General features: G+C 32.4%; 2 protein-coding genes and 2 pseudogenes across 5 annotated transcripts; 2 read left to right on the top strand and 2 right to left on the bottom strand.

Moving 5' to 3' along the window:
* Positions 1-3,994: 3,994 nt before the first annotated feature.
* LOC111634654 (beta-neurotoxin Css9-like) lies at positions 3,995-4,860 on the top strand. Its single transcript, XM_023379488.1, has 2 exons — positions 3,995-4,166; positions 4,579-4,860. Exons 1-2 carry the CDS (start codon positions 4,010-4,012, stop codon positions 4,779-4,781), a joined length of 360 nt encoding a protein of 119 aa, XP_023235256.1. The 5' UTR covers positions 3,995-4,009; the 3' UTR covers positions 4,782-4,860.
* Positions 4,861-22,170: 17,310 nt separating this feature from the next.
* Positions 22,171-49,300, top strand: LOC111634651 (beta-neurotoxin Css9-like). Of its 4 annotated transcripts, none has more exons than XR_002758255.1 (2): positions 22,171-22,259; positions 23,258-23,530. XR_002758255.1 is itself a non-coding variant. In XM_023379485.1 (2 exons), exons 1-2 carry the CDS (start codon positions 22,217-22,219, stop codon positions 49,228-49,230), a joined length of 252 nt encoding a protein of 83 aa, XP_023235253.1. In that variant the 5' UTR covers positions 22,185-22,216; the 3' UTR covers positions 49,231-49,300. The 4 variants fall into 4 exon arrangements, 2 of the variants coding, with proteins under 2 accessions (XP_023235253.1, XP_023235252.1); XM_023379485.1 differs by lacking the exon at positions 23,258-23,530 and adding an exon at positions 49,022-49,300 and having other exon boundaries at positions 22,185-22,259; XR_002758256.1 differs by lacking the exon at positions 22,171-22,259 and adding an exon at positions 22,763-22,846.
* Positions 49,301-50,698: 1,398 nt separating this feature from the next.
* LOC111634637 lies at positions 50,699-51,753 on the bottom strand (annotated as a pseudogene).
* A 709-nt stretch (positions 51,754-52,462) lies between these two features.
* On the bottom strand, positions 52,463-53,486 carry LOC111634665 (annotated as a pseudogene).
* Between the last annotated feature and the right edge of the window lie 18,603 nt (positions 53,487-72,089).

Genomic DNA, 72,089 nt, shown 5'->3' with positions numbered 1-72,089 from the left:
AAAGAGGGTAAGAAAAAAGGGAGGAGAAGAAGGAGGGAGAGGAGATAGACAGTAGAGAAAGATACGATCCTTCTGAACGACGTAGATGTGGCTACAGTACGTTGATGTTGGCGTGCAGTTTTTAGGCTACAAGGCCGTAGTTCCCCGAGGGGTCTAAAAGAAAACACGAAGTACAGCGAACACCAATTATTGAGTGTCGCCACGAATAGCTAATTGTAGAAGTTAGTGCCAAGTGGCTGTTAGTAGGAAGACTTATAACTACTTAATACTAATGAAACTAAACGTGAGCTCAAATCTTAATACTAATAACTGAAAAAACAAACGAATACAACGAAAAACTAGACGAGACGAACGGACAAACAAAAGACAAACAAGCAAGACCCCCTGTTTTATTTATTTTTATTTTATTTTATTTTTTAAACATTTTATTTATTAATTTATTTATATTTTTTTGTATTTTATACGGCATTTTCATGTTAAGAGTTTTTAAATTGCGATATTTCGCTTTAAATTTGGTTTAAAACCCATATGACCCACTGTAACGCTATGGAAATTATTCTAAAAAAGTTAAAAAACTGTCACTAAAAATAAAATTTACTTCATTCGTTGGAATAAAAATTTCTCGGCAGATTGTAAACATATAATAGAATATATATCCGTTAAAATTTGCATACTAGCATGTCAAATTTCTTCGCAAGAATAATTTGAAACAGCAGTACATTAGCCTCTTGTAAGTGATAGGCAATTATTAAATACAGTAGAGCGTCGTTTATCCGAAGGTCGGTTATCCGAAAGCATTCCAGTCGGCAAATTTAAATTTTCGCCAGTGCTGTGGCGCTGCAATCATTGACTGTGTCTTGGGCTACTCAAATATTTTACGTTTTTGATACTAAATTAACATCTGAAGTATAATTTTTTATTGTTTTTATATTTTTCAATATATTTATTTTGTTTGTACAAAATAAAAAAATAATTTTTAACGATACAATAGTCTTTGTTAGGCTTAACATCGACGAAAATTAAACGCAAAGTGACACGCAACGGAGAAAAATTTCAACACGGGATAAATTAATATATTTTTTCGTACATAATCGGTTATCCGAAAAATAAGTTATCCGAACAACCCCAGTTACCAATTGATTCGGATAAAAGACGATCTACTGTATTACAAATCACAAAAATTCACGACGTTCTGCGGCTGATTTTTGTGATATTGTTTGATGTAAACCTTTAACTTTGTACTAAAACAAACATTAATATCGGGAAGCACCTGGAACTACAAATGTTTTCGAGAATGTAAAAATACGCTAAAAAAGAACAGAAAAAAAAAAACACTTTTTCAAGCTGCTATATCTTATTCAAAATTAAAGTACTCATAACAACAATATTTAAAACTTTTGCTTACCTATCCGCTTTATCACCGTCCATAATTATTTAATTTCAACTACATTGAAAACAAAAGATATCTATTGTCGAAAGAATGTTTATGAAAGAATACGTGCGAAGATAAAACATGCAAAGAACGAAATGAACAACTTTTGACTTATTTTAACGGGTCATGGCTGAGCAAACACGAAAAAAAACGAGTGTCCTATTATTCTCTGACTATTCAATTTTGTCAGAATATACATACAGTATTTTTTCTTCATGTATGATTTACAACGTCGACTTTTGACCATCTAGATAAGTGAAATACCGCAGTGTACGACGGCCAGATAATCTAACATTATTTAACAGAAAATAGTAAGAAAAGAGTCCAAAATGCCACCCATTGCGAGATATTCGCCTCCAAATGTGGAATTCCAATGGCGGCAGTTCCGATCGCCATCTTGCTTGCAGATGTCATGTTTGAAAGCAAGTTATGCTGTCAACGAGCGACCAGTGTCTAAAATGTAGGTAATATATGCATTTACTTCTACTGACAGTAAATAGTTTTTACTTTGAACCAGTACCACTGCATACTTTCCATGCTCTGTGCTGTTAGTCGGCTGATTTCTGGGGCTATATCTAGCTAAGGGGTCACGCCACACTTTGAGTTATGATCCCTTTGACGTTTTTGCATCTATGAGCATGGTCTATGGCACTGTCATTGACATCTGCAATTGAGCCATTGAAAGTAATTTCAAAAACTTTGAAATTTATATAAACGTTATGTTTAAAAATAAAATTTGTATTCAAATGACGAAGAAATGTTACCTTCGAAAGCCATTTCATAAATGAGATTTGAAAAGAAGTTAAACATTAAGAAATAATCTGAAAGTTGGTGAGGCTTTCATTATCGATAAATTTGTCCATAAGATTGAAAGTTGAAAATATAAAAATGAAATAAATGTACTTTCAAATGACAAGTTGTTGTGAGGTCTTGGACAGGTCTGAACCTTCACTAAAATAAGCAATAAAATTATTATTTTGTTAAAGAGAGAGGAAAAATAGAAGTGAAAAATAACTGTGCTTTAAAATCGTCATAAACAATAGGAGAAATGTGAGTTTTCTGGTTGGAAGATCAGATTCTCTTTAAGTTTGGCATCTCCCGCGATCCAAGTTGAAACCTGTTACATTAGTAACAGGCAAGCGACCACTTGAAAATGTGGATAAGGAAGACGAACCAATCAAAATGAGAGATCGAAAGCGAAACATTAGTTAATCCAGATCATCAAGGACACCACACGATCTCTCTCTCCGTAAACATGGACACGCTATCTCTCCTTATAAGTCAATATGCTCAACCTGTATAAAAACATGCAGCAAATTGAACAACGATGTTGCTGGCTCCTTCGTGTGGTCATTCTTCTTCTTCCTGTTTCGTCTTCTCCGCCCATTATCGCTACCTTCTTTTAAAGCTTTCCTGAAGTCAACCAGATAAGATAACAACAAGTCACCACTGCCCTGGTACTGCCGATTTGTAACATCAGACTAAAATCCTAGAATAAGAGAACTTTGAGACATCCTCATGTTCATTGGATTTTTGATACCTGATGTAAGAAACTTTTAATTAATAAACTGTTTTGTATTGGCACTTAGTGTTCTCTGCTTCCTACATCCCCACCCACATACGCGTGACTTAGGGCCACACGCGTGTGTATGTGTAGTATGTAGCCCTAAGTCATCCCTGAATGAAATTTAATAATGTTATTTAGTAAATTTAAAAAGTTAAAGTAAAAATAAGCAAATAAATAATTCTATTGTTGATGATCCGGCAAATAAATTAATTGCCATTGTATAAGTGTGTACAGTAATTAAGTAAACATGTCTAACATCTAAATAGTGATCGATTTCTCTTAGTGTTTCCGGATGTCCTCTTACTCTTTGTAGATCGCTGCAAATTACATTTAGGAGCCTTCTACTCGAAACTTTGCGCCCATCACACTTTACTTTCCTCTGAACAATCTTGACAAGCTGAAGAGTCAATTGAATAATTACAAAACAGTTTATAAAACATTAAAATGAATTTATTACAGAAAAATATATTTAATGTCTGCCAATAAAATGAATATGCATCGACTGAGTTTACGATCATGCGGTTATACGCAATGTCGAATACAATAAAAATCCCAACATGTGGTTGAAAATCGTATCTACAGTAATTATTTATACACGTTTAGCAGAAATATTTTATTACCCTTAATATATAAATAAGTTTTTAGTAATAAAATAAATATTTAACTGTTTTATGCGTAAAGTATTTAATCGAAGAAAGTTTCAAATAATAAAATGATATATATGAATATTGTGTTGTCACAAAAGTACACTTATTAAAAACGGATTAATTAATTTTTAATAATATTTCATGTAAAGGAAGTTGAATGAAAAAAGTAAATGCAATGACAATAACAGACAAGTGTTGTGAATACAATGAATAATAATATTCGTTGTTTCTGAATTTAAAGTAAACAATTGTTTCCTTGCTGAAATAGATATTAATTGCACAAACATACCAGGAAGTTCTTAATATTTAACTATTGCTCATAAAACATCTGGAATTACACGGAACATATGTGAGAATTGACCAATGAAAGAAGACAGCACTGTGTTGAATCGGTATAAATATGAACAAAATCGAGAGAATTTCAATTCACACTGCTCATCTTTTAGTCCAGATTTCAAGAAAGAACTGAAAACAAAAATGAAACTTTTGATCTTGATCGTCGCTTCTGTGATGATAATAGGTGAGAATTTTTTACATAATACTTTTGCACTTTGATTTTGTAATTGAAAATTAATCAGTGAATCACCCCTCATTGAATGTTTGATTCAAGTTTAGACAGACTTTAAGAGTTATAAGAATATTTGATTTTATACTAAGAGGGGAGTGATTGATAGTATAACAAATTTGATTAAATAAGATGTAAAATTTCTTAATATGTAAACATAATAAAATTCGAAATTATAGAAAAATGCTGAGAGAATAATAATTAGCATTAAATTCTGAACGAAAGAGGAAGAGGGGTGACAGGTACACCATAACTAAAATTGACATGCAATCCACGAATAATTAAACAAAATAAGCGTTGTTTTTCACAAAATTTTTATATGAATGATCTAAAATAAGAAATAATTCATATTTGTTTTTTTACACAGGAATCCAGGCTAAGGATGGATATCCGTTGGGAAGGGAGCAATGTACAATCCCTTGTTTATTCGATAATGACTTTTGTAATAGAAAGTGCGTTGAACAGAAAGGAAAGTCGGGTTACTGCTATTTTTGGAAACAGTCATGCTATTGCGAGGGACTTCCCGACGACAAAGTTTTTGATCCAGCAACTAGTAAATGTAAAGGTTAAAGTGATGTCACAATTGTTTTTCAGTTTGATGCAATTGTAGTCTTATAAAATAAAATTACATATTTCTGCAAATATTAAATTCAATTGTACATTTACTTATTCAATCGTGGAAAATTAACTTCAATATAATTACTAAGAAACATATTTAATTAATAAAACTTTGACTTTGATAGCATTCAAATGGTAATTCCTTAAAATTTTTTAATACTTGTTAGTAAGTAAAAATAACTAAGTTATACGCACACAGATTCTAGTAAAGTGTGTTTGGAAATGCGACTACTCATTTACTTGACGACTTTTATTGGATATAAATAATTATATTCGGATGACTATGTTATATGTTTGATCGGATATAGGAACGTAATACACGTAAAATCTGCCTTATCTGAAATAATTCTCTATGGATAAGTGAGCTGTATTTAAGTAATACAGGTTAAAAAATCCGTAAAAATTCAATATAACCCATTGCTTAGACGCGAACCGAGGACCAACTGCCATTATGCAATGGTTTTAGTTGCTCGGTCACTGGTGGACTTTCGGAAGGGCAAATCCCGCATTGTATCATTTCGGTTATTTATGAGTATCGTTAAATGAATTTTTATTTATTGAACATTATTTTAATTTTATGGTAGTCATAGTTTTATTGTGGTTTCTATATGCTAGCTACTATATGAAGGGGAAGATTACTCAAGTCTTGTCTTATGAGAAAAAACAAGTATACATTGTTGGATGTATTGAATAAACAATAATTATTTGTTTTATTCAAAACTATTGTGAACATTGTTGATACTTATTATGATAAAGTTCGAAACATCTCTTACTTTTTATATGAAATTAACAAAAATAATTAAACTAAAATCTGTACGACTAAGGAAACCAGTTACCTAAGAGATAACGCCTATAGGTTAAGACGTACCTAAGAATAAAATTAAACAGAACAACATAAGCCAATATTTCGTAAGTAATGTATTTTAAATACAAATATTTTTATTACGTCGCTGTCGCATATTCTATTATTACAAACATCACAAACGTTTTTCTATATTTTTTTCTCAATTCCAGCACATAGGTCATTCACTTATTTCTTACGTTTTAAGCACTGAATCTTTTCACATGATTGTCTGCACAAAGATTATTAAACCAATGGCTTTTCCTTTTTTTTGGCTTTATTCGTAAATGAAATTTTTATTGTTTGTATCTTTCAACTGCTCATTTTCTTTTATTTTTTTTCCCTTGCCATCGAGGTTGTCTCTGGATTGCGTAAATAAAAGAAAAGACTATTTTTCATAAATTTTTATTGTCATTTCTTCCCTGCAATTCTGTTTTCTGTATTAAAACGATCATATGACGAACATATCAAACTCAGTTCTTTATAACTTGCCATCCTATAATTATTTTCGAAGTCATTCTAGGCACAAAAAAATTCGAGCCAGAAAGAATTTAAATTACCTGTACTTTTATTAACAATTCAACCGCATTTAGTAAAATTGTTAATATATAGTAACGTGCTCACCAAAGCGAACACGTGGAATTTGTGAAACTGATACAAGTAAATGCATTATCCACTAGCGCGAAAGCAGTTTATTGGCAAGAGATGAACAACCAAAATGTATTTAAGAAAATCCATTACCCGAATCGGATCATACATGTTTTTATATTGGAGCTGTAGATTTTGGTGCTTAACGTACGAAGATTTGCCCGATACGAATAAGCGTTATGAATAAGTAAAGTCACAAAGTAATTTTTCAACGTTAGAAACGGTGAAGGATGAATTTATCCGAACTTCAAGTAACAACAGTACGTATGCACATACTATAAGCGGATGAATATATAAACATCTAGTGAAATGAATGAACTCCCAAAAACTTGTGACTATAAAATAAAATCAACAAATGATTCTGTTCGAATGGTTTTCTGTGTTTTGAACTCTGAGTTTTTAGAGGCATTATTACAGAGACTCGAATGAAAGTTTTAATCTGTTTCGCTCATTACGGGCATTGTTCCATCGCACAGAATTTCAAAATTTCTACTCAGTGACGCCCTCAAGATATGTAAATGAAACGTACTGGCTATAAATAAGGGCACCGTATATTACGCAAAAATCTTCAAACTGTATCTATGACGTAAAATCGCTAGTATAATCTAACGTCGACTCAGCTTACCCACAATGTGGCAATGGTTGCATTCGAGCTACCATGGCTTCGAAACCAATAAATGGGTATTTGATCAACATATGACAAACTTACACTTGTCAATAGACAAGTATCTTTTATTAGTTTTCTTTTATATATGAATAATACTTTCCTTCATAATATTGATAAATTAATTTAATAAGAAATGAAAATAAATAATAGAATACATATTGCCGTCCTAATGACCAAATATCCATAAGAGTAAATAACTTTCAAATACGAAAACAGTTCATACACTGTAATGTAATTATTGTAACACAGAGACCCAATGTGTCGTATACGACACGTTGAAAAGTTTGCTCATCTCATAAAATATTGTTATTAATATAGTTTTTAAAAAATACTCTTATATAATCTTAGAAGTCTCCTGAACAAAATCATGCATAAATTGTAAAATTATAATTAATAGAAATAGAGAAAACTGAATACTGATATCAAGCAGTCATACTTATGATCACTTTCAAAAAACACATGCCCAGACAATCACTTATGTTTTTCTTTGTTTCTGTCACAGTGGGATGCATGTGGTCTAATAAGCTTCACTAAACTCTAGTGACAAAATGTATGTCTAACATAATTGTAGNGAATACTGATATCAAGCAGTCATACTTATGATCACTTTCAAAAAACACATGCCCAGACAATCACTTATGTTTTTCTTTGTTTCTGTCACAGTGGGATGCATGTGGTCTAATAAGCTTCACTAAACTCTAGTGACAAAATGTATGTCTAACATAATTGTTTAGCAAGCAAAACAGAAGAATTGCTTTTCATTATTTGGAAGGAAAATTGCGTGTACATGGGTCAATAGACAAGTATCGTTTATTAGTTTCTTTTTATATATGAATAATAGTTTCCTTTATAAAAATAATAGTAACGAATTTAAGGTTTTTTGGGGCCCTCTTCAAAACTAGAAAAAGGGTTATGTTTGAGTTATGGCAACGCAACACTTGGGCGATCTGTCTATGACGGGATGCCTTCCGGGAAGTCTTTTTAAGGGAAACTGGCCCCTATTTAGGAGTTACAAATGTGGAAATAATCCGGAAAACTCCANTGTCCAAACTTAGGAAAGGGGTAACCGAGACGAAGAAGGAAACGTTCCCCAAAGTACGGAAATCTATGGGTTCGCTATTGTATAGTTTCAAATGTAATTTCACTGAAGATAAGTATGAAAACGATAAAATTGTGGATAAAATTGTCAAATATTGGTAGCGAGTGCAAGGTTCGCACTCAATTAAAGAGAATGTAGCCAGTAAACTTTACCGAGTTTACTTCACGTGTCTAATATCAAAATTGTTGCCGATTTCTTTTAGTCCACTCTACTACCGCCTTACCCTTGGTAGATCGCCCATGTGTTGCAATTTCTTCTTGGAAATTAGAGCTTTCTACTCGAAACTTTGCGCCTATCTCAATTTACTTTGNTTTTTAAGGGAAACTGGCCCCTATTTAGGAGTTACAAATGTGGAAATAATCCGGAAAACTCCACGTGGTCAGCCCGTACGAGCGATGCTTGAACCCACGACTGAACTCTCAATGTTCAGGGTACGAACAACGCTTGGAAACTGGTGGGCCTCATTAAAAAAAGGGCCGCCGAGACGTAGAAAGAAACGTACCCTAATATACGAAAGTCTATGATTTGGCTACTGTATAGTTTCAAATGTAATTTGACTGAAAATAAGTTTCAAAATGGAAACTTCGGTATGTCAGTGGCCGAGTGGATAAAATTGTGAAAGATTAGTAGCGAGTGCAAGGTTCGCGCCCAATTAAAGATAGTGTAGACAGTAAAGTTGACCGAGTTTACTTCACGTGTCTAATATCAAAATTGTGGCCGATTTCTTTTAGTCCACTCTGCTGCCGCCTTTCTTCTCGTAGATCGCTCATGTGTTGAAATTTCTTTTTGGAAATTACATTCAAGAGCTTTCTATTCGAAACTTTGCGCCCATCACAATTTACAATTTACTTTGGTGCAAACAATCTTGACAAGCTGAAGAGTCAATTAAATAATTACAAAAGACTTTATAAAACATTAAAATGAATTTATTACAGAAAAATATATTTAATGTCTGTCAATAAAATGAATATGCATCGACTGAGTTTATGATCATGCGGATATATGCAATGTCGAATACAATAAAAATCCCGACATGTGATTCAAAATCGTATCTACAGTAATTATTTATTCACGTTTAGCAGAAAACTTTTATTACTCTTAACATATAAATTGGTTTTTATTAATAAAACAAACATTTAACTGTTTTATACACAAAGTAATAAATCGAAGAAAGTTTCAAAGAGTAAAATAACATTTCTGAATTTTGTGTCGTTACACAAGTACACTTATTAAAAATAAATTATTTAATTTTTAATAATATTCCACGAAAAAAGTATTTAGTAAACGACTTTACAGCAACTGTCTAAATGATAAATTGTTAAATTTGTTTTCATCCTGTAGGCATTAAAAGAACCTTTTCGGCATGCCCATTGTGGTTTCGCCACATACAATAGAACACGATATATCGAAATGAATCAACCCACAAAAAGACTGAATTCTTAAACCTGTTTTTAATTTCTAAAGTTTTAGAAAAAAAGATTCGGTGTGGAGCGAGACTATCCCGCAATAGTGTGACAACTAAAGTATTATTATAATTCTAAATAAACTAATTCATTTATTTCTAATATCTGTTTAAACAGATTTGATGAAATTAATGAATTGTATAAAAAATCAGGAAGTTCGTATTATTTAATTATTGCTCAAAACATCGTGAATTACATAAAACATTTGTAAAAATTGACCAATGAAAGAAGACAATATATTGTGGGATCGAAATAAATATGANGTGCGATTGGTTGGTTGCTTGTTCGTACGTTAGAGGATCCACCAATCACACTTGGCCATATGACTAATAGTGTGTTATATTTTTTGTGTTATACTCTGCGATTTGGAGTGTGAAGTTTAGTGTTGGAAAGCCAAGTCATGTGTGGTTGGTGTTTTACGTTTCTTCTGTTCTTTGTGTCTTCTATATCATGTATAGAAGATGACGTTTATAATATTGGTGTTGGTATCAGCGATATTACTGGCCCTGCTTCTGGTGTAGCTATGGTAATGTATTCTTTTCAATTATTTAATTTTTAATAATCAAATTTTTAAAACAATTATTCATCATTTAACAGCTTGTGTTGTATTTCTTGAGGATCTAATGTATATTCTTCTGGTGTTGGTATCAGCGATATTACTGGCCCTGCTTCTGGTGTAGCTATGGCACTTATTAAAAATAAATTATTTAATTTTTAATAATATTCCACGAAAAAAGTATTTAGTAAACGACTTTACAGCAACTGTCTAAATGATAAATTGTTAAATTTGTTTTCATCCTGTAGGCATTAAAAGAACCTTTTCGGCATGCCCATTGTGGTTTCGCCACATACAATAGAACACGATATATCGAAATGAATCAACCCACAAAAAGACTGAATTCTTAAACCTGTTTTTAATTTCTAAAGTTTTAGAAAAAAAGATTCGGTGTGGAGCGAGACTATCCCGCAATAGTGTGACAACTAAAGTATTATTATAATTCTAAATAAACTAATTCATTTATTTCTAATATCTGTTTAAACAGATTTGATGAAATTAATGAATTGTATAAAAAATCAGGAAGTTCGTATTATTTAATTATTGCTCAAAACATCGTGAATTACATAAAACATTTGTAAAAATTGACCAATGAAAGAAGACAATATATTGTGGGATCGAAATAAATATGAAAAAAATTGAGAGAATTTCAATTCAAATTGTTCATCTTTAGTCGAAATTTCAAGAGTCAATTGAAGACAAGAATGAAATTTTTGATTTTGATTCTCGCTTTTCTGATGATAATAGGTGAGAATTGNCGACTTTACAGCAACTGTCTAAATGATAAATTGTTAAATTTGTTTTCATCCTGTAGGCATTAAAAGAACCTTTTCGGCATGCCCATTGTGGTTTCGCCACATACAATAGAACACGATATATCGAAATGAATCAACCCACAAAAAGACTGAATTCTTAAACCTGTTTTTAATTTCTAAAGTTTTAGAAAAAAAGATTCGGTGTGGAGCGAGACTATCCCGCAATAGTGTGACAACTAAAGTATTATTATAATTCTAAATAAACTAATTCATTTATTTCTAATATCTGTTTAAACAGATTTGATGAAATTGATGAATTGTATAAAAAATCAGGAAGTTCGTATTATTTAATTATTGCTCAAAACATCGTGAATTACATAAAACATTTGTAAAAATTGACCAATGAAAGAAGACAATATATTGTGGGATCGAAATAAATATGAAAAAAATTGAGAGAATTTCAATTCAAATTGTTCATCTTTAGTCGAAATTTCAAGAGTCAATTGAAGACAAGAATGAAATTTTTGATTTTGATTCTCGCTTTTCTGATGATAATAGGTGAGAATTGATTTTCATAGTACGGTTTTCCCTCGATAATCCGACAGGTATGGGAACAAAGGGGTGTCGGATTACCAGAAGTGTCCGGATTACCGAAAATAATTACATATTTCGCATTGTTTTACTAGCAGTAACTTACAATATTCTCTACTCTAACTGTTCGAACAGAACTGCTCACATAAAAAACACGAAATGTGTGTCATCGAGTAAGAATTAAATGGGGAGATTCACATCGCGACATGCTTCTGTGCAAGCAGACACGTAACGGGGACGGGTACCTTGACGGGAGGTGTGTCGGACTACTGAGCATGTCGGATTAAAAAACGTCGGACTATTGAGGGACAACTGTACTTTTGCACATTGATTTCATAATTGAAAATTAATCAGTGAATCACCCCTCTTTGAATGTTTGATTCAAGTTCAGACAGACTTTAAGTGTTATAGGAATATTTTATTTTATACTAAGAGGTTAGTGATTGATAGTATAACAAATCTGATTGGATAAGATGTAAAATCTGTTAATATGTAGAAATAATACAATTCAAGATTACAGAAAAATGCTGCAAGAAGAAAGAATAGTTTGAAATTCGAGATTCGAAGACGTTATTATAAGTTAACTTTTTGTATTAACGCTTAACGAAATATGAAGTGGAGTGAAAGCTACACCATAACTAAAAGTGATAAAGAAATAACGTCTACGGAATTATACAAAATTAGCGTGTTTTTTTTTTTTTTACAAAATTCCTACATGAATGACGTGAAATAAGAAATAATTAATGTTTTTCTTTTACACAGGAATTCAGAGCAATGATAGATATACGATGGTTCATGAAGGATGTAAAATTTCTTGTGTAATCAATTGAACATTTTCTTTTTTCAATCGAGGAAAATTAATTTCAATTTAATCACTAAGAAACATATACAGTAGAGCGTCGTTTATCCGAAGGTCGGTTATCCGAAAGCATTCCAGTAGGCAAATTTAAATTTTCGCCAGTGCTGTGGCGCTTCAATCTTTGGCTATGTCTTGGGCTACTCAAATATTTTACGTTTTTGATACTAAATTAACTTCTGAAATATAATTTTTTATTGATTTTATATTTTTCAACATATTTATTTTGTTTGTACAAAATAAAAAAATAATTTTTAACGATACAATAGTCTTCGTTAAACATCGACGAAAATTAAACGCAAAGCGACACGCAACGGAGAAAAATTTCAGTATGGAATAGGTTAATGTATTTTTTCGTATATAATCGGTTATCCGAAAAATAAGTTATCCGAACAACCCCAGTCCCCAATTGATTCGGATAAACGACGCTCTACTGTATGAGGATTTTCTCCCACTGTAAATAGGCCTACTCACATTATTTTATAAAGTATAAAATTATTATTAGATGTTTCATTTTTGAATGTTTTATTTCTTATTAACGATAGAATAAAATAAATACGATGGTAANAATTCAATATAAATGGAAAAAAAATATTATATGGAATTGAACGAAAATGAAAATTTGCTTGATAATTCAACTACGCTTGTTGGAGAACAATAAAAACACTACACTCAACAAGCCACCAATAAAACTCAACTGCCTAACCTATAACCAAAGTCTCCTTTTAATTTGTTTTTAAAAAAAAGCGCTTGACAAACTTGCCCCGCCTGCCGAAGTTGCCCCGATCTCCCCTAAATAAACATCTCCAAACCCGATATCCAATATAGTAAGACACCAACCGAATGCCGTAAATTAATCGGGCTATTTTAATGCTTTTTTGTTCAATAAACAAATGAATTTTTGTTTATTGAACATTATTTTACTTTTATGGTAGTCATAGTTTTATTGTGGCTTTTATATGCTAGTTACTACATGAAGGGGAAGAATGCTCAAGTCTTGCCCCATGAGAAAAAACAAGTATACATTGTTGGATGTATTGAATACAGAAGAATTATTTGTTTTATTGAAATTTTTTGTACATTGTTGTTATTTATTATGATAAAGTTCGAAACATCTGCACCTTTTTATATGAAATTAACAAAAATATTTAAACTAAAATCGGTACGACTAAGGAAACCAGTTATGTAAGTGACACCGCTATAGGTTAAGTCGTACTTGAGAATAAAATTAAACAGAACAACTAAAGCCATAATTCCATAAATATCAGATGAGTTCTAGTAATAAAATAATCAATTTGTTTTCTTTTTATTCACTCAAGTGTTTGAAATAGAAAGTATTAAACATAAGAAACTTTTTACTCGAGTGCCATCGATTTTTGAAAATGAATTAATGAAAAAAAAACAATGGTTTTCTTGCTGAAATAGACATTAATTGTACAAACATACCAGGAAGTTCGTAATATTTAACTATTGCTCATAAAACATCGGGAATTACACGGAACATACGTGAGAATTGACCAATGAAAGAAGACAGCACTGTGTTGAATAGGTATAAATATGAACAAAATCGAGAGAATTTCAATTCACACTGCTCATCTTTTAGTCCAGATTTCAAGAGAGAACTGAAAATAAAAATGAAACTTTTGATCTTGATCGTCGCTTCTCTGATGATAATAGGTGAGAATTGTTTACATATTACTTTTGCACATTGATTTTGCACATTGACTTCCCGACCACAAAGTTTATAGCAAAGCATCTAGTAAATGTAGATAATGTAGATCTTGAAATGATGTCACAATTGTTTTTCAGTTTGATGCAATTGTAGTCTTATAAAATAAAATTACATATTACTGCATATATTAAATTAAATTGTACATTTTCTTATTCAATCGTGGAAAATTAACTTCAATATAATCACTAAGAAACATAGATTTAATTAATAAAACTTTGACTTTGATAGCATTCAAATGGTAATTCCTTAAAATTCTTTAATACCTGTTAGTAAGTAAAAATAACTAAGTTATACGCACACAGATTCTAGTAAAGTGTGTTTGGAAATGCGACTACTCATTTACTTGACGACTTTTATTGGATATAAATAATTATATTCGAATGAGTATGTTATATGTTTGATCGGATATAGCAACGTAATACACAGAGGATCTGTCTTATCTGAAATAATTCTCTATGGATAAGTGAGCTGTATTTAATTAATCACGCGAAAAAAAATCCATAAAAATTCAATATAACCCATTGCTTAGGCGCGAACCGAGGACCAACTGCCATTATACAATGGTTTTAGTTGCTCGGTCACTGGTGGACTTTCGGAAGGGCAAATCCTGGATTGTATCATTTCGGTTATTTATGATTAACGTTAAATGAATTATAGGGGAGATCGGGGCAAGATCGGCATGTTAAGCTTTACTTAAATTTTGTGTAATAAATACTGCTATAAGCTGAAAAAAAGCTTTGCATATTGTCTATTGGAATGTTACCTTACTATAGAACTGGTTAAAATCAGTTTGGAAATAAAAATAATTAAAATAATTACAACTTTACAAGAAGAGAGAAATTGACGAAGTTGCCCCGGGTATAGGGGCAAGATCGGCAACTTCTCTCTTTTTGTAAAGTTGTAATTATTTTAATTATTTTTATTAAAGTTGCCCCTGGTATAGGGGCAACAGTAATGGGGCAAGATAGGCACGTATATAAAATTATGTTATTAACAATGTATAAGTTGGAATTCACTATTAAAACAAAGAAATACAAATCCAACACCCATTTAATATTATTACAACGAAATGCAAGTTCAAAGACATATATACATGAATAACAAATGCAAACATGTTTTCATTTATCATCTGTTTGATTTTTATCCTTTGCTTCTAATGTGGCTTTATGTTGCCGATCTTACCCCGCTAGTCATGATTTCGAAACATTAAGTACAACCCTGAGAACAGAATGCCAAGCCACGATCTGGCCACGTGAATAAGTTGAAGTTACATCCTTCTAACAGGAAAAGTAACTTTCGTTATCATGGAATTATAACAAAACCTGCCAATTCAATATAAATGGAAAAAAAATATTATATGGAATTGAACGAAAATGAAAATTTGCTTGATAATTCAACTACGCTTGTTGGAGAACAATAAAAACACTACACTCAACAAGCCACCAATAAAACTCAACTGCCTAACCTATAACCAAAGTCTCCTTTTAATTTGTTTTTAAAAAAAAGCGCTTGACAAACTTGCCCCGCCTGCCGAAGTTGCCCCGATCTCCCCTAAATAAACATCTCCAAACCCGATATCCAATATAGTAAGACACCAACCGAATGCCGTAAATTAATCGGGCTATTTTAATGCTTTTTTGTTCAATAAACAAATGAATTTTTGTTTATTGAACATTATTTTACTTTTATGGTAGTCATAGTTTTATTGTGGCTTTTATATGCTAGTTACTACATGAAGGGGAAGAATGCTCAAGTCTTGCCCCATGAGAAAAAACAAGTATACATTGTTGGATGTATTGAATACAGAAGAATTATTTGTTTTATTGAAATTTTTTGTACATTGTTGTTATTTATTATGATAAAGTTCGAAACATCTGCACCTTTTTATATGAAATTAACAAAAATATTTAAACTAAAATCGGTACGACTAAGGAAACCAGTTATGTAAGTGACACCGCTATAGGTTAAGTCGTACTTGAGAATAAAATTAAACAGAACAACTAAAGCCATAATTCCATAAGTAATGTATTTTAAATTAGTGTTGCAACGAATAGTATCAACTGAGGCCGAATAGCCGAATATTCGGCTTGATTAAAGTACGAAAATTTGCGCGCAAATCGCATTATGGCAAGGACCCTGTTCTGTATTGGCCCGCTATCACTACGCTTCTCTAATCGCGTTAAGTCAAGGTGGACAGACAAGAGCGTCACGGAAGTATGTGGTAAGTAACGATATCAAATGTGGATAACAATAAAATGACCTACACCTGTAAATAACAGAAAAAAAAAGAGAAGAATTACAAACTGAAAATGTGAAAATAAATATGAAATTGAGTTGATAACATAATCAAACGAGTCGAGGCAGCTTATTGGAGCGAAATTTCCGGCCGTCGATGCCAAACAATTGTTGTCATAGACTTCGAAAAGCTAAATGCTTGTAATGAATGTCACTTAGCGTGCACGAGCGAAAGCCTGGGACCGTTCGAGCTACCAAGCTGTATGAAATCTGTGAAATCATAACTGTGACTTATACCGACGTCCTATCTGTCTCTTTTCTCCGTTATAACCAGGCTGAGTCACGTAATTGTAAAATGGGAAATCTACGACGGAAAAGTGACGAATCGAAAGTATCGTGAGGGCGTATTATGATGTATGCACAGGCATACGTGAACTAGAGCGATAGAGGAAAGAGAAAGGGAAGAGCAAAGACGAGCGCTTAAAAAGAAGGATAGGCAGGGTCAGACCCTCAGATGTGCGACAATTCTCCAACGATAGACGTGTACGTGTGCTGATCTTTGTAATTATAAATTGTGAATACGTGTGACTAATATTATATTTTTTTTTTGTGCATGTTATAAGTTATAAATAAATATAAACGAACAACACTAACCCGATAACATTAAATCTAAATACCAAAATGATTAATTTACAGTGTTTTTGTTATTTCTTACTCCTGTTTTTAGGTATTCTATATTCGGCAGAATAGCGAAAAATAGGTCGAATAGGCCGAATACCGAATAGTAACCGAATATTCGTTACATCACTAATTAAAATACAAATATTTTTATTAGGTCGCTGTCGCATATTTATTTATTATAAACATCACAAACGTATTTCTATATTTTTTGTAAACTCCACACTTAGATCATACACCCATGTCTTATGTTTTAAGTACTGAATTTTTTCACATAATTGTCATGTTGTCACAATAGAAATTAAAATGAATAAAGCAAAAAAAAGGTAAACCAATAACTTTAGCTTTTCCTGTTTTTTTGTGTTATTGCTTTATTCATTTTAACTTCCATTGTTTGTATGTTTCAACTGCTCGTTTTCTTTTATTTCTTTGCTCTTGCCATCGATATTGTCTCGGTGCGTAAAGAAAACGAAGTACAGCAGAGTCCCAAAAACTCGGCACTCGATAACCCGGCACTCTGGATAACTCGACCACATCCTGGCAGGGCGAAAAAACTCCTAGTTAGTTTTCATTATACACATCTTTATGTCTCTTAAAGTATATTTTTGAGGTCTGTCTTATCAGGTAAATTACTGTACACTGTGTATTCATTAATTTTCATTTTCATGTAGTAAAGGCTTTATGCCTTCATAAAGGACATACTTTTCCTTTGTTTAAAGGTATTTGGGCAGTTTATTCTCTGTTGTATTCTCAACCAAACAATACATACAAGTTCAGTACAGTATTTTCTGAGGAAACACTCGTACTTATTTTTTTTAACCCCATTCCCGATAACCCGGCATTTTCACAAATTCGGCCACCCTTCAGTCCACATTAGGCCGAGTTTTCGGGACTCTACTGTATTTTTTCATAAATTTTTATTGTCATTTCTTCCCTGCAATTCTGTTTTCTGTATTAAAACGATCATATGACGAACATATCAAACTCAGTTCTTTATANAATTTAATATTAATCTACATTAAATAATTAAAATAAAAGTACGCAAATAAGTTGCGTTGTGTTAAGAAAAATAAATAAATAGTGATTATTTTTTAGTTGAGACGAAATAATTGCATTTTTGATGAATTCATTGCCATTGTATAAATGTGTAATTAACTAAACATGTCTAATATCTAAATATAGTAACCGATTTCCCTTAGTGTATCCGGGTGTCGCCTTACCCAACGGTATATCACTCGTCTTGAAATTTCATCTTGCAAATTAAATTAAGAGTTTTCTACTCGAAACTTTGCGCCCATCACACTTTAATTTCACGCAAATCACCTTGTGTAGCTGGAAAGTCAATTGAATAATTACAAAAAACTAAAAAGCATTAAAATAACTTTATTACAGTAAAGCTGTATTTAATATCTGCCCGTTTATTTAATTATAACGGCGCGACACTTAGGAGATCTGCCTAGTCGAGACANTAATAAAACTTTGAATTTTATAGTATTCAAATGATAATTTTTTAGAATTCTTTAGTACTTGTTAGTAAGTAAAAATAACTAAGTTATAAGCACACAGATTCTAGTAAAGAGTCTACGACTAAAGAAATCAGTTACATAAGTCATACCGCCTATAGGTTAAGTCGTATCTAAGAATAAAATTAAACAGAACAACTGAAGCTAATATTTCATAAGTAATGTATTTAAATACAAATATTTTTATTAGGTCACTGTCGCATATTTAGTTATTACAAACATCACAAACATATTTTTATAATATTTGTCAATTACAGCACGTAGATCATTCACCCATGTCTTACGTTTAAGCACGGAATCTTGTTTTCTTCATGATTTTCTGCACAAAAATTATTAGACCAATGGCTTTTTTTGGCTTTATTTATTTTAATTTCCATTGTTTGTATCTTTCAACTATTCATTTTTTTTATTTTTTGCTCTAGCCATTGCGGTTGTCTCTGGAGTGCGTAAAAAAAAGAAGGATTATTTTTCATAAACTTTTTTGTCATTTCTTCTCTGCAATTCTGTTTTCTGTATTAAAAAGATTTGGTAATTTATATTTTTCGCCAATTGAAGCTCCAGTTTTCATAGTTCAGCTGCATTAAGCCCGAAGATATATGATTGTAAAGAAGATGATTAACTAACTCTTTCCACATATTTTCTGTCAGAACTTTAAGTCTTTCGAATTTGATTTTCTCGTTTAATTTTCGTAAACGACGTCGTAGAGTTGGTTTAGAAATTTTATATTATCAGTTTGCTTAATTAAATCCAATATCACTACTGTTTAATTTGTTTAACGCCTCGTTCATACAGTTTCTGATTAATATAAAGCGTTTTGCCATGTTTGTGATCAATATTAAAACAAAATGCATCAAAATTAAAACAATAATTATATCTTTTTGAATGTTATGTTTTGAGGCCGGATGGTCGACCTGTCAAGGTGGCGAACTACCGCTTTGGGGACCCAGAATCGAATCCGGACGTGTCAAATAATTTCCAGCAAGTTTTTGGGTGGTCCATTCGGATATATCGGGCTCTGTCTTTTCCCACTCGGCCCATTACGAACCTGGCCGAACCCATAATGGGCTTGCAAAAAGAGATTCTTTTAGTGCTTACAGGGCAAAAAGAGTTAACAAAAAAAAGTAATGTACTGTACTGTTTTGTGTAATTCTTGATTTTTAATGACGATGAAATATTTTACGAATTTCCTAGTTTTTTGGAATAATTAATAATCATAACATTGAGATAAAAGTGATTAAATTTCACCAAAAATTCACGTTAAAGTAAACTTGGTCACTTTGCAGTTGCGGATCGAGTGAAATTTAAAGGAAAACAAATAATGAATTTATTCTGATTAATTTTTATTTCTGTATGAATAAAATTTACTAATTAGTTATACTAAACTGTTTGCTATTAGAAGAGAATGCTGCAAATTATATGATTTTTCGAACCTTTGCTCCAGAGCAATTGTAGAAAAAATTCGCAAGTGTAGAAAAAATTAATAAGAAAACAATGCTCGGTAATGCTTTTTCTAAAATGTTTTGAAATACTTATAGTGTATTAAGTTTATTAAGTTTTATACTCGTGATTACAGATTTAGAAATGAATCTGCAAATAATTGCAAACTTGTGTAATTTGCAACGCATTGCGACATTTGGGAAATCACTTTGATAAATTCTGCTGAGAGTGAATTAGGGTATATCAGTTAATAAAATTGGGCATATCCTTCTGATAACATTGTTTACTTAATTCCATATTTATATTAAGACAACAAATTCATTTGCTGGATCATCAACAATGCAATTATTCCACATCAATTAAAGAATGATTTATGTTCACTTACTCCGACTCAGCCTCTTAAGCAATATATTAGATACACCCAACACACCNTTAATATACTAGATACACCCAACACACCTTATTGCTGAGAACATATATTTATTAAACAAAACAAACGTTTTCAACCCAATTTATGGGCCATCGTCAGGTTAACATTGTTCGACTCTAATACAAAATCGAACACGTTCAAAATTAACCAAATTAGAACATAGGTTTAAATTAAACCAATAGAACATGCTTAACCACAATAAAATAATAAATAATAAACTAAAATATCACACAAAAAACGAAAATAAAATATGGTGATTAACCGTACACACTAAGTACCAATTCTTTCTACATTAACCCAGATATCTATTGAGTCTCTGCAGGTGTATTATTACGCGTGTTTTTTCTTACTATGTATTTCCACGATGAAGGTAACACTGTCGCATCCTTGTAATTTAAACATCTATCCGTTAAACTTGCCCTGTATATTTCACATTTTTCAGTTATGGACGAGAGCGTTGGTGAGTGCACTTTCGCAAGGATTTTGGCATCTTCCCATTTAATAACAGAACCTTCCGTTTGTGCCATTTTGGATAATGCTGTTACACACTTATTCTTTGCGACATCGTATTTATGTTCTTTAATCCTCACACCAAGGTTTCTGTTAGTGACCTTTACGTAGTCTTTATCAATTCCCAACTGGTCATTTTTGTATGGAATCGCATACACACCTGGGTGCTCATTATCATCCATTTTTTCTTTGTCATTTCTAATCAACCTATACAGTGTGGGGGCCCTTTTGTATACTGGTGTGTATGCGATTCCATACAAAAACGCAACACTTGAGCGATCTGTCTATGGGGGATGCTTTCCGGGAGGTGTTTTTAAGGGAAACTAGCCCCAATTTAGACGTTACAAATGTGGAGAAAACCCGGAAAACTCCACGTGACCAGCCCGTCCGAGCGAGGCGTGAACCCATGACNACATTAAAATGAATTTATTACAGAAAAATATATTTAATGTCTGCCAATAAAATGAATATGCATCTACTGAGTTTACGATCATGCGGATATATGCAATGTCAAATACAATAAAAATCCTGACATGTGGTTCAAAACCGTATCTACAGTAATTATTTATTCACGTTTAGCATAAATATTTTATTACCCTTAACATATAAATTAGTTTTTAGTAATAAAATAAACATTTAACTGTTTTATGCATAAAGTATTTAATCGAAATAATAAAATGATATATCTGAATTATGTGTCGTCACAAAAGTACACTTATTAAAAACGGATTAATTAATTTTTAATAATATTTCATGTAAAAGAAGTTGAATGAAAAAAGTAAATTAAATTCAATTAAACATTGTTTTTTCAGTCGATAAAAATTAATTTCAATTTAATCACTAAGAAACACTTATAAAGATTTCCTCCCACCGTAAATACAATTAATCCACATAAAAAGTAATTGTTTGTTCATAAAATAAAGCAGATAACAGATACCTGTAATAATATACAAGTAAATGAATACAGAATATTTCATATTATATCTTATGATTTCAACTATCGAAAACGAATGAAATAATGCCACACTATGCATTCGAGTGTTACCAAGTTTCCTATAAATGCAATGACAATAACAGACGAGTGTTGTGAATACAATGAATAATAATAATCGTTGTTTCTGAATTTAAAATAAACAATGGTTTCCTCGCTGAAATAGATATTAATTGCACAAACATACCAGGAAGTTCGTAATATTTAACTACTGCTCATAAAACATCTGGAATTACACAGAACATATGTGAGAATTGACCAATGAAAGAAGACAGCACTGTGTTGAATAGGTATAAATATGAACAAAATCGAGAGAATTTCAATTCACACTGCTCATCTTTTAGTCCAGATTTCAAGAGAGAACTGAAAACGAAAATGAAACTTTTTATCTTGATCGTCGCTTCTCTGCTGATAATAGGTGAGAATTGTTTACATAAAACTTTTGCACATTGATTTTGTAATTGAAAATTAATCAGTGAATCACCCCTCATTGAATGTTTGATTCAAGTTTAGACAGACTTTGAGTTATAAGAATATTTGATTTTATACTAAGATGTTAGTGATTTATAGTATAACAAATTTGATTGGATAAGATGTAAAATCTCTTAATATGTAGACATAATAGAATTCGAGATTATAGAAAAATTCTGTGAGAATAAAAATTAGCTTTAAATTCTGAACGAAAGAGGAAGAGGGGTGACAGGTACACCANGTTGGTGAATTTAAAATAGACAATGGTTTTTTGCTGAAACAGATATTAATTGTACAAACATACCAGGAAGTTCGTAATATTTAACTATTGCTAATAAAAGATCTGGAATTACACGGAACATATGTGAGAATTGACCAATGAAAGAAGACAGCACTGTGTTAAATAGGTATAAATATGAACAAAATTGAATGAATTTCAATTCAAATTGTTCATCTCTAGTCGAAATTTCAAGAGAGAATTGAAGACAAGAATGAAACTTTTGATTTTAATCGTCGCTTCTCTGCTGATAATAGGTGAGAATTGTTTACACAATACTTTGCACATTAATTTTCTAATTGAAAATTAATCAGTGAATTACCCCTCCTTAAATGTTTGATTCAAGTTTAGACAGATTTTAAGTGTTATAGGAATATTTGATTTTATACTAAGAGGTTAGTGATTGATAGTATAACAAATTTGATTAAATAAGATGTAAAATCTCTTAATATGTAGACATAATAGAATTCGAGATTATAGAAAAATGCTGTGAGAATAAAAATTAGCTTTAAATTCTGAACGAAAGAGGAAGAGGGGTGACAGGTACACCATAATAAAAATTTACATACAATCCACGAATAATTAAACAAAATAAGCGTTCTTCTTAACAAAATTTTTACGTGAATGACCTGAAATAAGAAATAATTCGTATTTCTTCTTTTACACAGGAGTCCAGAGTAAGGATGCGTATGGGAAAAGAAAAGACGGAAATGCAATTCCTTGTTTATTGGATAGTAGCTATTGTAATAAGGAGTGCGTTCAACTGAAGGCGAAGTCGGGGTACTGCTATTTTTTGGCTATGTCATGCTATTGTCAGGGACTTCCCGACGACAAAGCTTAATACAAAGCAACTAGTAAATTTAGAGTTTGAAACGATGTCGCAATTGTTTTTCAGTTTGATGCAATTGTAGTCTTATAAAATAAAATTACATATCACTGCACATATTAAATTCAATTGTACATTTTCTTATTCAATCGTGGAAAATTAACTNACATCTGAATTTTGAGTCGTCACACAAGTACACTTATTAAAAATAAATTATTTAATTTTTAATAATATTCCACCAAAAAAGTATTTATTAGACGACTTAAATAATACAGCAACTGTCTAAATGATAAATTGTTAAATTTGTTTTCATCCTGTAGGCATTATAAGAACCTTTTCGGCATGCCCATTGTAGGTTCGACACATACAATAGAACACGATATATCCAAATGAATCAACCCACAAAAAGACTATTTTTATAATGCCAACAGAAAAATATTGAATTTCATATTTTAATTTTAAATTATGAATAACGTTGCACAAATTAAGGAAAAACGAACTACGTTCTCGGTCGATATTAAATGTAATTTCAGTACCGAATTATAAAGTAATTTGTCTAGAACTAAGTGATCAATCCGTCATCTCTTAAGAAATAAATTAATTTTTAATTTCTAAAGTTCTAGAAAAAAAATTCGGTCTGGACCGAGACTATCCGGCAATAGTGTGCCAACTAAACTAATATTATAATTGAAATAAACTAATTCACTTATTTCTAATATCTGTTTAAACATATGTGAGAATTGACCAATGAAAAAAGACTGCGCTGTGTTGAATCGGTATAAATATGAACAAAATCGAGAGAATTTCAATTCACACTGCTCATNACATTCCCTGAAAATAAGACCTAGCGCCTTTTTCAGAGCAAAAATTAATATAAGACACTGTCTTATTTTCGGGGAAACACGGTATCAAATGTAGTATTACTGAAGAAAAGTTTCAAAATGGAAATCTCGGTATGTCAGTCGCCGAGTGGATAAAATTGTCAAATATTAGTAGCGGATGCAAAGTTCGCGCCCAATTAAAGAGGGTGTAGCCAGTAAATTTACCGAGTTTTCTTCACGTGTCGAATATCAAAATTTTGGTCGATTTCTTTTAGTTTACTCTTCTGCCGCCTTTGTTTTCGTAGATCGCTCATGTGTTGCAATTCTTTCTTGGAAATTACATTCAAGCGCTTTCTACTCGAAACCTTGCGCCCATCCCACTTACTTTTTCGGCAAACAATCTTGACAAGCTGAAGAGTCAATTGAATAATTAGAAAACAGTTTATAAAACATTAAAATGAATTTATTACAGAAAAATATATTTAATGTCTGTCAATAAAATGAATATGCATCGACTGAGTTTACGATCATGCAGATATATGCAATGTCGAATACAATAAAAATCCAGACACGTGGTTCAAATTCGTATCTACAGTAATTATTTNATTCATGTTCAGACAGACATTAAGAGTTATAGGAATATTTTATTTTATACTAAGAGGTTAGTGATTGATAGTATAACAAATCTGATTGGATAAGATGTAAAATCTCATAATATGTAGACATAATACAATTCAAGATTATAGAAAAATGCTGCAAGAATAAAAATTAGCTTTAAATTCTGGACGAAAGAGAAAGAGAGATCACAGGTACACCATAACTAAAATTGACATACAATCCACGAATAATTAAACAAAATAAGCGTGCTTTTTCACAAAATTTTTATATGAATGATCTGAAATAAGAAATAATTAATGTTTCTTCTTTTACACAGGAGTTCAGACCAAAGATGGGTATCCGATTGGAAGTGACGGATGTAAATACAGTTGTTTATTTTCTACTGGCTATTGTAATAGAGAGTGCGTTGAACTGAAGGCGAAGTCGGGTTACTGCTATTTTTTGTCTCTGTCATGCTATTGCGAGGGACTTCCCGACAACGCCATAATTTGGGAAAAAGCAACCAACAGATGCAGAGTTTATAAATGATGTCGCAATTGTTTTTTAATTTGATGCAATTGTAGTCTTATAAAATAAAATTACATATTTCTGCAGATATTATATTCAATTGTACATTTTCTTATTCAATGGTGTAAAATTAACTTCAATATAATCACTAAGAAACATAGATTTAATTAATAAAACTTTGAATTTTATAGTATTCAAATGATAATTTTTTAGAATTCTTTAGTACTTGTTAGTAAGTAAAAATAACTAAGTTATAAGCACACAGATTCTAGTAAAGAGTCTACGACTAAAGAAATCAGTTACATAAGTCATACCGCCTATAGGTTAAGTCGTATCTAAGAATAAAATTAAACAGAACAACTGAAGCTAATATTTCATAAGTAATGTATTTAAATACAAATATTTTTATTAGGTCACTGTCGCATATTTAGTTATTACAAACATTACAAACATATTTCTATATTTTTTGTCAATTCCAGCACATAGGTCATTCACCCATGTCTTACGTTTAAGCACGGAATCTTGTTTTCTTCATGATTTTCTGCACAAAAATTATTAGACCAATGGCTTTTTTTGGCTTTATTTATTTTAATTTCCATTGTTTGTATCTTTCAACTATTCATTTTTTTTATTTTTTGCTCTAGCCATTGCGGTTGTCTCTGGAGTGCGTAAAAAAAAGAAGGATTATTTTTCATAAACTTTTTTGTCATTTCTTCTCTGCAATTCTGTTTTCTGTATTAAAAAGATTTGGTAATTTATATTTTTCGCCAATTGAAGCTCCAGTTTTCATAGTTCAGCTGCATTAAGCCCGAAGATATATGATTGTAAAGAAGATGATTAACTAACTCTTTCCACATATTTTTTGTCAGAACTTTAAGCCTTTCGAATTTGATTTTCTCGTTTAATTTCCGTAAACGACGTCGTAGAGTTGGTTTAGAAATTTTATATTATCAGTTTGCTTAATTAAATCCAATATCACTACTGTTTAATTTGTTTAACGCCTCGTTCATACAGTTTCTGATTAATATAAAGCGTTTTGCCATGTTTGTGATCAATATTAAAACAAAATGCATCAAAATTAAAACAATAATTATATCTTTTTGAATGTTATGTTTTGAGGCCGGATGGTCGACCTGTCAAGGTGGCGAACTACCGCTTTGGGGACCCAGAATCGAATCCGGACGTGTCAAATAATTTCCAGCAAGTTTTTGGGTGGTCCATTCGGATATATCGGGCTCTGTCTTTTCCCACTCGGCCCATTACGAACCTGGCCGAACCCATAATGGGCTTGCAAAAAGAGATTCTTTTAGTGCTTACAGGGCAAAAAGAGTTAACAAAAAAAAGTAATGTACTGTACTGTTTTGTGTAATTCCTGATTTTTAATGACGATAAAATATTTTACGAATTTCCTAGTTTTTTGGAATAATTAATAATCATAACANGTATTAAAACGATTTGGTAATTTATATTTTTCGCCAATTGAAGTTCCAGTTTTCATAGTTCAGCTGCATTAAGCCCGAAGATTTATGATTGTAAAGATGATTAACTTACCCCTTCCACATATTGTTTGTCAGAACATTAAGCCTTTTGGATTTCATTTTCTCGTTTAATTTTCGTAAACGACGTCGTAGAGTTGGTTTAGAAATTTTATATTGTCAGTTTGCTTCATTAAATCTAATATCACTACTGTTTAATTTGCTTAACGCCTCGTCCATATAGTTTCTGATTAATATAAAGCGTTTTGCCATATTTGTGATCAATATTAAAACAAAATGAATCAAAATGAAAACAATAGTTATATGTTTTTGAATATTCTGTATTGAGGCCGGATAGTCGAGCTGTCAAGATGGCAGACACCGCTTTGGGGAATACGGACGGGTCAAATAATTTCCAGGAACTTTTCGGGTGGTCCATTCGGTTATATTTGGCTCAGTCTTTTCCCACTCGGCCCATTACGGGCCTGGCCGATCCCATAATGGGCTCGCAAAAAGAGATTCTTTTAGTGCCCACAGGGCAGAAAAAGTTAAGAAAAAAGAATAATGTACTGTACTGTTTTGTGTAATTCTTGATTTTTAATGACGATNACAAAATAAGCGTTCTTCTTAACAAAATTTTTACGTGAATGACCTGAAATAAGAAATAATTCGTATTTCTTCTTTTACACAGGAGTCCAGAGTAAGGATGCGTATGGGAAAAGAAAAGACGGAAATGCAATTCCTTGTTTATTGGATAGTAGCTATTGTAATAAGGAGTGCGTTCAACTGAAGGCGAAGTCGGGGTACTGCTATTTTTTGGCTATGTCATGCTATTGTCAGGGACTTCCCGACGACAAAGCTTAATACAAAGCAACTAGTAAATTTAGAGTTTGAAACGATGTCGCAATTGTTTTTCAGTTTGATGCAATTGTAGTCTTATAAAATAAAATTACATATCACTGCACATATTAAATTCAATTGTACATTTTCTTATTCAATCGTGGAAAATTAACTTTAATTTAATCAGTAAGAAACATAGATTTAATTAATAAAACTTTGACTTTGATAGTATTCAAGTGGCAATTCATTAAAATTCTTTAATACTTGTTAGTAAGTAAAAATATTCTAGCACACAGATTCTAGTAAAGTGTGTTTGGAAATGCGACTGCTCATTTAGTTGACGACTTTTATTGGATATAAATAATGATATTCGGATGACTATATGTTTAATCGGATATAGCAACGTAATGCACGGAGAATCTGCCTTATCTGAAATAATTCTCTGTGGTTAAGTTAGTTGTATTTAATTAATACACCTTAAAAAATCCGTAAAAATTCAGTATAACCCATTGGTTAGACGCGAAACGAGGACCAACTGCAATTATGCAATGGTTTTAGTTGCTCGGTCACTGGTGGACTTTCGTAAGATGAAATCCCGCATTTAAATTTGGCATTGTATCATTTCGGCCATTTATGATTAACGTTAAATGAATTTTTTGTTTATTGAACATTATTTTAATCTTATGGCAGTCATAGTTTTATCGTGGTTTCTATACGCTAGCTACTACATGAAGGGGAAGATTGCTCAAGTCTTGTCCCATGAGAAAAAACAAGTATACATTGTTGAATGTATTGAATAAACCAGGGGTGGCCAACAAGTCGATCGCGATCGACCGGTCTATCACGATGCTAATTTTGGTCGATCGCTCGCGATGTGTTTAATTAATGTGTTACACTCGAAACCGAACGTAACGCTCAAACGCAAATGTAGTGATATTGGACCACTGCGTCCTCCCTCAGATGCGGTTTTGTCGGTCCATGTGCTATTCATTTGCATACAGTTGTAAAAGGAGAATAAGAAATGTAGACAAAGGATCGTAAAACCAAAAAACAAAAAGGTGGGAAGAGGGACAGAGAGACTGGTCGGGACACAGTAGAAAGAGGAAGAGTGAAGTGGTGGTCCCCGAAAGTGACAATGTTGAGTTTTAATTTTTCTTCTGTTTACAATGTAAGTACCTTTTCTTCATGTTTTAAATTAAATTGTGGCTTATCTTACCTATCTAAACATAGTATGTATTTTACACCTCCCCCTCGCCACTTAGGCTATCCTTTTGACAACAAGTCGATCGCAACACATTTTTAAGATAAAAAGTAGATCTTATGTACACAAAAGTTGGCCACCCCTGGAATAAACAATAATTATTTGTTTTATTCAAAACTTTTGTGAACATTGTTGATACTTATTATGATAAAGTTCGAAACATCTGTTTCTTTTTATATGAAATTAACAAAAGTAATTAAGTTAAAATCGGTACGACTAAGGAAACCAGTTATATAAGTCATACCGCCTATAGGTTAAGTCGTACTTAAGAATAAAATTAAACAGAACAACTGAAGCCAATATTTCATAAGTAATGTATTTAAACACAAATATTTTTATTAGGTCGCTGTCGCATATTTAGTTATTACAAACATTACAAACATATTTTTATATTTTTTTGTCAATTCCAGCACATAGGTCATTCAACCATGTCTTACGTTTAAGCACGGAATCTTGTTTTCTTCATGATTTTCTGCACAAATATTATTAGATCAATGGCTTTTCTTTTTTGGCTTTATTCGTTTTAATTTCCATTGTTTGTATCTTTCAACTGCTCATTTTCTTTTATTTTTTTGCTCATGGCATCGAGATTGTGTCGGTGCATAAAGAGTAATGACAAAAAATTATTTTTCATAAACTTTTTTTGTCATTTCTTCCCTGCAATTTTGTTTTCTGTATTAATTAAAACGATCATATGACGGACATATCAAACTTAGTTTTTTATAACTCGCCATACTGTTATTATGTACGAAGTCGTTTTAGGTACAAAAAACAATGCGAGGCAGAAAAAATTTAAATTACCTGTTCTTTTATTAACAATTTCACCATATTTTGTATAATTGTTAATGGTAACATGTTCACCAAAGCGCACAGAACACGTGTAATTTGTGAAAATAATACAAGTAAGTTCATTTACTTGCGCGAAAACAGCTTAGTGGAAAGAGATGAACAACCGAAATGTATTTAAGGAGATCTATCGCTGGAGTCTACGACACGAATCGGATTATGCATGTTTCCATAGTAGAGTTGTGCATTTTCATGCTTAACATAGCAAGATTTGCCCGATACAAATAAGCGTTATAAATATGTGAAGACAAAAAGTAATTTACACACGGTGAAGGATGAATTAATACGGATTTCAACTAACAACAGTACGTATGCAAATACAATTAGCAGATTAATACGTAAACGTTAGTGAAATTGAGGCCGAAGTTTTGTACGCGAAAACGTGTACTTCCGACGTTCAGCGCCGCTTTCCTGTAAGCCTAGAAGTTTGACAATGGTGTCTAGAATGTTGAGCATGATTTCACTGACTATCCATACTTCTAGTCATACAGCAAAGCGACACTGAACGTCCGAAGTACACGTTTTCACGTTTAAAACTTCGGCCTCAACCACGCTATTCAGTGGAATGAATAAATTCTGTTTTAATGGTCTTCTGCATTTTGATCTCAGCGTTACTAGAGGAATTATTATGGAAACTCCGATGAAAGTTTTAATCTGTTTCGCTTATTACGGGCATTGTTCCATCGCATAAGATTTCAAAGTTTGTATTCAGTTGCATCCGCAAGATATGCAAATGAAACGCACTGCCTATAAAAAAGGGCACCGTATATTATGCAAAACCTTCAAACTCTGTACGACGTTAAATTTCTACTATAAGTTAATGTTGGATCAGCGTGCCCACAAGGTGGCAATGATTGCATTTATGAGGTTCCAAAGACGGGTTGAAGTTAAACGTTTATTGTCGGGATAAAATCGTCCGACATACGATTTCCCGCGCTTTTCCGTATTTTCAAACGAAGGACGGTTGTCACCATGGAAACGGCGATCAGGCGACTTTGGAAACTCGACCGCGGATTGGCTGGAAGACATCGTACGACCAGTAGACGTCCGATAGCGCTACTAAGCGCTGATTGGTGGAATTCCATTTGCCTCAATCCGTATAAAAGGATTAAGTTTAGGCGGGAAGTTTAGTTCGCCTAAGAATCATCAAGGGTACTCACGTTCGTCTAGCTTCGCCTAAGCTTGCCTAGAAGCTTGTTTCGTTTTGCTGTGCAGTAGCTAACGTTTGAAGGAGTTCGTCACAAGGTATCCTTTTTAATGGACCTTTTGTCGTGGCTTAAAAGTATTTGAACTTTGTTACACCTGAAGCATTGTAATTGTTGTTTGTGAATTTTTGTAACTGTACGTACGTTTTACTCGTAATATAAACGTTTTTGTGAAAATTCAACTACGTCTTGTATCTCGTTTTGAATTTGGCTTTTATTATTAGAAATTTATCAAAACGAAACTAGAAAAAATCGTCTATTGTTAAAAACCGATCAAAGATCGAATTAGTTGTTCTAGTCATATGAAACCGCGACAAGAATAAAACTCTATTGATGTAAACAGAACGCAATAATTATAAATAATATTTGTAAACAAATGACTTCCAGTAGAGATGGACCACTGACAAGTTGCTCATATGCAAATAATTAGAACATAGAAATTTTGAAAAGAGGAAAGGTTAATGATGAAAATAGACATCGCGTCGTGCCGTTAAATTTCAAAAGCGTCACAGACTAGACAACAATGGTGGAAAATATGAATGCAAGTTTCAAAGTTCCATCATGTTGCATCCAGAGTAACGGATGGTGTCAAGTAGATTCTTCGAAGCGGATCTTTCTAGTGACTCGAATAGGAATCGTCTTTCGCTTAGAGACAGACGAGAGACTAATCGGGGACCGAGAAAAAATGGACGTGGAGCCAATCAGAAGAAAACAAAACAAAGAACGGAGATTGATATAATCCCGGATCTTCAAGGTCTTTGACTTTCCGAAACTTGTGCACCTGCACACGGTTAATCAACGAGAAAAAGCAGTTTTCCGTCGATTGCACCCAACTTGAAACTAGTGGCTACGGACTCAGACCGCCGACACCGACTGAGGAATCTCCACATCTGCCGTTGTCCCCAGGCCTTCCTTCGAGCAACATTAGGAACACCATCGACAATTCGAACCTCCAATTGTATAAAGAACATTTTTGTTCCTTAGTGTAAGTTTACTTTTATGTTTAAAGTAAACGGGTTTTTGTGAGATTCCTGTCATCCGTGTCACCTCTGCCACACCCACACGCAAACAACCCTAGATCATCCTCACNATAATTTTTCGACCTTTGCTCCAGAGCAATTGTAGAAAAAATTCGCAAGTGTAGAAAAAATTAATAAGAAAACAATGCTCGGTAATGCTTTTTCTAAAATTTAAAGGAAAACAAATAATGAATTTATTCTGATTAATTTTTATTTCTGTATGAATAAAATTCACTAATTAGTTATACTAAACTGTTTGCTATTAGAAGAGAATGCTGCAAATTATATGATTTTTCGAACCTTTGCTCCAGAGCAATTGTAGAAAAAATTCGCAAGTGTAGAAAAAATTAATAAGAAAACAATGCTCGGTAATGCTTTTTCTAAAACGTTTTGAAATACTTATACTGTATTAAGTTTATTAAGTTTTATACTCGTGATTACAGATTTAGAAATGAATCTGCAAATAATTGCAAACTTGTGTAATTTGCAACGCATTGCGACATTTGGGAAATCACTTTGATAAATTCTGCTGAGAGTGAATTAGGGTATATCAGTTAATAAAATTGGGCATATCCTTCTGATAACATTGTTTACTTAATTCCATATTTATATTAAGACAACAAATTCATTTGCTGGATCATCAACAATGCAATTATTCCACATCAATTAAAGAATGATTTATGTTCACTTACTCCGACTCAGCCTCTTAAGCAATATATTAGATACACCCAACACACCTTTTTGCTGAGAACATATATTTATTAAACAAAACAAACGTTTTCAACCCAATTTATGGGCCATCGTCAGGTTAACATTGTTCGACTCTAATTCAAAATCGAACACGTTCAAAATTAACCAAATTAGAACATAGGTTTAAATTAAACCAATAGAACATGCTTAACCACAATAAAATAATANTGATAATTTTTTAGGATTCTTTAGTACTTGTTAGTAAGTAAAAATAACTAAGTTATAAGCACAATGATTCTAGTAAAGAGTCTACGACTAAAGAAATCAGTTACATAAGTCATACCGCCTATAGGCTAATTCGTACCTAAGAACAAAATTAAACAGAACAACTGAAGCTAATATTTCATAAGTAATGTATTTAAATACAAATATTTTTATTATGTCACTGTCGCATATTTAGTTATTACAAACATTACAAACATATTTCTATATTTTTTATCAATTCCAGCACGTAGGTCATTCACCCATATCTTACGTTTAAGCACGGAATCTTCTTTTCTTCATGATTTTCTGCACAAAAATTATTAGACCAATGGCTTTTTTTGGTTTTATTTATTTTAATTTCCATTGTTTGTATCTTTCAACTGCTCATTTTTTTTTCTTGCTCTAGCCATCGCGGTTATCTCTGGAGTGCGTAGAAAGAAAGAAGGATTATTTTTCATAAACTTTATTGTCATTTCTTCCCTGCAATTCTGTTTTCTGAATTAAAACAATTTGGTAATTTATATTTTTCGCCAATTGAAGCTCCAGTTTTCATAGTTNTTATTCAATCGTGTAAAATTAACTTCAATATAATCACTAAGAAACATAGATTTAATTTATAAAATTTTGACTTCGATAGCATTCAAATGATAATTCCTTACAATTCTTTAGTACTTGTTAGTGAGTAAAAATAACTAAGTTATAAGCACAAAGATTCTAGTAAAGAATCTACGCCTAAAGAAACCAGTTTCATAAGTCATACCGCCTATAGGTTAAGTCGTATCTAAGAATAAAATTAAACAGAACAACTGTAGTTAATATTTCATAAGTAATGTATTTAAATACAAATACTTTTATTAGGTCGCTGTCGCGTATTTAGTTATTACAAACATTACAAACGTATTTCTATATATTTTTGTCAATTCCAGCACACAGGTCATTCACCCATGTCTTGTGTGAATACGGGGGACGTAAGGCTCCCGTTTACTTGTCAGGACGTCTAATTGCCTCTCAAATATCAGGCGAGTGGATGGAGAGAAGTTGGGGTCGACGATAAGGTGAAGAGCGTGATCGAGTAAAGGAGTCTACCATATTTATAACAAATAAAATAACAATTTATTAGAAATAAGCAAAATGACAAAAGACTATACAAAGTTCGTTTCTATACCGACCTAGAGACACAAAGTTCTATACCGACCTAGAGAGAGTTTCACAGTTCTTTCATACCTCTGTATAGCCGTCCCCTTGACGACTATGAACGTGGATGCCTTTAAATATCGATCCAAGCAAATAGGTAGTTATAATCTAGTTTCGGCACAAACTATATATAATCGCGACTTTAGCGACGATTTAATTCGAGGTTCATTGGAGATTGGAATTCGGCGGGTTCAGAAGATCGGCGCGATGTCGTTAGTCCTGCGTTCGTTCGTCGACTCTCCCGAGAGGGGGTAAGAACGGTCTTTTATAGGTTTTAGTGGTGAATTTTCACCACGTGATCGGATGTTCATAAGTTAAAGGTTATAGGTGTTCCTGGGATCTACAACAAATGACGACATTTAGATGCTAACTGTAAACCTTCTTGCAAGACGAGATGCAAGTTCTGCAGAGAACAATGGATGTTGTTAGTTAGGACCGGAAAGTTTACACAATCCCGGCTAAAAATCGTTTTTTTTTTTCTTCTAGGGCGTTACATAAACGAGAGTTTAATTAATTAACATTTTTGTTAATAAAGGAGCGGGAATTTCGTCACAAAAATTCCGGATCTCACACTTGCGTTTAAGCATGGAATTTTGTTATGTTCATGATTTTCAGCACAAAAATTATTAAATCAATGGCATTTTTTGGCTTTATTCATTTTAATTTCCATTGTTTGTATCTTTCAACTGCTCATTTTCTTTTATTTCTTGCTCTAGCCATTGCGGTTGCCTCTGGAGTGCGTAAAGAGAAAGAAAGATTAGTTTTCATAAACTTTTTTGTCATATTTCCCTGCAATTCTGTTTTCTGAATTAAAACAATTTGGTAATTTATATTTTTCGCCAATTGAAGCTCCAGTTTTCATAGTTCAGCTGCATTAAGTCCGAAGATATATGATTGTAAAGAAGATGATTAACTAACTCTTTCCACATATTTTCTGTCAGAACTTTAAGTCTTTCGAATTTGATTTTCTCGTTTAATTTTCGTAAACGACGTCGTAGAGTTGGTTTAGAAATTTTATATTATCAGTTTGCTTCATTAAATCCAATATCACTACTGCTTAATTTGCTGAACGCCTCGTTCATATAGTTTCTTATTAATATAAAGCGTTTTGCCATGTTTGTGATCAATATTAATACAAAATGAACCAAAATTAAAACAATAATTATATCTTTTTGAATATTCTGTATTTGAGGCCGAATGGTCGAGCTGTCAAGATGGCAGTCTACCTTTTTTAAGATTTCCGCATGAATAAAATTCACGTATTAGTTGTATTTAACTGTTTGCTATTAGAAGAGAATGCTGTAAATTATATAATTTTTCGAACTTTGCTCCAGAGCAATTGTAGAAAAAATTCGCAAGTGTAGAAAAAATTAATAAGAAAACAATGCTCGGTAATGCTTTTTCTAAAACGTTTTGAAATACTTATACTGTATTAAGTTTATTAAGTTTTATACTCGTGATTACAGATTTAGAAATGAATCTGCAAATAATTGCAAACTTGTGTAATTTGCAACGCATTGTGACATTTGGGAAATCACTTTGATAAATTCTGCTGAATGTGAATTAGGGTATGTCAGTTAATAAAATCGGGCATATCCTTCTGATAACATCGTTTACTTAATTCCATATTTATATTAAGACAACAGATTTATTTGCTGGATTATCAACAATGCAATTATTCCACATCAATTAAATTAAAGAATAATTTATATTCGTTGATCTTTCTATGAATGAATGCTGATCTTTCTGAACACACTAAATATACAAAATCGATATTTCTAAACAACTGACTAATTTTTTACTATTTTTCATTGTATTTGTTTATTCTTGTTTAAACTCTTTAAATAAAAATTATTATTACATTAGAATTAATTAGTTTTTACCATTCGATGCCACTTGCGTGAATAGACTAAATTCATTTATATTATTATTTAATTGCCTAAACTTTCTCATATTTACTACTTTCTATTTCAAAAAGTTGATTTATATTCTATATTATTAAAGGCAACAAAGAGCTTTTGCTGAATTTTATAAACAGAGGATTATTCTTTATTATACGTGTATAAATAGTTCTTTATAACAGATATGGTGAGTTTTTTTGACACTGCTTAGGCTACGTAATCCATCAACGTATTTATTTATTGAAACATTAAATGCAAATATAATATAGACGAAACTTTTGATTATTTGTAATTCATGAAGGATGTTGTGTGAAAATACACATTTTTCTATTCTGCTACTAGTTAAAAGTAGTAGCGAAAGTGATAGCGGCGGAGAAGAGAAATCGAAGCAGAATGTTGGCACTTGCACAACTGCACCTATTGCTGTTTTAAGTGTATAAAGGGGATCGTCGCTACCGTCTGGTTCCGGTGCACAGGATCAAACGTATTTTAATAATGATTTGAGTCACTGGCTTGGACGTTCGTTTAGTATGACATCGTCTCAAAAAATGGAAGTTTTAAAAAACTGTTGGTCATCAACTCCACGTTATGACTTTGCTAAGGATGCAAATTTCTGTATGTATGGATGTTAGTTTTTATGATGTATGACGTTTTGTTTGTGTGGCGCGATTGTGTTCAAACTCTTTTAAGCTTAATGACTCCCGTGCTTTTTGTCGAACATTTCTGAAATTTGGCAAGGAGATTCGATTATTAGAGTACTCGAGGCTGTTAAAAGTCAAAAGGGTGTGGAGATAACGGCACCGGAGATAGTGTATCTCCAGTATGCACGGACTTCAAGACGATTATACTCGTTATTAGCACTTAAAATCTTTTATAAAAGTTATTTCTACCAGCAAAATTAAGCTATTTGCCGTTTTAGAATAGATAAAANCTCCAGTTTTCATAGTTCAGCTGCATTAAGCCCGAAGATATATGATTGTAAAGAAGATGATTAACTAACTCTTTCCACATATTTTCTGTCAGAACTTTAAGTCTTTCGAATTTGATTTTCTCGTTTAATTTTCGTAAACGACGTCGTAGAGTTGGTTTAGAAATTTTATATTATCAGTTTGCTTCATTAAATCCAATATCTCTACTGCTTAATTTGCTGAACGCCTCGTTCATATAGTTTCTTATTAATATAAAGCGTTTTGCCATATTTGTGATCAATATTAATACAAAATGAACCAAAATTAAAACAATAATTATATCTTTTTGAATATTCTGTATTTGAGGCCGAATGGTCGAGCTGTCAAGATGGCAGTCTACCTTTTTTAAGATTTCCGCATGAATAAAATTCACGTATTAGTTGTATTTAACTGTTTGCTATTAGTAGAGAATGCTGTAAATCATATAATTTTTCGAACCTGTGCTCCAGAGCAATTCTGGTCGCAAGTGTAGGAAATAATAAGAAAACAATGCTAGGTAATGCTTTTTCTAAAATTTTTTGAAATACTTATATTAAGTTTATTAAGTTTTGTACTCTTGATTACAGGTTTAGAAATAAAAGTGCAAATAATTGCAAACTTGTGTAATTTGCAACGCATTGTGACATTTGGGAAATCACTTTGATAAATTCTGCTGAGATTAAATTAGGGTATGTCAGTTAATAAAATTGGACATATCCTTCTGATAACATCGTTTTCTTAATTCCATATTTGCATAAAGGGGATCTTCGCTACCGTTTGGTTCCGGTGCACAGGATCAAACGTATTTTGATAATGATCTGGGTCACTGGCTTGGATGTTCGTTTAGTATGACATCTGTCATACTAAACGAACTGAAGAAGTAGCCTACCATTTGAATGACATATTTTTGACGATAGGTGCGCCATGTATTTTGCAGTCAGACAATGGAAGAGAATTCGTCAAATATGTGAAATGACGAGTCTTTGGCCAGAACTTAAGTGCATGGAAAACCCCTGCACAGCCAAAGTCAGGGCTCTGTCGAGAAAGCCAACCAAGACGTCGAAAACCTGATCAGTTGTTAGCTAAAAGATAATCAATCGACGAAATAGTCAGAAGGCTTGAGGTATATACAATTTATGAAAAACAAGGCCTATCATACGGGTATAAAACAATTGCCTTACAAAGCTGTTTGGAGTTGAACCCAAGGTTTGTCTTTCAACGACATCAGTACTACCAGAAATAGTAAAGGATATTCAAGATGAAGATGACCTTCAAAAGCTTATTGAACCCAATTTAACGCATAGACAGACAAATGATCAAAGTGATTTAGAAGATGATAGTGATGGTAATGATACCGAAACGTCTAAGATTGGTAATGATATCCAAAAGGCAAACAAAAAGCTGCTGAAAACCTTCAAAATCAGGCAAAAAAAAATGAAATCTGCTTCTGACAAATCGCATCCACCTGCTAAAGTAAGAGATAATGTGACCGATTCCTGATGTAGACAGAGGAATGGGTGATCTAAGAAATGTTATTGGCGTTGTTCTTGAAATAAACAANATGTACAGTAAGGGCACAAAGTGTGAGATTCATAGAAAAGTTTTCCTAAGAATATTTCCAATCCTTTTCTCACACAAGAGAAAATGGGTTAGGGGGCGTTGGGTATAACTTTATGGAACAAAGGGGGTGGTGGATCGAAAAAGTTTGAGAATCACTGCCATAGACAGACAAATGATCAAAGTGATTTAGAAGATGATAGTGATGGTAATGATACCGAAACATCTAAGATTGGTAATGATATCCAAAAGGCAAAACAAAAAGCTGCTGAAAACTTTCAAAATCAGGCAAAAAAAAATTAAATCTGCTTCTGACAAATCGCATCTACCTGCTAAAGTAAGAGATAATGTGACCGATTCCTGATGTAGACAGAGGAATGGGTGATCTAAGAAATGTTATTGGCGTTGTTCTTGAAATAAACAATGATGACCTGTACAAAATTAGAACTAAGCATGGAATATTTCATACACTCGATTGCAGGATAGTTACGCATTTTATTATTTATTTTTTCTCAAATTATTTCAAAAAAAGAAAATATTTTTTAATTATTATGTTACTCTATTTCACTGTCAAATCTGAACTGATTTCAATGATTATTGTTTTTATATTTGGGAGAGGTTTTCAAGTTTTATGAATTTTTTCACGTAGGGTTTTTGTATAATATTTACTTATAATGAAGGTCTGATAAAGATCTTCGTAGAAAGAAAACTCAATGTTAAACGCCGTCTTGTTTGGTCTAAAAACCATAAGTATGTTATGTAATTTTGTCAAAATAAAATATTTGTTTATTACAGAACTGAATTCGATCTTTGTACTCAAAAATTTCTATAAGAAAGTGATGTTAATCAAGATGTTCAAATCTCACTAAGGACTGCAGCTACCGAACATTCAGTTGGGACAGAACAAGGTTTTNAACCTTGGCAAGCTGAAGATTCAATTGAATAATTTCAAAACAGTTTATAAAACATTAAAATGAATTTATTAGAGAAAAATATATTTAATGTCTGTCAATAAAATGAATATGCATCGACTGAGTTTACGATCATGCGGATATATACAATGTCGAATACAATAAAAATCTCGACATCTGGTTCATAATCGTATCTACAGTAATTATTTATACACGTTTAGTAGAAATATTTTATTACCCTTAGCATATAAATTAGTTTTTAGTAATAAAATAAACATTTAACTGTTTCATGCATAAAGTAATAAATTGAAGAAAGTTTCAAATAATAAAATGATACAACTGAATTTTGTGCCCTCACAAAAGTACACTTATTAAAAATAAATTATTTAATTTTTAATAATATTCCACGAGAACAGTATTTAGTGAACGAGTTAAATAATACAGCAACTGTATAAATGTTGAATTGTTAAATTTGTTTTCATCCTCTAAGCATTAAGAGAACATTTTCAGCATGCCCATTGTGGGTTCGCCACATACAATGAAGCACGATATATCCAAATGAATTAACCCACAAAAAGATGGAGAGTTCTTCAACCTGTCCTGATCCGGTCCTGAATCTTTAGAGCACTAGACTCCCACCTGAAACGCTCTGCATTCCTAAGCGCAGAAAGGTGGTGCAGTAACTGTTTCAAATCCTGAATTTTCATACTGCCAACAAAGAAATATTAAATTTTATATTGTAATTTTAAATTATAAATATCGTTGCCAAATTAAGGCAAAAACGAACTATAGTCAACCCCCCTATAACACTGTTGATAATTTCATTTTATAAGAATTCCATCTTGTACGAGTCACTTAAATTTTACAAATACGTGAGCCGTTCACAGCCCGGCACACGTATTTTTAAAATCTAAGTGACTCGTACAAAATGGATTTCATAAAAAGTGGAATTATCAATAGTGTTTTAGGGGGTCGACCGTACATTATTGGGCAATATTAGAACAATTTAATACTAATATATAGTAATTTGTCTAGAAGTAAGTGATTAAGCCGTCATTTCGTAATAAATTTAATATAATTAATAAATTAATTTTTAATTTATAAAGCTANGTAATTTTGTCAAAATAAAATATTTGTTTATTACAGAACTGAATTCGATCTTTGTACTCAAAAATTTCTATAAGAAAGTGATGTTAATCAAGATGTTCAAATCTCACTAAGGACTGCAGCTACCGAACATTCAGTTGGGACAGAACAAGGTTTTATGAGGTGCACCTCTTCCAAAAACAATGCTACAAATAGGTGCCAGTGTAAAAAAAAGAATGATTTTGTGTAATTCGAAATGTAACCACAGTACACCCCGTAAAAATAAATAAAAGATTAAATATTTTATATGTTACACTAAGAAGCACAAATAAGTTCATTTTTTAATTTAAGTTTGACTCTAAAAATTATTTTTGAAAATATTTTTGAAATTTAATTACCTTTAAAAGTGCATGACTTAATTTAATAAAAAATACAGTACAAACTGATAAGTACTGATTAGCTTATTTTTATTTTATAGTTCTGTACAAGTGTTATGTCACTTCTAATCAATACCGTTTTTTTATAATTAACTAGACTATGTTCGAATAAAAATTGTTCATCTAATTGATTGCCTTTTAATTTTATTTTAACAATTTATATACTTGAATAATAATTAAAAATCAGTTCGGCCTAGGACAAACTAGTTTGGCCTGAAATAAGGTTTGGCCAGTAACAATTACGCACATATACCAATAAAATACAAATTACCTGTCAAGTTTATAGAATTTTTGCATCGTTTAATTCTGAGATATAACGAAAAATATACGCCTACATAAACTCATAATTTTTAAACATGTTTTTCAATTTTTGGCCTTCTTGAGTTTAAAAGTTCAAGATCAATAAATAAGGTAGGTTATGGCAGCGCTGGCTGTGTTTAAAGCTTTAACTATAACACTGGAAATATAGAAATAAAATAAATGCATTTAAATAAGACAATTTCTTTTAGGTACTATGAAATTTTAATCAGAAGTTTCATCTGTACGTCTTTATCTCTGTTTATTGTTTCGATAAAATAAATACTATAAGTGATAACAAAAGGATATAAACATCAGCGATACAATAGAAGTCGTTGCACATCTGGCATGAAATATTATTCATCATCATAAATTGTCATTGTGTTTTCATAAAATGTTTTAATACTTTTAATATATAATTTAAATGGGTTACGGTTATAAAATGATCGTTTCCTTCTCTTTATTCAATCAAATCGAAAATAATAAATCTAAGAACGTTTTGGGCAATAAAATAACAATATAACCGAATTCAATCTCTTGGCGCACTTGTNTAAATCGAAGAAAGTTTCAAATGATAAAATAATATTTTTGAATTTTGTGTGGTCATACAAATAGGGGAAATACGTACAAAATGGCATATGGTTTTATTTTAGGTTCACAATTCTTTATTGGTAGATCACAGCACTGTCATATTCTACACCAATTATCTTTGGTTCTTTACCTATGAAATATAATAAACATTTATAATATAAAAATAATAGGAAAAAATATTGTTAGTTTAATCGAGATTAGCCAAAATCCATTTTGTTCATATGCCATGGAGAAAATGGTATATTACATAAGGAGAAAATGACATACACGTAAAAACTATTAAATTACTGACAAAGTTTACAAATGAAACGTTCGGTTCTTTTAGAAACGTCAGCGCAAGAAGCGTGAAGTTAACGCAAACAATTTAAAAACCAGTCTTCTCCAGGCTTCGATCGAAAAAAAAAAAAATCATTGCAATATATGCATGGACAGTCCTCTTCGTCATCTTGGGAGTTATCAGGAAAATTTTCTTTTTCACTGTTTTCTTCAAGTAACTTTTTAGTAACGTTTTGTCTCCTTTTCTCAGGCGGAGCTTTGGGCTAATTTTTTGATTTAATTGCCTTCATATTAGGAGTAGAAGTTAAAATTAAAGTTGTTTGTGGAGTGTTTGGCTTACGTTTTCTTTGACCACTTAAAAAACGTCCTTTTCGGACTGAAGAAATCTCCTTAATAGACACAGCGAAAGTAGAGGACGATGGATGTTCTTTAGTAGCAGCAAATGTCCGTTGCCTATGTATGTCGTTTTGTCCATGTAACATTATAAAAGAACAAAATTATAAAATATACATGGCAACACTTAAGATACCAGCGCATAAGAAAAAACAAAAAGGGAGTGGAAGGTAAAAAGGGGAGGAAACAGCTAAAAAATTTTTTACAGTTGTGTTGTATCGAAATATGCCTAAAAGAGAAGATATAATAATATTTTTTCCTTTTTTCTATCGAACGTCATACATGGCAACACTTAAGATACCAGCGCATAAGAAAAAATAAAAAGGGGGTGGAAGGTGGAAAGGGGGAGGAAACAGCAAAAATTTTTCTACAGTTGTGTTGTATCGAACCATGTTTATAATAGAAGATTTTAGAATATTTTAACCTTTTAATTTATAATATATACTAGTTTTACAAAGATTAAAGCAGATTTTACNTATTCCACGAGAACAGTATTTAGTGAACGAGTTAAATAATACAGCAACTGTATAAATGTTGAATTGTTAAATTTGTTTTCATCCTCTAAGCATTAAGAGAACATTTTCAGCATGCCCATTGTGGGTTCGCCACATACAATGAAGCACGATATATCCAAATGAATTAACCCACAAAAAGATGGAGAGTTCTTCAACCTGTCCTGATCCGGTCCTGAATCTTTAGAGCACTAGACTCCCACCTGGAACGCTCTGCATTCCTAAGCGCAGAAAGGTGGTGCAGTAACTGTTTCAAATCCTGAATTTTCATACTGCCAACAAAGAAATATTAAATTTTATATTGTAATTTTAAATTATAAATATCGTTGCCAAATTAAGGCAAAAACGAACTATAGTCAACCCCCCTATAACACTGTTGATAATTTCATTTTATAAGAATTCCATCTTGTACGAGTCACTTAAATTTTACAAATACGTGAGCCGTTCACAGCCCGGCACACGTATTTTTAAAATCTAAGTGACTCGTACAAAATGGATTTCATAAAAAGTGGAATTATCAATAGTGTTTTAGGGGGTCGACCGTACATTATTGGGCAATATTAGAACAATTTAATACTAATATATAGTAATTTGTCTAGAAGTAAGTGATTAAGCCGTCATTTCGTAATAAATTTAATATAATTAATAAATTAATTTTTAATTTATAAAGCTCTAGAAAATGGCTGAGTGGACTCCGTCTCGGCTTCATGGTGGTGACCAGACCCTAAACACCGTAGTTCGATCGGGGTGGTTCGCGCCTCACTCGGACGAGCTGGTACCGGAGTCTTTTCCGGGTTTTCCTCCTTGCCAATGACGCCTGAATAGGGGCCAGTTTCCCTCCAAGTCCTCCCGGAAGGCATTCTGTCTCTCTTTCTCGCGGGGATCGTCTCTTATAAAACTGGCTTTGGTTACTTAGTGACCTCTCTCCTGTCTTCCTCGGCTTGGTCGTCTTCTATAAGACCAACTCTTCCTAACTGTTTCTTCTGGAGTGACAAGCGAATAGCAATAACACTCCTCTATCGGAAATGGAAGCTCTAGAAAAAAAATTCGGTCTGGAGCGAAATTATCCTGCAATACAGTGACAACAGAACCAATATTAAATTTTGAAATAAACTAATTCATTTATTTCTAATACCTGTTTGAACAGAAGTACAGAGTATTTCACGTTATTTCTTATGATACCATCCCTGGAAAAAAAAACCAAATTGTGCCACACTATGCATTTGAGTATTAGCGAGTTTCCGATAAGTGAATATAACCGAAAATAATTATGGTTGTTTCTGAATGAACGATTGTTACGTTGCTGAAATGTATATTAATTGTTCGAAAAACCAGGAAGTTCGTATTATTTAATTAATGTCCATAAAACATGGTGAATTACACGGAACATATGTGAGAATTGACCAATGAAAAAAGACTGCGCTGTGTTGAATCGGTATAAATATGAACAAAATCGAGAGAATTTCAATACAAATTGCTCATTTTCAGTCAAAATTTTAAGAGACAATTGAACACAAGAATGAAATTTTTGATCTTGATCTTCGTTTCTCTGATGATAATAGGTGAGAATTGTTTACATAATACTTTTGCACATTTATTTTTTAATTGAAAGTTAATCAGTGAATCACCCTTCCTTGAATGATTGACGCAAGTTTAGACAGAATTTAAGAATTACGGAAATATTTTATTTTATACTAAGGAGAGTAGTAATTGATAGTATTACAAATATGATTGAAAAAGATGTAATACAATTCAAGATTATAGAAAAATGCTGCAAGAATAAAGAATAGTGTTCAACTCGAAATTCGAAGAAATTATTAACTTAGTTCGTGTATTAATCCTGAATGAAGTAGAAAAAGAGATGACACCATAACTAAACACGATAAAGAATCAACGCGTAATTATACGAAATTTTTTCACAAAATTCATTACGTGAATGATCAGAAATAAGAAATAAATGTTTTTTCTTTTACGCAGGAGTCCAGACCAAGGATGGATATCCGATGGATCACGAAGGATGTAAAATCTCTTGTGTAATCAATAATAGATATTGTGAAATACAATGCGTTACATTTCTGAAGGCAAAAAAGGGTTACTGCTACTTTTGGAAACTTGCTTGTTATTGCGAGGGACTTCCGNTTCTAAAGTGGCAAATAGCTTAATTTTGCGAGTAGAAATAAGTTTTATAAAAAAATTTAAATGTTAATAACAAGTAAAATCGACATTTTACGAGATAGCGCGTAACATTTCCCTTCATGACAAATTAATTAGTAATGAAAATAATAATTGTCGGATAATAGCGCGATCTTATACGGCAGTTGGTTTGCCTTTAACTTAATACACGTGTCAAATTTTATGCGAAAAAACTTAAATTTCTTAGTTTTAAAGACCGAAAACGTTATCAAATAATTCATAGATAATTTCGTAAAATTTCAAAAACTTTATTTCTCACTTCATAAATAGCTTACAGCTTTGATATTATTAATTCATCTTCGAGTTTACGCACATTTACACTTGAAAAACATACAGGTTCCTCCATTATGTCCAGCTTTCTTGCAACAATCCTGACACTCTTGGTAGTATCCATATTTTGCGCATCGTGATTTGTCGCAGCTATCTCTGTCCATTTCCACTCCTTAATTGCAAAATATTTGTGTTTAAAAGATTTATTGATTTATAGATTTGTGTTTAAAAGCAATATTCATTTATTAAATAAACTGCGAATATCAACATTATCTTTACTCTTTTGAGGAGCTTGACAATTTTGATATACTCGTAGAATCACACTAAACCCCACATTTCTCCCTGCGCTCTATTCTTATAATTAATGAATATTTAAATATAATTTATTATTTATTTATCTATTGTACGATTGTAAATTTAAGTATATAATATTGATTCTCAATAATATATATAACACCCAAAATATTGGCAATTCAAACAATAAAACCACTTCAGTGCATATTAATTATCTAAATCTCATTGCAAAATTAATACTTAAAAAATTCTTACCCATTATCATGACAGAAGCGATGATCAAGATCAAGATCAAAACTTTCATTGTCGTATTAAATTGTCTCTTCAAATTTTGATTAAAGAAAAACAACTTTAGTTAAATTATTCCGATTTTGGCATATTTATATTAAACTCTGAAATGTTCTCTTCTTTCATTGGTTTATTTTGACAGGTGTTCAATTACGTTTTGTGTAATTTCCGAAATTTTACGGATCATAATAAAATATTATGAATTTCCTGATGTTCGCGAACAATTAATATTTATGTTATTACGATGAAAAAATAAGTAAAGTTAATTTAAAATATTCCAGCAACGGGTTGCATAACTTTCCCGCTCTAATGAGATATACAAAAAAATTACTTTTATAAAATTATCTGTAATAAATAAACGTCTTTGGTGCCATCTGTTATGTGATTTTATTTAAGAAATTTTGAGGATAGAGATGAGTTTTTAAAACCATTAAAAATGGCGATAACGATCTACATTTTTAAGTTCGACTATATCAGAGATATGAAAAACGACCCCCCTCTGTCTCTCCAACCCTTCGACTTTTAAACCACCAAAATTTATTAGCATTAATGACATTTATATACAATCTACCATGCAAATTTTGTTTACTTTACGTTTACCCATTTTTAAATATTAAGCGAAAAAAACACTAACACACACACACACTCACACACTCACTCACGCGCTCACACACATACAAAATGCTTTCATGTGTTTTAACTTTATGGGTTCACGTGTCTCAAAACGTGAACATTTGCGAAAAACACGGAGAGTGAAATTTCTTAGGGTCACGAATGTTGTTTCTTGTGTAGTGTCACACTTCAAGTTACACTTATATCTATACAGTGTGATCGCTTGTAGAAAATAAAATTTCGAGGTAATTGCAATTAGCTTTGTAATTACAATGTATGATGATTAGTTTGTGTGGCGCGATTGTGTTCAAACTCTTTTAAGCTTAATGACTCCCGTGCTTTTTGTCGAACATTTTTCAAATTTGGCAAGGAGCTTCGATTATTAGAATACTCGAGGCTGTTAAAAGTCAAAAGGGTGTGGAGATAACGGCACTGGAGATAGTGTATCTCCAGTATGCACGGACTTTAAGACGATAATACTCGTTATTAGCACTTAAAATCTTTTATAAAACNATAATCATTTTTTTCTTTTTATTCACTTAATTGTTTGAAATAGAAAGTATTAAATGTAAGAAACGTTTTACTCGAGTTTCATTGGTTTTTCAAAATGAATTAATTCTAATTTAATTATAATCTACGTTTAAATAATTAAAATAAAATAAGCAAGTAAGTTGCATTGTGTTAAACAAAGATAATTAAAGAGTGATTATTATTTAATTGAGACGGGTGGCCGTCTTCTATAAGGCTGCTTCTTCTGTCCCTTGCGATCCATCTTCTGTTTCTCGATTCCTTCAGGAGTGAAAGCGAATAGCAATACACTCCTCACAAGGAATAAAGGAATATTTGAGACGGAATAATTGCATTTTTGATGAATCCATTGCCATTGTACAAATGTGTAATTAACTAAACATGTCTAATATCCAAATAGTAACCGATTTCCCTTAGTGTTTCCGGGTGTCGCCTTACCCAAGTGGTATATCGCTCGTGTTGCAATTTTGTCTTGCAAATTAAATTTAAGAGTTTTCTACTCGAAACTTTGCGCCCATCACACTTTAATTTCACGCAAACCACCATGTGTAGCCGAAAAGTCAATTGAATAATTACAAAAAACTATAAAGCACTAAAATAACTTTATTACAGAAAAGCTGTATTTAATATCTGCCTGTTTATTAAATTATGACAGCGCAACACTTAGGCGATCTGCCTAGGGGAGAAGCCTACCGGGAGGTTTTTTAAGGATAACCAGGTCATCATCTCTTAATAAACTTAACATAATAAATAAATTAATTTTTAATTACAAACTTCAGGAAGAAAAGATTCGGTCTGCTGCGACAACTTAACAAATATTATAATTTGAAATAAACTTATTCACTTATTTCTAACATCTCATTGAACATAATTAATGTAATAAGTATGTACAGAATATTTCATATTATATCTTATGATTTCAACTATCGAAAACGAATAAAATAATGCCACACTACGCATTCGAGTGTCACCTAGTTTCCTATAAATGCAATGACAATAACAGACAAGTGTTGTGAATACAATGAATAATAATAATCGTTGTTTGTGAATTTAAAATAAACAATGGTTTCCTTGCTGAAATAGATATTAATTGTACAAACATAGCAGGAAGTTCGTAATATTTAACTATTGCTCATAAAACATCGAGAATTACACGGAACATATGTGAGAATTGACCAATGAAAGAAGAAGACAGCACTGTGTTCGATCGGTATAAATATGAACAAAATCGAGAGAATTTCAATTCACACTGCCCATTTTTTAGTCCAGATTTGAAGAGAGAATTGAAAACAAGAATGAAACTTCTAATCTTAATGGTCGCTTCTCTGATGATAATAGGTGAGAATTGTTTACATAGTGCTTTTGCACATTGATTTTGTAATTGAAAATTAATTAGTGAATCACACTTCCTTGAATAATTGATGCAAGTTTAGACAGACTTTAAAAATTACTGAAATATTTTATTTTATACTAAGGAGAGTAGTAATTGATAGTATAAAAAATCTGATTTGATAAGATGTAAAATCTCTTAAAATTTAGATATAATACCATTCAAGATGCTGCAAGAATAAACAATAGTTTTCAACTCGAAATTCGAAAAAATTGTTAACTTAGTTCGTGTATTAACCCTGAATGAAATAGAAAGAGGGGTGACAGGTACACCATAACTAAACGTGATTAAGAATTAACGTATAATAATAGTAAATTTTTCACAAAATTCCTACGTGAATAATCTGAAATAAGAAATAATTTATGTTTTTTTCTTTTACACAGGAGTTCAGAGCAAGGATGGATATCCGATGAATCATGAAGGATGTAAAGAGTATTGTGTAATCAGTAGTAGATATTGTGAAATAATATGCGTTAAATTTATGAAGGCAAAGAAGGGTTACTGCTACTTTTTGAAACTGGCTTGTTATTGCGAGGGACTTCCGGAATGGGCAAAAGTTTGGGAAAGCGCAACCAACAAATGCAGAGCTTGAAATGATGTCGCAATTATTTTTCAATATGATGCATTCGTAGTGTTATAAAATAAAATCACATATCGCTGTAGGTATTAAATTCAATTGTACATTTTCTTTCTCAATCGACAAAAATTAATTTCAATTTATATAAGGATTTCCACCCACCGTAAATATGCCTACTCACATTATTTTATAAAGTATGAAATTATTATCAGAAGTTTCATTTTTGAATATTTTATTTCTTATTGACGATGGAAGAAAATAAATACGATGATTAATATTTTAGATTTATAAACAGAGACGATAAGCTGAAGTTACCACATCTGGCATAAAATACAATTAATCCACATAAAGAGTAATTGTTTGTTCATAAAATTAAGCGGATAACAGATACCTGTAATAATATAAAAAGTAAATGATTTTTACTAATAAAATAATCAATTTTTTTAAATTCACTCAAGTGTTTTAAGTAAAAAGTATTAGATGTAAGAAACGTTTTACTCGAGTGTCATAGGTTTATCAAAATGAGTTAATTGTAATTTAATAATAATCTACGTTTAAATAATTAAAATAAAAATAATCAAATAAGTTGCATTGTGTTATAACAAAGATAAATAAAGAGTGATTATTCTTTAGTTCGGAGGAATGGCTGTCTTTTATAAGGCCGCCTGTCAGTGAGCCTTTGCAATGTTTCCGGACAAATGATACAACGAAGCATAAGCACTCCTAGTTACTTTTAATATAAACTGAACCGATACAAGTTGAACAGATAAAAAATCGTCATCACACCATGCAATACGTAGACGCCATGTTTTCGTCTTTTTTCCCGCTCGTTTTCAAAACCAATCAAAAAAGAAAAAAAAAACGTTATACACGCGCCCCCTGCCTAAACATACACGTTTTTCTGAACTAATACGAATGATACGGAACATCCCGCCACCTTGAAATAACAATTTTAATATGACGCGGTAACAAGAACAATGCCACTAATTAGTTAATCAAGAGGAAGGGGATATATTTTCACAATAGGTCGCTTGAGCTGTTGACCGGATGCCAATTTGACTGTCACTACCCGTACACAATTGTCTTCTCCAAAATGAAGTTCACAAACTCTCGCCATCTTCCATTTTGTGGGTGGCAGATCGTCGTCCTTGAGTAACACTAACTCACCAATCTTGATGTTTTCTTTTATGGCTGCCCATTTAGGTCGTTGTCATAGACGTGCAAGATATTCACGTTTCCACCGTCTCCATAAATGTTGCAACATCTGTTGGCCTAGCTGCATCGAGAAAGACGGTTAGAATTTATGCTAGTGAGATTTGGCTCAGGAATTGCTGAAAGGGAATCGCCAATAATGAAGTGTCCTGGTGTGAGAACGGTGAGATCATTACGATCACTGCTAAGTGCTGTGAGTGGTCTGGAGTTTAAGCAGGCTTCAATTTGACACAACAGTGTTTCCTTCTCCTCATGCCTTGGACCTCATCTCCTAAGTCAGTTGATGAGGTCTAAGCATCCTTTTTAGATGGTATTTCATTGACCTTACTCCAGCCTCCCACAGACCTCCAAAGTGAAGGGCTGCAGAAGGGCTGAAGTGCCATGAAATGCCTTCGTTGGCAAGCCAGTTGTATATCTCAGTAGTATTTTGCCTGATTGAAACGTATTTGATGAATTGTTTGAGTTCTCGATCTGCTCCAATAAAATTGGTACCACAGTCACTGAAAATATCAAAGCATTTTCCTTGTCGAGCCACAAACCGCTTGAGAGCTGCCAAGAATGCATCTGTTGTCAATGCACTGACTAATTCAAGATGAACGGCTCGAGTGACAAAACACACAAACACAGCTAAATATGACTTGAATGAATGTTGACCTCGACCCTTGATGAAGGGAAGTTGAAAAGGGCCTGCAAAGTTGACTCCACACTTAAGGAGAGGACGAGCTGGATTCACCAGCATTGGCGGTAAGTCACCCAGTAAGCTGTTGGGCAGTTTCTGCACGTTGTCTCACGCACTGAATGCATCGTCTTATGTGATGTCAAATGGCGTCCCGGGCTCCAATTATTCATAAACGTTGTTGTAAGGTTGACATCACTAGTTGGAGATTTCCATGTAGTAATCTCTTATGCTCCATGTCTATGAGTAAATATGCAAGCTTGTTACAATATGATAACAAGATGGGATGTGCTTGATCAGGAGTTATCTTTGCATATATGTGCTTGATCAGGAGTTATCTTCGCATATCTAAGTCTTCCGCCCACCCTGAGAATTCCGTTGCGGTCAAGATAGGGATGTAACTGTGTTTTTTTATTTTTGCTTGGAAGCGGTTTGTTCTTCCTTAACGTCTCAATCTCTGTGCCGAAGCTGTTGTGCTGGGTTACCTTAACCCAATATAAAAGAGCTGAATCTAGTTCTTGCTTTAATATAGGACCCGTCTGACGTGCAGTAGCAGGAAGGAGACAATTGTTGATAAATCTGTGTATGAAGGCTGTGACTCTTTTTAGCTTAGACAATGATGAAAACATTGTCAATAATGACTCATCCATTTGAGTGTAGGCCACAATGGTATGGATCTTCCTTTCTTTGACAGCACATTCTGCAGTGGCGTGCCGTCATTAGAAGCGGTGGATGCGCCGCTTCTCTTGTATTTTCTAAAAAATAAATACATATTAATTTTAATTATATGAAAATAATCGCNAGGATTTCTTCAACCTGTCCTGATCTGATCCCGGATCTTCATAGCAGTAGGGATGAAGTTCCAGGATCATACTTTAAATGCTCGGCAATCCACAGAAATGTGGTGCAGAAACTTTTTCAAACTCTGTATTTTGAAACAGCCAACATTGGAATATTGAATTTTATATTTTAATATTAAATAATCAATATCGTTACATTAATTAAGGTCAAACGAACTATCTTATCGTGCTATATTAAAACTAATATGAATAGTGAATTATAAAGTAATTTGTCAAGACGTAAGTGATTAGGCCGTCATCTCTTAATAAATTAATTTCTAATTTACAAACTTCTAGAAGAAAAGATTCGGTGTGGAGCGAGACTCTATCACGAAATACTGTGACAAATAAACCAATATTATAATTTGAAATAAACTAATTCACTAATTTATAATATGTCGTTCCAGAGGATTAATGTAATAAATAAGTATAGAGTATTTGACGTTATTTCTTATGATTTNAGCAGGCTTCAATTTGACACAACAGTGTTTCCTTCTCCTCATGCCTTGGACCTCATCTCCTAAGTCAGTTGATGAGGTCTAAGCATCCTTTTTAGATGGTATTTCATTGACCTTACTCCAGCCTCCCACAGACCTCCAAAGTGAAGGGCTGCAGAAGGGCTGAAGTGCCATGAAATGCCTTCGTTGGCAAGCCAGTTGTATATCTCAGTAGTATTTTGCCTGATTGAAACGTATTTGATGAATTGTTTGAGTTCTCGATCTGCTCCAATAAAATTGGTACCACAGTCACTGAAAATATCAAAGCATTTTCCTTGTCGAGCCACAAACCGCTTGAGAGCTGCCAAGAATGCATCTGTTGTCAATGCACTGACTAATTCAAGATGAACGGCTCGAGTGACAAAACACACAAACACAGCTAAATATGACTTGAATGAATGTTGACCTCGACCCTTGATGAAGGGAAGTTGAAAAGGGCCTGCAAAGTTGACTCCACACTTAAGGAGAGGACGAGCTGGATTCACCAGCATTGGCGGTAAGTCACCCAGTAAGCTGTTGGGCAGTTTCTGCACGTTGTCTCACGCACTGAATGCATCGTCTTATGTGATGTCAAATGGCGTCCCGGGCTCCAATTATTCATAAACGTTGTTGTAAGGTTGACATCACTAGTTGGAGATTTCCATGTAGTAATCTCTTATGCTCCATGTCTATGAGTAAATATGCAAGCTTGTTACAATATGATAACAAGATGGGATGTGCTTGATCAGGAGTTATCTTCGCATATCTAAGTCTTCCGCCCACCCTGAGAATTCCGTTGCGGTCAAGATAGGGATGTAACTGTGTTTTTTTATTTTTGCTTGGAAGCGGTTTGTTCTTCCTTAACGTCTCAATCTCTGTGCCGAAGCTGTTGTGCTGGGTTACCTTAACCCAATATAAAAGAGCTGAATCTAGTTCTTGCTTTAATATAGGACCCGTCTGACGTGCAGTAGCAGGAAGGAGACAATTGTTGATAAATCTGTGTATGAAGGCTGTGACTCTTTTTAGCTTAGACAATGATGAAAACATTGTCAATAATGACTCATCCATTTGAGTGTAGGCCACAATGGTATGGATCTTCCTTTCTTTGACAGCACATTCTGCAGTGGCGTGCCGTCATTAGAAGCGGTGGATGCGCCGCTTCTCTTGTATTTTCTAAAAAATAAATACATATTAATTTTAATTATATGAAAATAATCGCACAATATTTTATTATAACCGCATTATGTATTTTATTACAAATTTCTATACTACACGTGAAAAAAAGATCGCTTTTGTATATTCGAATATTAGTGGCGGAATGGAAGCGCTGTATCGTCGCTGTATCGTCAAACATAAAGATTCGCGCATACGCTTTACAGAGCACCAACCTCACCCAGTTTTGCCGTTGGAAGCCTAGGACCTGGGGTGGCTGCTACTCGTATAACGCATCCAATTCTATCCAGGACCGGTTCCAAGCTGTTAGCCGCTCACCTGCAAGATATTTGGCCGCCCTAACCCGATTAAGCGAATCACGAGTAGATTTATAACTTAATCCAACCGATAAGAATTTACCAGTATGTTTTTATGATAGTTTTCTGTATAGTTGACAGGAGTTTTAAAAAAATCTGTTAAAATATTTGATATATTTATTCCGCTCTCCGATTTTATATTACTCACGTATTTCAATGTTAAACCAGTAATATTACGATTTCGTATATCCCATCTGTAAGGAGATGTAGAAAAAAACGTGTACAATTCTTGTATAATGTTAAAAAATTAACAGTTACTTTGACAGCGTCATTTACAACTAAATTTAACGAATGAGACAGATGCACCAGGTACAGAAAAAGCTCTATAATTTATTTTCCTAAGATTTTCTTGCCCGATAAGAAAAATCAAGTATACATTGCATTATCTATTCAATTAACAAGAATTACTTGTTTTATTCAACTTTTTTGTACATTGTTGTTATTCATTATGATAAAGTTCAAAACATATGCATTTTTTTAATATAAAATTAACAAAAGTAATTAAACTAAAGTCGGTACGACTAAGAAAAACCAGTAACCTAAGTGATACCGCCTATAGGTTAAGTCGTACCTAAGAATAAAATTAAACAGAACAACTGAAGCCAATATTTCATAAATAATGTATTTCAACACAAATATTTTTATTACGTCGCTGTCGCATATTCTATTATTACAAACATCACAAAACGTATTTCTATATTTTTATCCGAACTCCATCACATAGATCATTCACCCATTTCTTACGTATTAAGCACTGAATCTTTTCACATGATTATCTACACAATAATTATTAGACCAATGGCTTTTTTTTGGTTTTATTCATTTTAATTTTCATTGTTTGTATCTTTCAATTACTCATTTTCTTTTATTTTTTTCTTTTGCCATCGAAATTGACTCTGAATTGCGTGAAAAAATTATTTTTCATAAATTTTTATTTTCACTTCTTCCCTGCAATTCTGTTTTCTGTATTAAAATGATCATATGACAAACATATCAAACTCAGTTTTTTATAACTCGCCATACTGTGATTATGTTCGAAGGCAATTTAGGCACAAAAAAATGCGAGGCACAGAGAATTTAAATTATCTGTACTTTTATTAACAATTCAACTGAATTTAGTATAACTGTTAATATGTGGTAACATGCTCACCGAAGCGTACACCAAAGAAAACAAGTGAAATTTGTGAAACTAATACAAGTAAATACATCGTCCACTAGCGCAAAAGCAGTTTAGTAAAAAGAAATGAACAACCAAAATGTATTTAGAATAACCCATTACACGAATCAAACAATACATGTTTTCATATTAAAGCTGTAGATTTTCGTCATAAAACGTCATAAACAACGTTTAAACGCTGTTTCCATTTTCTGAAGTTATTCGTGTCTTACTGAAAAAATTATCAGTAGGAAAAAGACTTTTTGACGTTTTTTTTTATTTGGAAGAATTGCGTTAAATTAGATTTATCAAAAATTCTGTGTAGATATTTAAATTTTTCGACTGGATGCGATCAAACGTAGTAAACAAGGTTAAAACGTTGCTTCCATTTTGTGAAGTTATTCGAGTTTTACTGAAAAAATTATCAGTGAAAAAAAACTTTATGACGTTTTTTTTATTTGTGAGTATAGCCTTCAGTTAGATTTACCAAAATATGCTGTGTAAATATTTAAATTTTTCGTTTGGACGCATTCAAACGTCGTAAACAAGGTTTAAACGTTGTTTCGATTTTTGAAGTTATTCTTGTCTTACTGAAAAAATTATTAGTAAGCAATAGACCAGTGTTGCCGCAATGAAATTTCAAAACGTACTGAAGCGCCTTCATAAAATGTACTATTTTCCTTCAAAATGTACTAGTTCCATGAATACTTTGTTTACGTATTTATATATATATATAGGCACGTAATTTATATATATATAGTTTATTGTCAAATAATTTAATTTTAAATCTTATTTTTGGAATTTTTTGAAAGATATTTAAAATTAAAAATATATCTACACATCTACTATTTATTATAAAATGAGCATTACAATGACAACATTTATTAATAATACTATTGAATTTCATCTTAATTTTATAACCAATCGTGCTTTAAAAAAATAATTATAAATTTGTTATATTATATTATTTTATTCTTTATTATACTTTAAATTTTTTTTGATGTTATTGCATCACTTTACGAAGTGGTATATACGTAATTGCATCAGTTTTAGTACCTATTTAATTAATTTCAATCATGACAGCAAAAGATAAGGATGCTTGTTTCTTTTAAACTATTTGATGAAAACGTTACATAAAATTGGGGTTGCATAATCGTCCGAAATTATTATTATATTTTTGACTGTAAATTACAGGATTTATGCAATTTTAGTTTAATTAATGTCATATAAAACTGACTGCTCGTACAAGTTTGCTTAAAACACGAAACTCAAAAAACCCCAAAATGGCAGCTCAAGAAGTAGATCACGCGTGTCCTGATCTTCTTATATAGACCTTGGAACAGTCGGAAGCGTGTCTTACTGAAAAAATTATCAGTAAAAAAAGACTCTTTGACGTTTCTTTTATTTGAAAAAATAGCCTTAAGTTCGATTTACCAAAAAATTCTATGTAGATATTTAAATTTTTCGTGTGGACGCGATTAAACGTCCTAAACAAGGTTTAAACGTTGTTTCGATTTTTGAAGTTATTCGTGTCTTACTGAAAAAATTATCAGTAAAAAAAGACTTTTTGACGTTTTTTTATTTGCGAGTATAGCCTTCAGTTAGATTTACCAAAATATTTTATGTAGATATTTAAATTTTTCGTCTGGACGCGATCAAACATCGTAAACAGCGTTTTTTTCATAATAGTATTAGTAACGAATTTAAGGTTTTTCAGGGCCCTTTTTAAAATTAGGAAAAGGATTTTGTTTGAGTAATGTGAACACAACACTTGGGCGATCTGCCTATGGGTGTATGTTTATTGGGAGGTCTTTTTAAGGGAAATTAGTTTATAATTAGTCGTTACAAATGTGGAGAAAACCCGGAAAATTTTAATTGACCACCCTGTCCGAGCGAGGCGTGAACCCATGACTGAACTCTTAATGTTCAGGGTTCGAAGACTGCTCGGTTACTGGTGGGCCTAATTAGGAAAAAAGCAAACGAGACGTAAAAGGAAGTGTGCCCTAATGTATGGAAGACTATCGGTTCACTATTGTATAGTACCAGGGTGGCCAAGCTTCTTGATAGTCCGAGCCGCAATTAAATACGTATTAAAAAGGTATGCAAAAAATTCCAGATTACAAATTATATCCGTAGCAAGAGTGATACAAATTGTTTCTTCCAGAGCACAATGTCAGCTNGTATTTTTTTTTATTGGAATTTCTAGTTCTTCTGTTGTGGTATTAATGCCACTAAAGGAACTACTGATCTTTGCTTTTGATAAGAATAATTTCAGAGTCTCTATTGTGGGAAGTATTGAAGATGAAGTGGCTTCCCGTTTGCTGGCTTTCAACAGTAATTTCTTTGAATGGTTTTACAAGTAGAACAATTTTTTCGACGAGAGACCACTGATATGGGCTCAACGTAGGAATTTTATTATCTATAGCATATCTGACAAGGGCCTTTTGCTGTTCCAACATGTAGTATGTAGAATTCCAGCAAGCAGGAATATCTTGAATTAACTTGTGTTTCTGCAAACCTAACTTTTCTTGCAAATCTTCCAATTTGATTACAGCTACAGCAGAATGATTAAAATGTGTGACAATATTTCTATTAACTGTGATTATAGTTTTCACATCTTGTTTAGAAAACACGCATTCGTTTAGTGTCAGCTGCAGCGTATGTATAAAGCATGATAATGCTTCTAAGTTGCAATTCCTAATTCCAGCTACCAGATTTGCTGCAGAATCTCTTAGTTCTAAGAATATCTTATCACTTGTCAACTTATACTGTTCAAGAACAATTTTTAACTGTTCACTGATTCGTGTAGCTGTGTGGGAACCTTCAAAGGAAACAATTTGCAAAACAGCTCTTTCCTGCTGAAAATTTTCCTTCAACCAGTGGGCTGTTACACTTAAAAAAGGAAAATTGTTTGTAGTTGCTGTCTAAATATCAGCGGTTAAAGAAATACTGTATATTTTGTTTCTGTTAAACACAAACACTTTTTAAACAATGTCGAAGTTTCCGTGTGTCAACAATTAAGTGTTGAGATTTATTTTAGAAACAAAAAAAGAGATTGTTGATTTTGCGAGGATATTCGATCGTCTCTTGTTTACCTGACCAAAGGGAGATGGAAATACCAGGTGGAGAAAAATGGGTTTTTTCCACATTATAATTAACTGTATAATTAACTCCAGGATCTCACACTATTAATGCAATAAATTATCATCACTAATCGGCCGATTAATCGGTATCGGCCGATAATGCGTGGCCGATTAATCGGTAATTGGTAATCGGCCATTTTGCTTATCGGTGCATCCTTAATCATAATGTATTCTTCTGAGGAAGAAGGTGTAATTTCTGGTTTTTCTAAATATGGATCCAAAGGTTCGACTGGAATTAGCATTTCTAATTTCCTTTAAGAAAAGTTTTGTTTTCTTCCTTGGTGTTGGCCGCTTACCCGTTAAAAAGGGATCTGAGTTAAATAAAATTAATACAGCAAATGTTACTTGTAACCAGTCACGAATTTTTTGAAGAAATATTCTTTCTGTATTGCTATAAACCTTTAACTTCGCACTAAAACGAAAATTAATAAATCAAATTATGCTATAAGCAAGAGACTAGTGCCTATACCAGGAGTGGCCAACAGTTTTTGCCCCCGGGCTGAAATGGAAAAAAAAACTTTTTCCACGGGCCGAACCAGAGGCCTCCCTAGGAAGATTTTGAGGTGGTGCGAGATCTCATTGTGGTGTCACCTCGTAGATACTAAATTGTAGATAGAGATTACAGATACATTTTTCACATTATCATGCTTTATCAATATTCTACGCTGTACTTACGAGAATTGTAATGGAGGGTTAACTCTAAACGCACAGTGAGTTGTTGACCTTTTTTTTTAGGTGTCAGAATTTTTCATCGCGCTATTCGGACTTGAGTAGCTAATATTGAAAGATTGATTGCGGGCCACATAAATTCATTAGACGGGCCGGATCCGGCCCGCGGGCCGTATGTTGGCCATGCCTGGCCTATACCATAGGTAATAAAAACATTTATTTCTACTGATGGAAAACAGTTTCTCACTTGAACCAGTACTGTACTACTTTGGAGTAAAGTTTAGTTTCTCGTCTCTGTATAGACTTAGCCTGGAGAGGGAGGAATAGTGATAGTGGGATGAAAAGGGAGAATGGAAGAGTAGAAGGAGTTGGGTATAGAGCAGGGCTTCTTATGCTTTTTATATTCACGACCCCATTTATGATTGTGAATTTTTTCGCGACCCCCCAAAAAAAATCTAAATTAAGATATATACAAATTTGCAAAAACAATAATGGTCTACTACCACAGTTCACTTTTGTGTTACAATGAAACAGAGACAACTGAATACACTGAAAAGCGACAACACTACACTAGTTCACACTACAGCATTGCTGAATCATTGTCTTGCTGCACCAGAAGTGACACAAAGCACAACTTACGAAACCTATGACACAAAGCGTGCCATTTTCAAACTCTCACAAATTATTTTCAATATTTTGCATTAAAATCTCACAACCCCAAGATTTTGCTAAGCGACCCCAAATGCGGTCACGACCCATAGTTTAAGAAGCCCTGGTATAGAGGGATAAGGTAAGGTAAGGTAAAAGTGAAGGTAGAGAAATGTAGAAGGATGTGGGTACAGTCCCGCCCTGCATCGCATATATTAAAAATTAAGACCAGTTATAAGTACAATATTTACAGAAGTGCTATTCAGGCTCGTTGACACCTAAAATACACATGAGGAAGAAGTTAAAGTAAGAAGTAATGATAGTAACTATTTCAATTTGCGTGCAATATCCATTTTAAGAGGTCGTCACAAAATATTTCACATGAAATAATTTGGTACAAGGTAAGGCTAACAATCCAATTTGAGTAAAGAAAAGTAACAGAAGTAGAAATAACAATATCTACTCGCGTGTTAAAAACGTAACATGAATTCGCGGCGGAAAAAATTACGTAAAACTTACAAAACAAAGAAAAATAGCAAATACAACTTGCTTGTAGAAAAGGAACGAAAGTATAATATCCAATTCAATTCGCGTGCAGTGAATCGAAGCAAAATAAAAAAGTAATCAAAAGAACAAATCGCGTGAAGATCAGTCCAGATTGACGAGGTGCATTAAGTTTGAATAACGAAATAAGTCAAAAGACTTCACGAAACTCGAGAAAATCTGAAAAGTTTCTTCGTCCTTGCACAAGTGATTGAATTCAGTGTTCCAAGGCATATTCTTTTGTAAGCAGTGTTGATCCAGTTGTGCTCTGTGGTTTTCGTAGAAGAATGTAGTACAGTACGTTGAGTCACCACAGAGGTGTGAGGATCCGAAGGGAGGTCGACTTGGAGGTCTGAAGGATGTTAAGCCAAGCCTCGGAAATCTCCTTTTTCATGCGAGGGGAGAAATTAAAGATCGTGATTAAACAATAAAAATTGTAAGAAATTTTAAAATAATAAAATAAGAGTTTTTGTAAAGATCAAAGTCGTGGAAGCGCGGTTTGAGGGGAGTCAGGTTCTGTCGCGACGTTGACCTCTCCTGCGCCCTTCCACTGGTGTCGAGTTTTCGCCACCTGACGAGGAGAGACCAATGAAAAGACGGCTTTAGATGAAAAACTTATAAAATCGCGTTCTTGTTTCTTGGATCTTGATTATTGTTCCTATGACTTGGTGTTTCCATGAACATCTGCTGTTGGATTTTCATTTCCTTTGGATTGACACTCGCTCCCCTGAAATGTTTCTCCTGCTGCAAGTATCATCCCAACTACTAGGACCATCCGTTCGAGACTGAACAGTTCGCCCCTCCTGATATTTTCTCCCCAGTCGGTTAACCTCATAGCGGTGCCATCACAACTAAACTTATCACTATCTTTTTTGTTAATTAAAGCAAAAGAAGTAGGCAGGGAAGTTGCCATGCCCGGTCAGGCACTGCGTGATAATACGACTTGCCACAATGTAATTATAGTGTTGTCTCTTGCGAACAGAAGGAAGAAAATTGAAGGTGGTTCTGCTAGTATTGGAGTCTGTTGCCAGTCATCCATTGAGCGGTTCATGATAACACTTTTTATATGTGTGATCGGAATCTTGGAGAAGGAGCTAGGGTCGTCGAAAATGTCGTGGCTTTAATTTGGCTGTGGAAGGCGGCGGATACATCTCTAGTGAGATGACGCCATTGGGTATTTCACCACGAGATGCGCTAATCGTCCATGCAAGTCCACGTAAAGCTCGTGAGCTCTTTTATAATCTACAATAAAGTTGTTTCATTGTTAGAAGCTTGGATTGATTGTGTATATACAGATTATACTGTAGAAGTAAATAGCTTTTTAATTTCCATTAAAAAGCTATTTACTTCGACCATACCCTGGCAGACAGCTAACAACAATAAGAATATTTAACTACAGACTCAGCCGAGCTAGACGTGTAGTAGAAAATACATTTGGTATTCTTTCTGCACGTTGGAGGATTGTACGCAGATGCATTCAAGCTTTTCCAGAAACTGTAGATAGCATCTTAAAATCTTGTGTGTCTGCATAATTTCTTCATGACAAAAGAAATTAAAGATAATACAGAGATGAAATATTATTGTCCCCCATTTTATTGACAAAGAGGCTACTGATGGTACTATTATAAAAGGTAATGAAGAAAGGATATAAGAAGCGGATCATCATCTCGTTCTCAAAGATCAAGTCAGCAGCATAATTATTCACAATGTGCAAGAGATATAAGAAGAATTTGCTGTTTATTTTCTTGAAAATAATATTATACCATGGCAAGTAAATTACGTAAATCGTATCGACGAAGAATTGATAATGTAGTTATACAAGGATTAGAGGAAGGTGCTGAGAATTAGTCATAGATAATTTGTAGGTTCAATATTCAATACTGTACTAATATTCAATCTCTACCCGATTATTGTTTGATAATATGAGCTATGGTTGAATGATTTCAATTACAAAAAATTTTTAAATTAATTAGATAAAATGTTTTTTATTTTAAATGAACAATTACTTATTATGACATCATCACAATACCGACGACAATTTTAATATATTTTTGTAATTTATTTAATTTACAATATATGCTCTCTACTCCAAATTAATAGTGGCTTCCCTGTACATCATATTTTCCCGCTAACAATAGAGTCTTGTCGACCATCTATTTAACTTGTATCCCGAATTTTTTTCACTGATCGCCACGTGTCAGTTTCCAGTTTTCCATTAAAATCCTTATCGGAAGCATTGTCCTTGGCATTTTCTTTTGGGTTGCGCTGTATTATTCTATCAATTCAAACCAAATCAAGCCTTCTTCCTAGAACGTATTATTACAGAAATTACCATTGTTGAGTTGGCAATACCTGCAATGACAACATAAATGGGTAATACTACCGTTTTTAATTATGTAATTACAATTACTTACCATATCTGTTCTTATTCTGGTTTGTTGCAAGAATGTGAATCAAAATTCAATAATCGAGTATTGCTAAGATATTCCAAAAATATTTAATGTTATCTCATAATAGCAACGAAATGCTAACGTTATAACGTGGAGGCATCACAAAAAAATCAGTTACATCTTGCTAATTTCTCATAGCAGGCGAATTGATATCATGAGGATATCTTCTTGAATCTGTATTGGTAGAAAAATTGTTTAAAGAAATCTTCTGTTTAAGGTGTTCAAAAAGTTCAGACCTATAATTTGGCATTTTCATACGTTATTATCATTTCTGATCAATTATATTAAACATGGTCATTATATTAAATTACATTGTTTACATTAGAAAAGAATTTCGAAACCAAGAAATTTAGATATAATGAATAATATACAAACAAAATTAGTTAAATCAATTCTAATGAATTTAATACTGAAAACCATCACAAAACAGATAATCAATTATCGATTGGAACCTAAATCTAACCAGGAATTAAAATGCTAGTGTAATTAGTAATCGATCGCTTCCTAATTAATTCATGAAAGTAATCTTAAAAGAATAAATTTTCAAATTTCCTTCTTCGGTTGTTTGCCGAGCAATAGAGTTATAGAATAGCAATAGAATATAATGAGTTTACTCTCTTTTAAGTATAAGAGAGTAAACTCATTATATATCCATTAAGACAAAAGTTTCGTCTATAAACTACAGTCAATTGTTTACGTAGATTTTTCTAATAAACTTATTATGGTTTGCATCACGAATATGACGTAGTCACTCAAGCTTTTACGTAACTGTTCTATATAAGAGAGTTTACTGCGTTTAATACTATTTATTTGGATCTGGAGATTTCTATATTATATATCTCAAGATGAATCGAATCTTAACGTTATTCACAATATTTGATTTTGAAAACTCTTTAAAATTGTGTACGAAGAAGTTTAAATAATTACGAATCGTTAGACACTTGGAAAAAAGCAAATACTGTGACATATTCTTCATTGAAATATCAAGGAAATTTGAAGTTATAAGTATTTGTTTTTACCGCGTTCGACTACCACTTTAAATGAATATATTTTGTATTAACAATTCCTCAAAAATGCAAAGAATCCAATGTCTGGAATGCCATCCAAATTATTTGGGAATACTTAACTACGTTTGTTTCAGATGCTTAATTAAGAATACTCGCAGAGTAATGAGATTTCTCTACCTCATTAATGATGATGAAAAAGAAAGTCTAAAATGTATTAAAATGGGTTTTCTATGGGCAGTGACTGCCGATGTATTCATGTTATCAGTTTATTTAATAACTAACACAATGCAAAAATTTAATAATTACGAAGACTTGTTTGACATCATAAATACAGAAATTTATAACATAGTACGGTTATATTTTTCTTCTTTTGCTCTGTTCACATTACTCATTTACAAAAGGAAGGGTGCTGTATGTAAATTAGAGAATGTCTTGACGCAATTAATGCTTGAAACCGTTCATTGCATCAATCCTACCTTCCATTCTGAATATGCTTACATTAAAAAGCTGGAATGGGTTCTTCTTTCCGTAATCTCTTTAACAATTAACATTGAAGTTGTAAGCGTTTTTGTTTTCAAAGGTCAAAAAGAAATAATATATTTAAAATATCAACACAATTCATTGTTTAATGTTGCATTCCTCGTAATTTACGTATCATACATTATTTTGATAAGTGAAATAATCCAAATTGGAGTTTATTATTACGTGCTTGTAACTGCCATAATAAGAAAAAAAGTGAACGAAGCCAATCAGCAATTTAAATTTCTCTTCGATCACACAGAAATGATCCACATGCTTAAATCAGTGCAGAGACACCATCTGAAATGTCTACAGATGATAGAAGCAGCCGAAGAATTCTTTCAGTTATACATTTTCTGTGTTTATTCTGTCATCATTCCTACGATATTTTTGCTTTTCTGTAATATCCTTGTTGCAGAATATTCGAATTTCAATAATATAATGTATCTTCATATGTTAATCTGCTGCGTAATTATCCTGGTCGTTACATTAGAAGCCGGTGGACTATCTTCCAAAGTAAGTGTTCTACACTATAAACATTTATCCGGAGTTTTATTAATGTCTCAATCATTTCAGGCTCATCGTCTAGAATGTATTTTACGTGAAGTTCCAGTTCTTGAAATTCCGAAACGTCAAATATTTCAAGTAAGGAACATTAATTATAACNAAATGGTGGTAACCAGTCAGATTTTCACACCCGTGCTTTTATATTTCCTGACGTATTAAACTCACGATGTCCGAAAATTGAAAAATTTGTTATACACTTTTTTGTATATGCAGGGGTACGTTTTGACTTATACCTGAGAATTGAACGAAACCAAAAATTTTAAAAATTTGGCAGGAATTTTGTATTTTATTGGTATACGTGGGCAATGATTACTATTAAAATTCAGCGATTAAATGTCAAGGAACTGAGAAAATAAAGAGTGATCATATCTTTTGCTTAGACACTATGCAGTGTAATAAATTCAAACACTTGGCATTCCTTCGTATTTTATTACCTTTTATGATGATTTTTTTATTGACATACCTCGGGGTTTTTTACGAACTGAGCTCCATTGGGTGAGTACATAATATGTATACGACTTACACATTTATTACTGTATACCTATTTGAAACAAATATCATTAATATAGTATACCGTTTATAAGAATCACGTATGTGGTTCGCGTATATTCATTGCCACGTGGAAGGTAGTTGTCAATACGAACGTTTATGCAGCCAAGCATAAACTTTTCAATTGATAACTAATGTAAAGCAGCATAGCCCTTTTACGAATGTTGTCAAAATTGACTGGCAGAATAGGTTTCATGAGATCTGTCACTTTACCGTGCATCTTTCAATGAGGATTTTTGTCTAAAATAAATATTTCTTTTGTGCATATTTTTTGCATAAATATCAAAAGTTTATGTAAATGCATGTAAGAAAAAATATACATATATCATACGTAGACCTTTGTAACAATAAAAACACAATGGGAAGAATTAGAGAAGAATCATTATTTTCGCATTAACAAAAGAAAATCTCGATTCTACGATAAAATGGATCATCTGGAATCTTTTCATAATAAAGTAAACATGAATTAACAAGTCGAAAAGATGCTCTGGTGGTCTTGCTACATCATTACTTAATTTAAAATGGATTGTATCGCGTGGGTGTGGGAGAAGACCGAAACTGACAAAATGCCCGAAAGTACGTATCAGAGAAAAATGAAAAAGAAATCGTAGTGTTTTCATCTACAGCAGCGAATAAAACGTCTTATTCTAAGGAACAGACGTCAGAAACAGAAGAAATTGCGAATATAACGCAAAAGAAACAACTATCAAGACTTTCAACTAAGGAAAAATGGATGACAAGAGAAATACTGTGAAGAAAAAAGCTCTCGTATCTTCTTCAAAAACAAGTGAACAGGAAGTTCCTAACAAGAAAAAGAAAGTTCGTACGAAATAAAGGTAAACAAACGATTTTTACAATAATCAAAATTTTTTAAAACATTCATCAATAAAACATTTCACAGTTTTCTTTATTATTATTATNTTTTATAATCTACAATAAAGTTGTTTCATTGTTAGAAGCTTGGATTGATTGTGTATATACAGATTATACTGTAGAAGTAAATAGCTTTTTAATTTCCATTAAAAAGCTATTTACTTCGACCATACCCTGGCAGACAGCTAACAACAATAAGAATATTTAACTACAGACTCAGCCGAGCTAGACGTGTAGTAGAAAATACATTTGGTATTCTTTCTGCACGTTGGAGGATTGTACGCAGATGCATTCAAGCTTTTCCAGAAACTGTAGATAGCATCTTAAAATCTTGTGTGTCTGCATAATTTCTTCATGACAAAAGAAATTAAAGATAATACAGAGATGAAATATTATTGTCCCCCATTTTATTGACAAAGAGGCTACTGATGGTACTATTATAAAAGGTAATGAAGAAAGGATATAAGAAGCGGATCATCATCTCGTTCTCAAAGAACAAGTCAGCAGCATAATTATTCACAATGTGCAAGAGATATAAGAGAAAAATTTGCTGTTTATTTTCTTGAAAATAAAATTATACCATGGCAATAAATTACGTAAATCGTATCGACGAAAAATTAATAATGTAGTTATACAAGGATTAGAGGAAGGGGCTAGAGAATTAGTCATAAATACTTTGTAGGTTCAATATTCAATACTGTACTAATATTCAATCTCTACCCGATTATTGTTTGACAATATGAGCTATGGTTGAATGATCCCAATTACAAAAAATTTAAAAGTATTAGATAAAATGTTTTTTATTTTAAATAAACAATTACTTATTGTGACATCATCACAATACCGACGACAATTTTTAATTATATTTTTGTAATTTATTTAATTTAAAATATATGCTCGCTACTCGAATTTAATAGTGGCTTCCCTGTACACCATATTTTCCTTCTAGTAATAGTCGTGTAGTAATTTTCTTCGGTGATGGTCACGTGTCAGCTTCCAGTTTTCCATTAAAATCCTTATCGGAAGCATCCTCCTTGGCATATTCTTTCGGGTTGCACTGTATTATTCTATCAATTCAAACCAAATCAAACCTTCACTCTAGGACGTATTACTATAGAAATTACCATTGTTGAGTTGATAATACCTGCAATGAAAACATATATCAGTATCTTTATACCCATATATGTTTTCATTGCATATCTGTTCTTATTCTGGTTTGTTGCAAGAATGAGAATCAAAATTCAATAATTGAGAATTGCAAAAATATTTAATGTTATCTCATAATAGCAACGAAATAACGTTATAATGCGGAGGCATCATAAAAAAAATTAGTAACATCTTGCTAATTTTTGAAAGCAGTAGAATTGATATCATGGTCATTATATTAAATTACATTGTTTACATTAGCAAAGAATTTCGAAACTTTAAAAACTTTAGATAAAATGAATAATATACAAACAAAATTATTTAAATCAATTCTAATGAATTTAATACTAAAATCTGTCACAAAAGGGATAATCAATTATCGATTGGAAACTAAATCTAATCAGGAATTAAAATGCTAGTGTAATTAATAATCGATCGCTTCCTAATTCATTCATTAAAGTGATCTTAAAAGAATAAATCTTTAAATTTCCTTTTTCGGTTGTTTGCCGAGCAATAGAATAACTTAAAAGAAAAGAGAGTAAACCCATTACCAATCCATTAAGACAAAAGTTTCGTCTATAAATTACAGTAAATTGTTTACGTAGATTTTTCTAATAAAGTTATTATGGTTTGCATCACGAATATGACGTAGTCACTCAAGCTTTTACGTAACTGTTCTATATAAGAGAGTTTACTGCGTTTAACACTATTTATTTGGATCTGGAGATTTCTATATTCTATATCACAAGATGACTCGAATACTAACATTATTCATAATATCTAATATCAACAATTAGTTTAAAATTGTGTACGAAAAAGTAAAATAATTACGAATCGTTAGACACTTGGAAAACAGCAAACACTGTGACATATTCTTTATTGAAATATTAAGGAAATTTGAATCTATAAGTATTTGTTTTTACCGCGTTCGACTACCACTTTAAATGAATATATTTTGTATTAACAATTAAAACCATTCATCAACAAAAATGCAGAGAATCCAATGCCTCGAATGCCATCCAAATTATTCAGGAATAGTTAAGTACGTTTGTTTCAGATGCATAATAAAGAACACTCGCAGAGTAATGAGATTTATATACCTCATTGGTGATGATGATGAAGATAGACTAAAATGTATTAAAATGGGCTTTCTATGGGCAGTGACTGCCGATGTAGTCATCTTATCAGTTAATTTAATAACTAACATAATGCAAAAATTTAATGATTACGAAGACTTGTTTGACATCATAAATACAGAAAATTATAACATAGTACGGTTATATTTTTCAGTTTTTGCTCTGTTCACATTACTGATTTACAACAGAAAGGGTGCTGTCTGTAAATTAGAGAATGTCTTGACGCAACTAATGCTTGAAACCGTTCATTGCATCAATCCTACTTTCCATTCTGAATATTCTTATATTAAAAAGCTAGAATGGGTTTTCTTTTGCGTAATCTCCTTAATAGTTAACATTGAAGTTGTAAGATTTTTTGTTTTCAAAGATCAGAAAGAAATAATATATTTAAAATATCAACACAATTCATTGTTTAATGTTGCATTCCTCGTAATTTACGTACCATACGTTATTGTGACAAGTGTGATAATCCAAATTGGAGTTTATTATTACGTGCTTGTAACTGCCATAATAAGAAAAAAAGTGAACGAAGCCAATCAGCAATTTAAATTTCTCTTCGATCACACAGAAATGATCCACATGCTTAAATCAGTGCAGAGACACCATCTGAAATGTCTACAGATGATAGAAGCAGCCGAAGAATTCTTTCAGTTATACATTTTCTGTGTTTATTCTGTCATCATTCCTACGATATTTTTGCTTTTCTGTAATATCCTTGTTGCAGAATATTCGAATTTCAATAATATAATGTATCTTCATATGTTAATCTGCTGCGTAATTATCCTGGTCGTTACATTAGAAGCCGGTGGACTATCTTCCAAAGTAAGTGTTCTACACTATAAACATTTATCCGGAGTTTTATTAATGTCTCAATCATTTCAGGCTCATCGTCTAGAATGTATTTTACGTGAAGTTCCAGTTCTTGAAATTCCGAAACGTCAAATATTTCAAGTAAGGAACATTAATTATAACAAACGATAATATAAATGCATAACTTTATTGATAAATTTAATATTTTTAGATTAATACTTTGCTTGAAAGACTGAGAGGATCAAGAATTGGTTACAGTTGTTTAGGAATATTTGTTGTTTCTAATAACACTTTAACAAAGGTACAGTACGTAACAATATTTAAATATATTATAATGGTGATGAATGGAAATTCAGTTCATGTATCAATCTATATTTATGTGTATTAAAATAATATTTATGTAAATTTTTTCAGGTAATTAGTGGTTTGACGACTTACACCTTGATGTATATGCAAATGAGGCAGAAGAAAGAACAAAGAAATTCCCAAAGTTTTCCGACTACGAGTAAATAAATGCCTGTTTTGCAAATGTTATTGTCAATTGATAATGAAATTTCGTAGCATTTTGTGACTTTTGCGAAGAAAACATTTAAATCATTTTATAAAGCTTCCGCTTTATAGTTATGTTTTCTATCAATATTAGAACATGCCTTATTCAAAGGCTACAATTCTTACGGATTATAAGTGTAATGTTTACATTTCTCGGAACCTGTTTTCAATTATCATGAAGATGGTTATCACAGAACAGAATGGAATAAAATAAATATAAATACAGATCATACATAATTCTAGTATTATATGAAGTATTCGGCTAAAGATCACAATAGAGATCTAATGACGTGTTTTTGATTTAAATACGAAGTATTTAATAACTATTGTTCTCTTAGTATTTTTTATTCACGCAGCTTAATTTGTGCATAGATTTAGATCGAAGTTTTTCGTTTCAAGTAAACAATTGTTTGTAGATAAAAAATAAAAATTGCCAGGACAATTATGGCATTTATAGAAATTATATATTTTTTTGACTATACATACGTAGATGAGTCTTTGTCTATTCTCTGTCCCTTCACAGCGTATGAAGGGCTAGAGATGCATAATGAAAAATTAAAACGTATGAAAAGAATTTCTAGATGAATGTGTTTAAAAATTGCCTACCTTTAACTTGTCTGCAAGGTCCATTTCATAGAAGAATAGAAGCTCTAAGACTGGACAAAGAAGTTACATCTGTAATTGAAATTATAAAAATACTGTTTAAAATTGTTATCGTAAATTGTAACATATATACAAGAAAGATATCGATGTCTTTCTTGTATGTATATATGTCAGAAATGAAATAAAGATTATTATTAAGTTACAATTAATTACTTTTTAGCATTCGATGACACTTGAGTGAATAGACTAAATTTATTTATATTATTATTTAATTGCCTACACTTTCTTCCGTTTATTACATTCCACTTCAGTAAATTGATTTAATTTATATATTACTATAGGGCAGAAAGCGTTTCAGCTAAATTTTTTACTTGTTACAGCCGGCAGAAAAGACTATAAGGGAAAGGGGGTGAGAAGAAGGAAAAGGTGATACACAGTAGAGAAAAGTAGAATCCCTTTGAACGACGTACAGAAGGTTACAATACCTTCTATGTTTGACGTTGAAGTGCAGTTTTTAGCATACAAGATTGTAGTCCCTGAAGAGTCTAAAACAAAACCCGAGTGTAGCGAACACTAATAATTGAGTACCGCCACGAATAGCTAAGTGTAGAAGTTAGTGCCAAGTGGCTGTTAGATTAAAGACTTATATGTAGTAAATATTAATAAAACTAAACGAGATCGCTAATCTTAATACTACTTAACAGCTAGACAGACAGGGGCGAAAAGAAAACGAACACAATGACAAACTAGACGAGACCAATGGATGGACAGAGAGAAACAAGCAACATCCAATTAGTTACAGTATTTATTTATTATTATATTGATATTTATTTATTTTAATTTTTTTATTTTTAAAACGTTAACTTACTTACTAACTAAATTAATCTACTATAACCTGGAACGAACTGAACCAGACGACTGAAGCTAACAAATCCTAATCTAATTTAATCTAATCTGTCATTAGATAACTGGAAACCAAGCTAAGTGTCCCTAATCTAACTTACAACTACGAATAACCGAACTTAGACTGAAAAATAAGACAGAAAATATGAATTAAAATACAAAATTGAAAGGCAGCTATATACCAACAGTTGAAACAAAGTGTGATCGTAGGGTCGGTGTCTCGTTAACACCACGTCAGGGGACCTAAATCTGACACCACCGAGTCTCTGAGGACTCGGAAATCGCGACGTTACGTCACGCAAGCGGTAGCGGGTCAGTGATTGGATTCGGAGTATAGGTAAAGAGAGAGAGACGAGGAAGTGACTCACTCGGACTCCATAGTAACAAATAAATAGCAATTTTAATTAATAAGAACTAAATACTATACGGAGATATCGGGCATATTATCGTCTTAATTATACTAGGCCGTTGAGAGAGAGTTTACAACTAAATCGCAAGTTGATAAATACCTTTCTTCTAGGTAGATCTGTAGTATGATGACACTGTTGACGCCGATAGAATGTTCGCTCAAAATAGTTCTGGGTCTTGTCCGTTAACAGGAGCTCGGAGGTGTGGAAGCACGGAAGTGGGGTGAGATTCTTAATTAAAGAGGCACGGTGTTACTTCTGGATTCTGGTGCACGGATTTTACGTCTGGATTCGAGTTCACAGGGTTTATCCTTGAGACGACTTTTGTAGAGGGACTTTGGACGACGACTGACCTCGGGTGTTTTTTCCCCTTTTCTCTTGTTATTCCTCTTGGGTTTTTTCCATGAGGTGGTTGTTGTTAACGGTCTGGCGTTTAATATAGGCACTCTATCGAAAGTTCCGGG

Source organism: Centruroides sculpturatus, unplaced genomic scaffold (assembly GCF_000671375.1).
Source record: "Centruroides sculpturatus isolate CEXI.00-Female unplaced genomic scaffold, Cexi_2.0 scaffold899, whole genome shotgun sequence".
NCBI classification, from domain to species: domain Eukaryota; kingdom Metazoa; phylum Arthropoda; class Arachnida; order Scorpiones; family Buthidae; genus Centruroides; species Centruroides sculpturatus.
The sequence above is the reverse complement of the archived record's forward strand: the minus strand, read 5'-3'. Positions and strand labels throughout refer to the sequence as shown.

Excerpts from the sequence above, each read along its gene's own strand:
- LOC111634654 (XM_023379488.1), top strand. The coding sequence starts at position 4,010 with ATGAAAGAAGACAGCACTGTGTTGAATCGGTATAAATATGAACAAAAT. Across the intron at positions 4,167-4,578 it reads CGCTTCTGTGATGATAATAG|GAATCCAGGCTAAGGATGGA; the intron begins GTGAGAATTTTT and ends TTTTTTACACAG.
- LOC111634651 (XM_023379485.1), top strand. The coding sequence starts at position 22,217 with ATGAAACTTTTTATCTTGATCGTCGCTTCTCTGCTGATAATAG. Across the intron at positions 22,260-49,021 it reads CGCTTCTCTGCTGATAATAG|GAGTTCAGAGCAAGGATGGA; the intron begins GTGAGAATTGTT and ends TCTTTTACACAG.